Source organism: Lithobates pipiens, unplaced genomic scaffold (genome assembly GCF_037356315.1).
Source record: "Lithobates pipiens isolate NorthernLeopardFrog02 unplaced genomic scaffold, aLitPip1_a1.2 Scaffold_18, whole genome shotgun sequence".
Classification (NCBI taxonomy): domain Eukaryota; kingdom Metazoa; phylum Chordata; class Amphibia; order Anura; family Ranidae; genus Lithobates; species Lithobates pipiens.
In genome coordinates, this window is record NW_027507758.1 from 320,145,406 (window position 1) to 320,217,494 (window position 72,089).

A 72,089-nucleotide genomic window follows, 5' to 3' on the forward strand; every position below is an offset into this window, starting at 1 on the left:
TAGACACCCCAAGCTATTTGCTGAGAGGCATGTTGAGTCCATGGAATATTTTATATTTTGCCACAAGTTGCGGGAAAATTACAAACTTTTTTTTTTTTTTTTTTTTTTCACAAAGTTGTCACTAAATGATATATTGCTCACGCATGCCATGGGCATATGTGAAATGACACCCCAAAATAAATTCTGCTGCTTCTCCTGAGTACGGGGATACCACATATGTGGGACTTTTTGGGAGCCTAGCCGCGTACGGGGCCCCGAAAACCAAGCACCGCCTTCAGGCTTTCTAAGGGCGTTACAGTTTTGAAGGCCATAAAATGCCAAGATGGCACAAACCCCCCCCAAATGACCCCATTTTGGAAAGTAGACACCCCTAAATTTAGGGGTACACTAGTGAGACTAGGTAATAAATGGCGGGTGCCCTGAAACTATAAAAAAAATAACTAACCAACCAGCGTCACCTGTAACAGTTATATGGTGATCACTGGTGAAAGGGTTAACTAGGGGGCAATCAGGGGGCTTTATGCGGTAGTATATGGGGGTCCCTGGCGCTATAAAAAGCTGCGGCGAACCTAAATACCTACCTGCCTAACTAGCGTCACCTGTGACACTAATACAGTGATCAGAAAAACAATCGCTTATTAGGCTGGGTTCACACTGGAGCGATGTGGGAACGCCACGAATGCGCGGCGGGTTCCCGCATCACATGCCTCCCGGCGGCAGTTCACACTGCCCTATGCGAACTGCTGGGAGTGTCAGTGAAATGTTAATGACACCCCCAGATCAGTTCGCATATCGCAGTGCGATCTGCAAACTCGGATCGCATGGTGTGAACACCCATGCGATCCGATTCTGCTGCGGACCAAAAAAAGGGTCCCGTGCGAGTTTGCGGCGAGTGCGGCGGGTGCGACACGAATTCAGCCATACTATCTGTATGGCTGAACTCGAATCGCACAGAGATCGGATGTGATTTGCACTGCAGTGCGGTGCGAATCACATCCGTTCTCATAAACCGCTGCAATGTGAACCCAGCCTTAGTGACACTGGCGACGGGGGGTGATCACGGGGTTAAACCTTTATTGGGGGGGTTAGGGGGGTACCTTAGAACTAAAGGGGGCTAACCCTAACTGCCCTAACAGTTATTACAGTCACAAATGACACCCGCCGGGTGATCAGGGGGTTAAACCTTTATTAGGTAATAAATAGCGGGTGCCCTGAAACTATAAAAAAATAACTAACCAACCAGCGTCACCTGTAACAGTTATATGGTGATCACTGGTGAAAGGGTTAACTAGGGGGAAATCAGGGGGCTTTATGCGGTAGTATATGGGGGTCCCTGGCGCTATAAAAAGCTGCGGCGAACCTAAATACCTACCTGCCTAACTAGCGTCACCTGTGACACTAATACAGCGATCAGAAAAATGATCGCTTATTAGGCTGGGTTCACACTGGAGCGATGCAGGAACGCCATGAATCCGCGGCGGGTTCCCGCATCGCATGCCTCCCGGCGGCAGTTCACACTGCCCTATGCGAACTGCTGGGAGTGTCAGTGAAATGTTAATGACACCCCCAGATCAGTTCGCATATCGCAGTGCGATCTGCAAACTCGGATCGCATGGTGTGAACACCCATGCGATCCGATTCTGCTGCGGGCCAAAAAAAGGGTCCCGTGCGAATTTGCGGCGGGTACGGCGGGTGTGGCGGGTGCGACACGAATTCAGCCATACTATCTGTATGGCTGAACTCGAATCGCACAGAGATCGGATGTGATTTGCACTGCAGTGCGGTGCGAATCACATTCGTTCTCATAAACCGCTGCAATGTGAACCCAGCCTTAGTGACACTGGCGAGGGGGGGTGATCACGGGGTTAAACCTTTATTGGGGGGTTAGGGGGGCACATTAGAACTAAAGGGGGCTAACCCTAACTGCCCTAACAGTTATTACAGTCACAAATGACACCAATGCAAAAAAATAAAAAATAAAAAAAGCAATTGGTGTCACTGTGACTGGGGGGGCAGGGGTAATTGGGGGGTGATCGGGGGGTAAAGGGGGGGTGTGAGTGTGCCTGGCATGTTCTACTGTGCAGTGTAGTGCTTGTGCAACTCACCGATGCTCTCTCCTCGGTGCCGGAACGTAAAATACCGACACGGAGGAGAGAATACATCACTTCCTCTCCTGTGTTTACATTACAGGAGAGGAAGTGATGTCACGGGACATTTTCATTCGTCGGGAGCGATCGCGAGGGGGTGGCCATGAATGAATGGCCGTCCCCTCGTCCGGGACGTACATGTAAGCCCTTATGCCTGCCCGTGCCATTCTGTCGATGTACATCGTCGTGCGGCGGTCGGCAAGTGGTTAAGAAAAAGTGTGTAGTGCCAAAAGTAAATGAACAGAGATGAAAATACTGTGTTATAAATGGACAGCACATTGAAATAAAGTCCAAAAAAGTATTCAAAGTGAAATAAATGCTAAGGTGAAAATAAATAAATAAATAAAAATTATATATCTACAGTTGTGCTCATAAATTTACTACCCTGGCAGAATTTATGATTTCTTGGCTATTTTTCAGATATGAATGATAACAAAAACATTTCTTTCAGTGTTTGGCTGAAGCCATTTATTATCAATCAACTGTGTTTACTCTTTAATGGCAGCAGAAACTACCCAAATGACCCTGATAAAAAGTTTACATACCCTGGTGATTTTGGCCTGATAACATGCACACAAGTTGACACAAAGGGGTTTAAATGGCTATTAAAGGTAACCATCCTCACCTGTTATACGTCTGCTTGTAATTAGTGTGTGTGTATAAAAGGTCAACGAGTTTCTGGACTCCTGACAGACCCTTGCATCTTTCATCCAGTGCTGCACTGATGTTTCTGGATTCTGAGTCATGGGGAAAGCCAAATAATTGTCAAAGGATCTGCATGAAAAGGTAGTTGAACTGTGTAAAACAGGAAAGGATATAAAAATATATCCAAGGAATTGAGAATGTCAATCAGCAGTGTTCAAACTCTAATCAAGAACTGGAAAATGAGGGGTTCTGTTGAAACCAAAACATGGTCAGGTAGACCAACTAAATTTTCAGCCACAACTGCCAGGAAAATAGTTTGGAATGCAAAGAAAAAAACACAAATAACTTCAGGTGAAATACAGGACTCTCTGAAAACATGTGGTGTGGCTGTTTCAAGATGCACAATAAGGAGGTACTTGAAGAAAGATGGACTGCATGGTCGAGTCCCCAGAAGAAAACCATTACTATGCAAATGCCACAAAGTATCCCGCTTACAATACACCAATACAATACACAGCACTAGGGATGAGCCGAACACCCCCCGGTTCGGTTTGCACCAGAACCTTCGAGCGGACCGAAAATTTGTACGTCTCAGGTCACCTTGAGGCGAGGTGACAGATGCACACCCATGGGCGTCCGCAGGTAAGGGCAAGGGGGGTCAAGTGCCCCCCCCCTGGAATCAGGGATGAGATCTTAAATTCAACACAGTTCCATTGCTATGGGGGTGCAACCACCAGTGGGGTGACACCATCAAGGTTCTGCCAAGCCCCCTATCAGTGTAGTGTGACGGCGTTCTCCTTTCCATACTCAGTCCAGCAGAGAACTCAGAGGCGCTGTGACAGGAGAAAGGCGAGCTGCGGGCTATCAGGTTTCCCCCGGTCACCCCTCCTTTCTCCTGTCAGGGAGAAGAGACGACGGCTCTCACCAGGTTCCTCGCCCAGCTTCCTGCCCGCTCCGTTCCTTCCCTATTGGCCATAACTGAGGGCCAATCAAAGGAGACTAGGAGAGGAGAGAATCATGGGACATGTAGTCCCAAAGATTGGCGGCCCCATTTTCCACAGGGAGGAGGATACAGCTCGATCGAGAGAGATTGAGAGACTGCAGCCTGGAAAAAAGCTGAGGCAGAAAATGCTACAGGAAAAAGAACAAGGAGTGCACTGGGCAGAAGCCAGAGAGAGCCACACTGCCCAGCGCCACCAGAGAGAGAACTACACTGCCCCGCACCACCAGAGAGAGCCATACTGTCCAGCACCACCAGAGAGCCATGCTGCCCAGCAGCGCCAGAGAGAGAAAGACTGAGTCACTGCCAGGATACAGACATGCTACACTACTGACCAGAGTCGCCCCCGGGGAGAGTGAGCGATCGTCCAGCCGGAGGGATCACTGGTGTTGTTTCGCTGGGTCTGGCAAGAGGGCCTGTTGGCCATTATCCATTACTTATCCTAAAGAGTGTACTACGTCTGCAGTCTCTGACCATGATAATGTGATAATGACATTGTCGAAAAGGGGCCGCGCATGGGTGACCCTAAAATTATGCCCCCCCTTAAAAAAAGTTCTGCGGACGCCCATGTGCACACCGTAGGGATCAGGAGTGCACCGCAAGGTTGTGGACCCTAAGGCTGACTGCTGCGGATGGGAGACAGATCCCACCGAGGTTAGAGCGTAAGATTCCCTAGGGCGTGGAGTCTAAGAGCCAGCAGGTGTTCACCAGAGCCTCTAGTGGTGAGGATGGACTTGGCTGCAACTGGCTCCAGGTCGCGACCCCCAGGGTCCCCCAGCTCGCACCCACAGTAGGCAACAGGAGGATAGGGATAAAGCCAAGGTCGGGGCCACAAGCAGACAGGAATAGTCAGGGACACGCCAATAGGTCAGGATCACAGGCAAACAGGGATAGTCAAGGACACACCAAAGTCGGTAACAGAACAACAGAAGAGCACACGGCAGGTAAAAGGAAGCTAAACACACAAAGGAATACACAATGGTTGATCAGCAGGGTTGGCCTGCGGTGCACAGGTTAATATAGAGTTCTCTGATAGGAGCTAGGGTGGAGTCATGCCAGAGGATGGATTACAAAAGCAGTCAGGTGAGGGTCGGCTGGTCTCTAGAGATGAACACATGGAAACAGGTAAGCAGACAAACACTATTGCATAACCATGACAGTACGAACTTTAGAACCCTATTAAAGTCTATGGGACTCAACCGTTTGAAATCAAAAGTGCTAATTTTAAAGGCTAATATACAAGATATGCAACAGACAACACCAGCAATAAGGGGTATCTTCAGGTGTATACTGTGCTGGAGGCACACAACACCCACTAACTCCTGCAGATGCTCGTATTAGAGAACACCAGAAAAAAAGGGTAGATACAGGTGTATACTGTGCTGGAGGCACACAACACCCACTAACTCCTGCAGATGCCTGTATTAGAGAACACCAGCAAAAAAGGGTAGCTACAGGTTTATACTGTGCTGGAGGCACACAACACCCACTTTAACAACTGCAGATGCCTGAGAAAAGAACACACTGTCCCTGCCTATCTTGCTCTTTCCCTGCACGCCAGAACACACTACACAAGGCCGCCGCGCTGGCGGCCTTATATAGTGTGGGGCGTGTACTAAACCCCCTGAGCTATAATTGGCCACAGGCATCCTGCCTGTGGCCAATTATGGCTCTCCTCGCTGCCGGCGCTGTGATTGGCCAAGCATGCGGGGTCACAGTGCATGCTTGGCCAATCATGAGCCAGCAATGCACTGCGATGGCGTAGTGCATTGTGGGCCATTCGTGCCACACGAATTTGGTCCACAAAGTTCTGAGTTTGCTGAAACAGACAAACGGCCGATGTTCGAGTCGAAAATGCGTTCGAGCCAAACACTGAGCTCAGCTCTACACAGCACCGAGACAAGCCTCGAACCTTCTGGCACAAAGTAATGTGGGTAGTTTCTGTTGCCATTGACCTGGACATTTTGTAGATAGGCAACTCCTATCCTCATATTGATTAGTGGTTCCAAATTAATAATAACTACTGCATTGCAGTAGGGGATAGACACAAAAGATACACTCTGCATATTTCCAAATAACTGTTCTGTTTTATTATGACGCAATTGAAGGTTTTTATACACATGACTACGTAGTTATCACGTTAATTTTACAATTGTACGTTTATGGTAACATAGGCAGACTAATTCTAATCAGGTCTTGAAAGAATGCAAACATGCAATGAAAACATTATTAGTGCTGTGTGCACATAGCTCCCAACTGTCCCTGATTTGGAGGGACTGTCCCTGATTTAGAGCAATGTCCCTCCCTCATTTGTCCCTCATTTTGGTCTGATCTATATGATTTCTGATTTCTAAGATGCTGTATTTGTAAATTCCAAAAGCCCATATAAAGGAATAGTAGTGGTAAAAAGCACTTGTGGGTTTAACCAATCTTGTTTTTTTTGTACAATTCTCCTTTAAGGAGGTGAGGCAAGGGGTGTGTCCTATTCCTGCATACTTTTGCTGATAGGTGTCCCTCATTCCCATCTCAAAAAGTTGAGAGGCATGCGTGTGCACAGTGAGGGACCTGTGCAATACATACAAAGTAGAATACAATTATGTACAGAACTTACAAATTTCCTTTACACCGTTATGGAAATAACCACTTGCTTACTGGGCACTTAAACCCCCCTTCTGCCCAGACCAATTTTCAGCTTTCGGCGCTGACGCACTTTGAATGACAATTGCGCAGACATACAACACTGTACCCAAATGAAATTTTTATAATTTTTTTCCCACAAATAGAGGTTTCTTTCGGTGGTATTTAATCACAGCTGGTATTTTTATTTTTTGCTAAACAAACAAAAAAAGATGGAAAATTTTGGGGAAAAAAAATCATGTTTAATAGTTTGTTACAAAATTTTGCAAACAGGTAATTTTTCTGCTTCATTGATATGCGCTGATGAGGCGGCACTGGTGGGCATTGATAGGCTGCACTGATGGGCAATAGGCACAGTTAAGGCGGCACAGATAGGCACAGATAAGGTGGCACTGATGGGGACAGATAAGTCGGTACTGATGGGGACAGATAAGGTCGCACTGATGGCCACTGATAAGATGGCACTGATGGGCCCTGATGGGTGGCACGGATGGGCACTGATAGATGACACTGATAGGTGGCAATGATAGGCACTGATAGGTGGCAATGATGTGCAGCACTGTCCAGGCACTGATTGTGGGCACTGATAGGTGGTACTATGGGCACTGACAGATGGCACTGTGGGCACTGGTAGGCAGCACTTGTAGGGGGCACAGGTGGGCACTGGGAATCTGGGCACATTGCAGGGATCGGCTTTTTTTTACCGATTACCGGCTGTGTTGACATCACATGATCAGCTGTCATTGGCTGACAGCTGATCATGTGGTAAGGGGTCGGGATCGACCCCTTACTCTGATCTGTGATCCTTCGGGGGGGCGCGCAGGCTGCTTGTGCACAGGACGACGTCAATAGACGTCGTCCCGGCAAAGCAGGTCCGCGCTGTAGCTGTCATTCAGCTATAGTGCGGATCCCTAGTGGTTAAAAAAAATTAATAAAATCACAGTTGATTGATAATAAATGGCTTTTACAATTCAACATCTAACCAGCCAGACGGAGTTCTACGTTCTGTATTTCACTATAAAAACGCACTTTACTGTTAAAAATAAGTGTAAAATGCAAAACTCTGCTGGGTTTAACAAAAGATCTGCTTTCCCCCTTCTCAGTGTATCCTCACTATGGAGGAGTGCGGGGTGTAGCAAGATGGTAGAGAGAAAACGTCACTTCCGTTACACATTCTGATGGGTTGCCAAATCTGATAAAACGCAAACAGATATGGCGACCTATCAGATTTTGTAAGAGAAGTGACGTCCCCGCCATCTTGCTACACCCCGCACTCCTCCACAGTAACAATACACCAAGAAGGGGCAAGCGGACATCTTGTTACACCCACTGAAGTTTTGTATTTCACAGTTATTTTTCACAGGAAACTGAACTTATAAGTTGAAATACAGTATATAGAAATCCGATGAACTGTTTAGATGTTGAATTTTAAATGCACTGGCAAACCTGCTGATTTCATGCCGCTGCTTTTATAATTCAACATGTAAACAATCCAATGGATTTCCAAATACTGTATTTCACTTTATATGCTCGGTTTCCTGTTAAAAATAACTGTGAAATGCAAAACTCCGGTGGGTGTAACAAGATGTCCGCTTGCCCCTGTCACATCACATTTGGCTACCCATCGGAGTGCACATGTGCCACCATATGCGTTTGAACACTGTTGTAAGACCACTTTGCCACAGGGCCGCTCGCCGCGCTTTGGGGACATTATAATCTAACTCTATGTCCCCTTGAATGGTGGGGCTTGAACGTGGACTCAGGGGTGTGGCCACAAAATTCTGCGCTAGCGCAGATCGCCACAGTGTTGGTACACATATAGTGGCGTCGCGCATGCACAGTCCAGCAGGAAGCTAAATGTGATGGATCACCATATATGACTAAACACCCCCTTCTCAGTGTATCATAAAGCCCCATACACCCTATCAGATTTTCTGCTGATTTTTGTCTTCAGATTTACCAAAACCATAAAATATGAGGTCAAACCTTAACCACTTCCCGACCAGCGCACGACGATGTACGTCGACAGAATGGCACGGGCAGGCATATTGGCGTACATGTGCGTCCAATCTTCAATGCCGCCCTGCCATCGGGAGCGCGCCGCCGGCGGCGTGCTCGCGCGCTGGTTGGGACCCCCGTGAGTCCGGTCGCGGGACCCGCGGACTCGATCGCCGCGGGCATACCCGCGATCGTCTCACGGGACGGCTGAATGGAGGAAATGCCGTGTAAACAGCATTTCTCCATTCTGCCTAGCAACTAGTGACGCTGATCTCTGCTCCATGTGATTGGAGCAGAGATCAGTGTTCACTAAATGAAAGCCCAACCCCCCCACAGTTAGTAACACACCCCTAGGAACACTTAACCCCTACACTGCCACCCACTGGTTAACCCTTTCACTGCCAGTGTCATTTACACAGGTTTTACTGCATTTATATAGCAGTGATTACTGTATAAATGACAATGCTCCCAAAAATGTGTCAAAAATGTCCGATGGGTCCCCCACAATGTCGCAGTCACAATAAAAATCGCTGATCGCCGCCATTACTAGTAAAAAAAAAAAAATAAAAAATTATTAATAAAAATGCTATAAAACTATCCCTATTTTGTAAACGCTATAACTTTTGCGCTAACCAATCAATAATCGCTTATTCCGATTTTTTTTACCAAAAATATGTAGAAGAATACGTATCAGCCTAAACTGAGGGAAAAAAATGTTTTTTTACATATTTTTGGGGGATATTTATTATAACAAAAAGTAAAAAATAATGTGTTTTTTTCAAAATTGTCACTCTATTTTTGTTTATAGCTCAAAAAATAAAAACCGCAGGGGTGATCAAATACCACCAAAAGAAAGCTCTATTTGTGGGAAAAAAAGGACGTCAATTTTGTTTGGGAGCCACGTCGCAGGACCGCACAATTGTCAGTTAAAGCGACACAGTGCCGGATCGCAAAAAGTGGTCTGGTCTTTGACCAGCAAAATGGTCCGGTCTGAAAGTGGTTAAAGTGGTTGTAAACCCTTACAAACCACTTTGACCTACAGGTAAGCCTAGATTAAGGCTTACCTGTAGGTCCAAGAAATATCTCCTAAACCTATATGGTTTAGGAGATATTTGCCCGAAAACAGGCACCGCTGCGCCGTAGACAGCGGCGCGCAGGCACAATGACCGCGGCATTCTCAACGACAGAGCTGCCGCGCGTGTCTGGTCCCGTGAGCATGCGCGGGAGCGACGTCATCGCGGCTTCGCTGAATGACAGCGGCTGAGCTGCGAGAACCCACCAAGAAGATGGATGCGGCGGACTACAGGGGACAGCGGCGACTTCGCTGGCTCCTGTGTCAGGTAAGTGACATATAATGGACTACTATGCGATGCATAGTAGTCCATTATGCTTTGCCTTTGCAGGGAATGAAAGAGGAAGTAAACTCATCAGGGTTTACTTCCTGTTTAAGAGTTTACATTTGTATACAATCAGGCAGGCCCTTGCACTACATGGTTTTTTATAAATCTGAAGAGAAAAATCAGGAGAAAATATAATAGCGTGTATGGGCCTTTATTACTGTGGAGGCGTGCAGAATGTAGCAAGATGGCGGCATCGGAACGTCACTTCCGTCACCAAATCTAACGGGTCGCCTAATCTGATGGAACAACGGAACACAAGGCACTAATCTCCAGGACCAGCAGGGCGGCTGCTATATCTGAGTACACCAGACATGCATTCCAAACCTCAAAATGGACACAAAGACACTTCCGGCCCCGCCCCCTCCAGCTGAACACCTTCCTATCACCGTTCTAGCGCTGGCCACACCCCCTGACAACGAAGTGGAGCCCTTCGCCTGGCAGCCGAATAAGGACGATAGACAACGCTGAACCGGGGCTCGTCTACAGAGGCCGGGGGATCCCGCCGGAAGTCATCGGTCACCAGCACCATGTCCCGCTATTCTAGGCCGCCCAACACCTCCCTGTTCGTCAGGAACGTGGCCGACGCCACCAGGTAGGAACAGCCTCTTGTGTGTGAGCCCCCCTCTCCCGAATATTCTCCATTCCAGGCCTACACATTCCTGGCCGCATGAGGCTTGTACGGCCTTCTCATACTTCTCTACCGGCTCCCTACACCTGACGCCCTCGATTGATACGCTGAGGATTGTTCTAGTACAAGAGACACGGGGGCGGGGTAGCATGGGGGCACCCTGTGCCCAATTCACAAAGTTCAACACTTGGCACAGCTACTTCTCAACTGTCACACCTTTAACTGATTAATGGATTTCTCTTATTTTTTAAATAATAATAAAAAAAAAAAAACTGGCATACTTAACTGTTTTTTATGTAATTGTTTTGCACAGAGCAGTCCTGATCCTCCTCTTTTGTGGGGGGCTCTCTTGCACCCCCCCTGCGCTGAGTGCCCCCATAGCAAGCTCTCATATGGCTTCATCCCAAGCCAGGCTGTGTGCTTCCATAGACGCACACAGTACAGCTCGGGATCTGCCTTAAAGTGATTTTAAAGGAAACCAGTTAAAAAAAAAAAAAAGTTTCACTTACCTGCTGTATAATGGTTTTTGCATAGAGCACCTCCTATCCTCTAATTTTTGGGTCCCCCCACCAGCACACCTTCTCCCAAGCTTCTTACTATGGGGTACTTCAGCAGGCTTGCTCTCCTGAGCTGTGTGCGCCCCCCCCCCCCTCTTACATTGTGTAAGGGGCCTAATGCATTAAGGCAAAAAAACTTTTGCCTTTAGAACCACTCTAAAGTGGAACTTTATGACAATGATTACACTTGTGGAACAGACAGGATTTTTAATGCAGAAGGGATACTGAGCTTCCCCTGCATTAAAGTTCTGTTACCAGCCTGTACAGTGTACTACACACGTGCACCATTTCAGCAGTGCCAAGATGAATGAACTCCCGCACATGCCTGAGAGTGACTTCAGCCTGATGTCAGGGGCTCTGGAATGCTGCATCACTGGACTAAAGGTAAGTATAGTTCTGGTTTAAGGTGGAACTATAATCCTGTCTAATGATGCAGTGTCCAAGTGCTGCCCACCAGCTACTGAGATCTTTGGTCAGTCCTATTTTGGATTCCAATCCTTGGCCACGCTGAGATGAGGTCATTCCTGTGCAAGTTCATTCAGCTTGGCAGATCTTGAATTTGTAGGCTCAGGCGGGTAAGAAACGTAACACAAATTGCCTAAAGGGGAATTTCTTTATCAAAGCTGGAGCAGCTGTGCATGGAAGCCAACCAGATTATATCTTTCAAAGTTTTAAGTGGAACTAAACTATTTGATGTCTTGACAGTTCAGAGCTGACTTAAGCACACTGACAGCTATGACCATTATCATTCAAGGCATGCCTTGAATGTAGCAGTTTTGGGAGCCAGCAAGGCCCTGTTCACACCTGTGCTTTACATGCACTTTGGGAGTGGTGCATTGAAAAATCCTGTCTGCTGTATCTTTTGATGCACTTTCATCAAAGTGCACATTATATAGAGTTCAGTGTTTATGCACCCAAAGTGTACTGCACAGATGTGAACCCTGCCTTAAAGTGGTTCTAAAGGTTGAAGGTCCTTACCTGAGCCCCCTCTGATCCAGTGATGTTCACAATAGCCACAGCTGCCCTGGGACTCTCCCAATTCATTGGCTGAGACATCAGTGGGAACCAATCAGCTGTCAATCACAACCAGACAGCCTATAATGAGAGATGGCCAATCAGGAGGGGGGCAGGGCCGAGCCGTGGCTTCATGTCTGAATGGACACACAGAGGCTTGGGTGCCCCCATTGCAAGTTGCTTGATCTGGGGGCACTCAACAGGATGGAGGGACCAGGAGCACTGGTTGGGAAACTGAGAAAGGGATGCTCAGGGCTTGCTCTGTGCAAAACCACAGACTGCTCAGAGCAGGGGAGTATAACATGTATTTTTTTTTTCCACTTTTTTTGCCTTTTTAAAATCTTTTTAAAGCGAAACTTATTGCGAAATATAAAAAAAATGCAGACTTTATTGCAATGTGTGTCCTGCAATAAAGTACTTGCATGACTATTTACAATCTTCCATAGAATGTACATTGAGGCACTCATATGCAGCTCAGTTTACATTCCAGCACACTGCCAGTGTCAAAATGACATTTCTCCTGCACCTGTTTGCCAGTGATGTCATCCCCACTGGCCAATCGGAACAGCTCAAGACTGGAATCCGGGGAGATGTGGGCTGGACCATTGGAACTAAAGCTAATCATAGATGGGCCACAATTTTGCCAGTTTAGCAGCGATAGGCTGAATTTTAAAGCGGGAGTCCACCGGGACTCCGTGTTTTTTTTTTTTTTTTTTTTTTTTTTTTAAAGCCAGCAGCTACAAATACTGCAGCTGCTGACTTTTAAAATAGTGACACTTACCTGTCCAGCGCGCCCGCGATGTCGGCACCCGAAGCCGATCGCTAGGTCGTCTGCCGGGTCCTGCCGCCGCCATCTTGGGTATGGTAATCGGGAAATGGAGCCTTTCGGCTTCATTTCCCGGTTCCCTACTGCGCATGCGCGAGCTGCGCGGCGCAATCCGGACGGTCCCCGCTGCCTCTGGGAACTGTGTGTTTCCCAGCAGGCAGCGGGGCACTTGCGCAAAGGGGCGGGCAGTTGCGGAAAGGGGCGTAATCTACGCCCCTTTCCGCAGACAGCTATCCCGGAAGTGGGTGCAGTTACCTGGATTATCCAGGTAACTGCACCCCCCTCCCCCCTGAAAGGTGCCAATTGTGGCGCCGGAGGGGGGGGGGGGGATTCCGATGAGCGGAGGTCCATTTTAGGGTGGACCTCCGCTTTAATTCATCTATGGGCGTTCCTGCTAGAGAGAAGCCAAAGTGACGTTTGGCTTCTCTTGAATGAGAATGTTGGAAAATTTTCCTTCAATCTGATTTAATGCAGCACTAATCAGTGTATTCTGACAGCAGTGGAGTCCCATCTGTGCAGAACACATTGGGTAGGGGTTAAAAAGGGGCGGAGGAGTCGGTGAAAATATCAAATTATCCATTTGGCTTAAATATAGCCAAAACCGTTGGGCTCGGTTCACACTGCTGCAACTTGAGATCTGACTTGTGAGACCCGAATTTGCATGACATGTGAAATCCCATGTTAGTCAATGAGAGCTGTCTTTATTGAGCACTACGGAAGTCGCTCCAACGTTAGAAAAGGTTCCTGTACTACTTCAAAGTGACTTCTATCCGATTTGTGGCCATAGACTTTAATGAAAGTCACCTCCAAGCCGGATCTTCATCTATATTAATGTGATTCGGCTCCAACGTTACAGGAAGATTACCCAGGCATTCCCTGTGGTGTAGCCCCTCCCTTGATTCAAAGTAGTACTCAAGTCCCCTGGTAAAGTCGCACGACTTTCAGCTTGCAGTAGTGTGAACCAAGCCTTAGGGTCTATTGACACTATTGTGCTACAGTAACACACATTATACAGAATGTGTTGGTGTGATGTAGTGTCATTCATTCTAAATGGTACACTAAGCACCTTGCTTTTTTTTATTTTTTTTTATGCAATGCAGTAAACCAGAATGGTGTTAATGGGCCCTTATAGTTAAAGTGTAACTAAAGGCGAAACTTGGTCAGTTGGGCAGAGTGAAGAGGGATTAGAACACCTTTCAGCTTTTTTTTTTTTTTTTTTTTTTTTTTTTTTTATTGCTTTCTGTGTCCCCTTTAGGGACATTCCTCCTCTCTCTTTGTCCTATTTACAGTTATTGAAGGTAAAAGAGAATTTCACATTTTGGGCTTTCACCTGAACAATAATAAAGGGGAAATCTTCCAACAGGAACACTAGTGCTACCGATACCCCTCCCTCACTTCCTATTTTTGCTTTGGTATAGGGAAGTGAAGGGGAATCTCCTCCCCAGGGGCACACAGATGGCAAAAAAAAGAGGGATTTACTCTATCCAAAGTGAGAAAAAAAGGGTTTTGCCTTTTAGTTCTACTTTAAAGCATTTTTTGCACATTATGCATTTCTAAAGTGTGTAAATCTAGTATCTGTAAATAAAGCCTAGAAACAAGCTTGGTAAACCAACCGGGCCTAGGGCTCCTGCATGTTAATGAAATTGAGGTTATGCCTACTATCATGTGATTTACCTTTTAGAAGCAGCTTGTTCTTGTGGTGTTGGAAACAATACATGCTAGGCTTAAAGAGGAAGTAAACCCTGATGAGTTTACTTCCTCTTTTTTTCCCTGCAAAGGTAAAGCATAATGGACTACTATGCATCGCATAGTAGTCCATTATGTGTAACTTACCTGACACAGGAGCCAGTGAAGTCGCGCTGTCCCCTGTAGTCCGCCGCATCCATCTTGCTGGTGGCGTCTTGCAGCTCCGCCGCTGTCATTCGGCGAAGCCGCGATGACGTCACTCCCGCGCATGCGCACGGGAGTCGACAAATGCGGCAACTCCATTTTTGGAACTGGCGCGTTCAGTGCGCCGCTGTCTAAGGCGCATGCGCCGTAGACAGCGGTGCCCGTTTTCGGGCAAATATCTCCTAAACCATATAGGTTTAGGAGATATTGCTTGGACCTACAGGTAAGCCTTAATCTAGGCTTACCTGTAGGTCAAAGTGGTTTGTAAGGGTTTACTTCCTCTTTAATGTACACAGGATGTTTTTACAACCTCTCCTAAACTATTTCATTTGACAGATAGTAACCCATGTTTTAAAATGTCTGTTTTGCTGCGTTTACATGCCATGTTTAGCAGAATTGTGCTGTGTTTGCATTTAGAAGCACTTTTTATTTTTCCAAAAATGAAAAAACCTGCGTTTTGTTTACAGGTGATCGCGTTTAGCGCTTAAGCTGCCTCTAAACTCAATGTCTGAACTCATTTTTTGCTTTCCAAAAAAAGCCCCTAAACTCAACTGTCTAGAAACGACTATAAACGACCCTGTATATATGTACTGATAAGATAACAGAGGAGAGTTCAAGAGCAGTTGAAAAAAACGCCCAACTGCTCCTAAACATCCGTTTAGCAGCAGAAGTGTACAAGAGGCCTAAACTGAGAGCTCTCTTGTGTGACTGCACTTTTTTGTTTAATGTACGTTGTTATAAATTTGGCAGGTCCGTGTAACATTTAGGTGATGCTGTCATGCATTGGGGGTTTACAAAAGGCAAATCCACTTTGCACTGCAAGTGCACTTGAAAGTGCAGTCGCTCTCAATCTAAGGGGTAGATCTGAAATGAGGGAAAGCTCTGCTGATTTTATCGTCCATTCATGTGCAAGCTAAATTGCTGTGTTTTACTTTCCTTGCGTGTCTCCCTTGAATCTACAGCGACTTTACTTCCAAGTGCACTTGCAGTGCACAGTGGATTTTCCTTTAGTAAGTAACCCCCATTGTGTAGGAACAATTGCTGGTGGATTTATGGAGATCCTCCAAACAAAACATAGGCTGACTGACAGCAGTGTGAGCCAGGGTGAGCAAAAAGCTTCTTGTATTTCAATTATATAAAAAGTAATCAGTAAAGCAAACATTGCAACATTTTGGGGTTTTAGCCCTTTCTTGGACACAGCATACATAAAAGTCGAAGTCAGTTAAAGGCACTTGTCAGTTACGTTTTGTCATTGCCATAGAGGTAAGTTAAACATTCAGTGTGTAAAAATGTTATGCTGCATTGACTTAGATTGACCAAAAAAAAGTTAAAGGTTTCTAACTCCTAAAGCAATGGTTTTCAACCTAGGGTACACATACCCCAGGCTTTACTAGCCAGAAGGCATACTTTAGGAATGGTAGATCATTGATCTGCTCTTCAGTTTGCAACATTGTTATTCTATATAGGCCAAAATGTATCCTTTTACAGACGCACAATATTGCAAAACTTGGTCTTTGGTGGTGCAACCAAAAATAAAAAGGTAAACGACAGCACAGTGGCTAGCACTTCCGCCTAACAGCACTAGGGTCGTCTGTTTGAATCCTAACTACGGAAACACCTTCCTGAGGTTTGCATGCTCCCCCTGTGCTAGTGTGGGTTTGCTCCGGGTACTCTGGTTTCCACCCACACTCCAAAGAAACACTGGTAGTTTAATTGGCTGCTGTCTAAATTGGCCCTAGTACCGTTGGTATAGAAAATAATCGCCCCCTTTTGAAATAATCACATTTTGTTGCTTTGCCATCTGATATGAAGACAGTTTGTTTTATCCAGCTGTATTTAATCAGCTCACTTTATAACATATAAGTGAAAGCTATAACACAAACATGTGAGGGAAAAAAATGTAAATCAAAAAACAGAATCATTGAGTTGGAAAAAGGATCACCACTTCCTAAATGACTTATAAACTCAAGCTTTCCTGGAGCATTTCAGTCCCTTATAGTGCAACTGAAGCAAGCTGGTCAGAGGCTACCAAGAGACCTACAGCAATTCTGAAGCAGTTGCAGGAATTAATGAGTGGCCATTGTGTATATGACAATACCACAAACACTCCACAAATGTGGCTTGCATGGGAGTGTAGCAGGAAAAAAAAAACTGAAAGGCCACATGCAGAAATGACTGAGCTTTGCCAAAACGCACCTTTTAAGTTTTTGAGACCACATGGAAAAAGGTGTTCTGTCAGATGAGACTAAACTTGAATTATTTGGCCTCCACACCTAACAATATGTCTGGCATAAATCCAATACAGTTCACCATTAAAAATAACACAATTTCTGGAGCTGGTAATATCCTGTTATGGGAGTGTTTCTCTGCAGCAGGGACTGGAACACTTGTCAGGATAAAAGGAAAAATGGATGGGGCAAAATACCATCAAATTCTTGGGGAAAATCTGCTGCCTTCTGCCAGAAAATTGGCAATGGGAAGGTTTACCTTCCAACGTGACAATGAACCAAAGCACACAGACAAGTGACCACACAGTGGTTGAGAGAGAAAAGGGTGAATGTTCTTGCATGGCCGAGTCCAGACTTAAACCCTCATCAGTGGAATGACTTGAAGATTGCAGCCCACAAATGGCCGCCATCAAATTTAACTGAACTTGAGCAGTTCTGCAAAGAAGGGTGGGCAAATATTGCAAATGTCTAGATGTGTAAAGTTAGTAGAGACATATCCCAACAGACTAAAAGCTGTAATTTAAAGCAAAAGGTGGTTCAACAAAATACTGACCTAAGGGGGTGATCCTTTATCCAACTCAATGATTTTCCCCCCCCCCCCTTTTTTTGACACCACACTGGCTGCACAGGGGACACCACCACACTGGCTGCACAGGGGACACCACCACACTGGCTCTTTTATCATGTCGCCAGTCTCTGACCACCTCCTGTATAAAAATATTTTTTAAAAACAGTCATTTTCGGTATCGGTTTTCGGCCTAATGTATTTTTCATTTTCGGTATCGGCACCAAAAACCCATTCGGTGCATCCCAAATAAAAAAAGAGTGAGTGACAACATATAAGATCTGATGTTTTAGTGCCTTGCAATTTCCTCAAGGTAACTTATTTCACTACGTTGCTTCAGAGATTGAGACTCTTACTGGGCCCCAAATATCAGCTTAGCTCAGGGGTTGACAAATTTGCTTGGAATCTAGGAGCCAGCTAAAAAAAGTTAGGAGCCAGGTCCGTGACGGCGATCTGGACCTGTCCCTGGCCTGACATGGAGACGAGTGAGGGGAAGATAGCCCCCAGCCCCCCACATATGAGATCACCTCTCATTGGACACACCGCTCGAGTGCTAAATGGCCGCTGTGATTGGTCATTTAGCATGATCTGTGATTGGCTGTATCCAAGGGACACGGCCAACACAGAACTTCCCCGATGCTCGCCCATGGCGGTGTGCAGAGGGGAAGTAAACAGGAGGATGTCTAGGGACGCCCTCCCGGCAATTGGTGTCCGCGCTGTAGACATCTTTCGTCTATAGCGCGGGCACGAAGTGGTTAACAAAAGAATGTGACTATTATTTCCGACCTATTCCCGCTCATTTACTGCCATTTCCCTGCTAAGGGTTCGATCAGGTCCGCCTGAAAAACTGACAGGTGAACCTGATCAGACAGCCCTTGTGAAAGGGGTCAAGCAGGGAGGATTACAAATAATATTTTTTTTTTCCTTAATTAAAATAATTTTTTTTTTTTACTTTTTACAAAAAAAAAAAAATTACAAAAAAAAAAAAATATATATATAATATATTATAATGAGAAGCCATTTACCAGCCACCACACGCACTGTTGGGCAAAAAACAGGCAGGGGAGCTTCACTCCATTAGGAATTAGCATTATTGGAATAGGGTGTAATTTCTACATCCACCACAAGATGGCGCCAGACTACCGAAAGATTTTAAAAGGCCGCAAAGCCGCGGCCTCAATTACTGGCCGGCGCAGCCCGATGGAATTGCGCGGCGGAGTTCGGGGTCCAAATGGAGACAGGATACCCCAGCAGCGTTGCCCCAGTCGCCAGGACACGAAATCTAGGCGCAAATGCGACCTGGCGACCGGGGTTTGTCGAGCCCTGGCTTAGCTTATATGTGATCACTTTTTCACAATTAAACAAATCTAGTATTTCCACTAAACAACATGACACAGGCGATCTGCCCCCCCCCCCCTGAAAGGGACAAAAATGAACAGGATATACATTTTGGCTCCTCGTGAAGGTCTTGGTGGTGTCTGGTTCTGTTCAGTTGAACTATAACTAAAGGCAAAACTTTTCTTAGTTTTTGGGTAGAGTTTGGTTAGAAAGTTTGTCAGTTTTTTTTATTGCTGTCTATGCCCATGTAAGGGAGATTCAAATTCTTTTGTCCTGTTTACCATTATATGTGAAAATGTAAAGACAAATCCCCAAATTTTGGGTTGCCTCTAGTTCCACTTTAAGGAAGAGGCTGACTTTCCTATCGTCCCCCTTTTTTTTTTTTTTTTTTTTTTCCCTCTCACCTAGGAGCTCCTTTTTGTGTTGGCCTTGATGGGTGCCCAGAAACACATCCTAGCTGGGCACCCATCAGTTGGTCTGCATTGTCTTCACCTCCAGCAACCAGGGGTAAGCCTTGCAGATGCAAACTCCCCTGGGCTGCTCAGAGGTCATTCTGCTGCATGATTCCTCCAGACCACACTAAAGTCTCTGGGCTGATTGGCTATAAATACCAGTATGTTACTTTGTTTGGGGAAAATATATTTGTGCTTAAAGTTTATAAGGGAGGTATCTGAGTCTGGGGATGATCCTTGAGGGTGGTATGTTGGCCAAGAAGATTGAAAACCACTGCTTTAGAGCTCCAGCATTGTATAAAAAAAAAATGTGTGGGTGTTTTATTTATTTTTATTAAGTTTTTATATAGTGCAGATCGTATAGAGCACACAAGGTAGTTTGTTGAACTGGCACAACAATGAAGTTGCACTATCAACCTTGTTTCTCTGCCTTACACACTTCAGGCCGGAGGATTTGCGGCGTGAGTTTGGTCGGTATGGCCCAATAGTAGACGTTTACGTTCCTCTTGACTACTACAATCGTCGCCCCAGAGGATTTGCTTATATTCAATATCCTTTATGTGCTTGTGTTGATGTGCAGGAGCATGAAGTACCTACCTCCTAATTGTATGTGTATTTATTTCTCTGTCTCAGAAAATGTAAAGCAGTCCACAGTAGCTGGCAAGCACCCCAAGGTTTGAATGAGCCTGGTTAGATAGAGCCAAGCGTAAAGCCCACAGACACCTTTGAAGTTGCAGCTTCAAGGAATAAAGAGGGAGGGTGGAAAGATAAGAAAGCTGGAAGAGGGCAAGTTCTTGCCAAGCACTAAAGACACAGCCTGCTTCAAGCTGAGGGTTCAAATTTCCTACCTTTTATATCAAAGCAAAGTTCGATTTGGTTGATCCTTGTCCAGCTTCACCTTGCAAGCCCTAAAGAGTAAAGGTCAAGGTTCAAGATCAAGTCAAATGAGGTAACCGCAAAAGTTTTTTTGTATCCTGCTTCTCAAATATGTTTGATTAAAGTTGATTCTGAGTGTAAAGTGAAGTATTTATGGAAGTCCTAATTAAAGCAGCAGTAGCCACAAGTTTTTGGGGTTGTTCTGTACTTTGTTATTGCATTGACCTACTTAAACTTGTATAGATGTTAAAATTGTACTCCTCAAAATCAGTTTTTGTTGATCCTACAACTGTTTTTCAGTAGATGCTGAAAGTTGAATTGCACCCCTGCTTCCTTTATAATTTTTTATATAAGAAAAATGGCAAACAAATTGATGGGAGACGCCTGTGTAAAGAGTGTGACAGATGAGCGAACTCAAGTAAACAGATATCCCCACCAGAATTCAGAAGCCTTTTATTAAAGAGGGATTCCACCAAAAAAAAAAATATTAAAAGCCAGCAGCTATAAATACTACAGCTGCTGACTTTTAATAAATGGACACTCACCTGTCCCGGGTTCCAGCGATGCCGAGGCCGATCGATCTCTCGGCTGCTGCAGTCACCATTCTAGGTGAGGGAATCAGGAAGTGAAGCAAATCGGCTTCACTTCCCGGTTCCCTACTGCGCATGCGCGAGCCGCGCCGCGCAATAGGAAATCTCCGCGCTGTCACTGGGACCCGTGTGTGTCCCAGCAGACAGCGCGGCAGGGCAGGAAATGGCGTAGACTCCCACGGGAGTCTATGCCCGGAAGTTGGTGAAAATACCTGTCTTTGACAGGTATCTCCACCCCCCCCTCCCCCCTGAAAGGTGTCAATTGTGACACCGGAGGGGGGGAGGGATCCGATCAGCGGAGGTTCCACTTTAGGGTGGAATCCCGCTTTAAATTGCAAAATATTAGTATTGGATGAACTGGCCATTTAAAATTAAATCTATGGGCAGATCATTGAAATTTTTCATAAAATGTTCATGTTGTTCATTGCTATAGAAAATGGAAGAGCAAAACTTTTCCCTCCAAAGATGGCCTAGGGCAGGAGTAGGCAACATTAGAGAGATGGAGATCTAGCTTAACAACCCATATGAAATCAAATATCAGCAGCACAGCATCCTGTTAGGGCCAGTGCCAGAAAGGCATGTTCTATGTGTGCTTCCTGCTCTGTGTTCAAAACACACTGCCTTTGTAATCTACTGTGGGTGATGATACTTTGTTAACATGTAGATCACAAATGCAGTGCACATAAAAAAAAAGTTTTACAAGAGTGCAGGGTTTGTGAGTGCGTAATAATAATAATAATAATAATAATAATAATAATAATAATAATAATAATAATTATTATTTTTATATTATTATTTTATTTTCTCTATCTATAGCTCTCTCACACCCCAGATAAGTAAATGTCTGTCTGATAATTTAACAGGGATATAACGTCCTGGTTGAAAGACACGTGGGGAACGCACACTACATAAGCAGTGTGCTCGGGACACCTAAGAAGCAGCTGAAAACAAACTCCAGCTTTAACCTTATTAAAGATAATAAATGTGTGTGCAGTTTTGACTTTTTCAGCACATATAAAGAAAAAAGCCCCCTATATATCTGGGTCCCCTCAGGGGTATGTATGCTATGGCATTCTTCCTACCCTAAAAAAAAAAAAAAAAAAAAAAAATCCTGTGTGTATGTTGGCGGACGGAGTATACTGTAAGACCAGAAGGGGATCCTTGCAATGAGGATGTTACTGTCACACTCGGAGTAAATATAAGAGATTTCTTATCTATCTGGCAGCCATCCTTCATATTGTGAATCTCCGTCTCCATATAGCCAAGGCTGTTTTGCTTAAGTCTGGTTAATCTTTTGTTCTAGATCAATCCAGCACTCCTTTTCCCATACTCACAGGTTAAATTTCCTGATCAAGGCTTTTACCCAGTAAATGTTTGTTTATTAATGGAGCCCATTTCCAGGTGCCTGACGTGTGTGTGTGTGTGTGTCTGGTGCATTGTTTACATTCTACGCTACTCTTCATTTGAAGAGCAGTAGCATACCCCCAAAAGTAGGCAAGATCTATGTCAATCTGGCTTGCATTTAAATAACTTTACCCAACCATTTCAAATACAAGATGCATGATAAATGTATTTGCTGTCTTTGCCTTTTTTGTTTCTTTCTGTGGCTTCATTGCAAATTTTGGTTTATTGTAGGTCTTGTACTAAAAGTTAGACAAGACATTGTAAGCAAGCTCTTTTTTTTATTTTTTTTATCTGACGCACAATTCGTTGGGTGGCAAGAAAATACACAAAACCGCTCAAGGATAAAAAAAAATTTTTAAGCTTTAATATCATCCAATGCTTAGGGTCACTGCTGCTTTAAATAGACTTAAAAACAATGTTGTGAATCCTTGAACTCTTATAGCTAGCATGGGTTTTTAACTTTTTAAAGTTTTGTGTGTGTGTGTGTATAGCGCTTTGTACAGTACACTGCAAAGTCTCCTTAACAGACAGCCAGGTTTGAAGATGTTCGTGATGCTGAAGATGCCCTTTATAATCTAAACAGAAAATGGGTTTGTGGACGCCAGATTGAGATACAATTTGCTCAAGGAGATCGGAAAAGTAAGTAATTGTGTGCAGTCTGGTTAATATTACAGTGGATCAGGATTTTAATGCAGGTCTTATACATTCTTGGAAGGTTCATTTTACAAAAGTGATGGTTTATTCAGTAATCATAACACATATACCAATTGTTGGCTATGTCAGTATTTCATTCGTCATTGTATATGATTCCACAATATATTTAATTTTGGCATATAGTGTTTTTTGCTCATGGCTTCTATCTCATTTGGCATATTAGGCTCAATCAGTAAGCATGCTTATTTCTTTTGATACATCAGGGGACACAGAGCCATAGAAGTTACTATGTGGGTTAATAAAAGGAGAAAAACAAAGGAATAAATACGGGACTTTGGATGAGGCGTGTCTCTGTTAGTAGAGAATATTATAAATTGTATAGAAACTATTGAGTGTAACCAATCCCTAATAGGTAGTCCCTAATAATGAGTAAAATAAATATTTCTTGTGTACAAAATAGTGCATGATATAACCATATTCAATGCAAAATAGTCACATTTAATAGCCATACATCAAAGGACATGATTGGTACAAAGAACAGAATATTATACATGATTATCATAATGAACAATACATAATATAGGATTATAAAACATAAGAAAAGAATGGAATAAATTCATAACAATGCAGGCTATAACCTGGCACCCTTGTGTAGACTCAGCGCGTTTCATGGCGTTTAAAGCCAATCGTCAGGAGTAGGATGCTATAAAATAAACAGTTTATTAAATAAATACGTAGGTTAATATAATTAGATGTGTAGAGCTTGTCAACTGAAATACAGGAGATGTAGTGTAGTAGTAGTGCTTTACCTATGGAGTAGCTTATGGGTATAGACCCATAGTTACTATAATGGAATGACCATAGCCTGGAAAAATAAGTCTCCATCCTTATCGCATTGTGGTCGCTCGTTCCTTCTCCAGGCTGTTTGGCCCTGTGGTCATCCACCCAGTCCGCCTGTGGTTTTGGGTGGGGCCACATGGGGACATGCATTGGTTTGGGTTTCCTGCTTCAGCCCCGGATGAGACTTATTTTTCCAGGCTATGGTTGTTCCATTATAGTAACTATGGGTCTATACCCATAAGCTATTCCATAGGTAAAGCACTACCACTACACTATATCTCCTGTTTTTCAGTTGACGAGCTCTACACATCTAGTATATTAATTGGCCCACCTACGTATTAAACCGTTTATTTTATAGCATCCTACTCCTGACGATTGGCTTTAAACGCCATGAAATGTGTTGAGTACACACTCGAGGGTGCCAGGTTATAGCCTGCATTATGAATTTATTCCGTTCTCATCTTATGTTTTATAATCCTATATTATGTATTGTTCATTATGATAATCATGTATAATATTCTTTCTATTCTTTGTACCAATCATGTCCTTTGATGTATGAATATTAAATATGTGACTTTTGCATTGAATATGGTTATATCATGCACTAGTTTGTACACAAGAAATATTTATTTTACTCATTATAGGGACTACCTATTAGGGATTGGTTACACTCAATAGTTTCTATACAATTTAATTTATAATCTCTACTATCAGACACGCCTCATCCAAAGCCCCATATTTATTGCATTGTTTTTCTCCTTTTTATCCTCTAGGGGTGGAGGCATGTCTCTGCTACGTTTGGGTTGTCTCGGGTCTTTGTTTTTTATCCTATGTGGGTTAATAGGCCACCAATAGGTGATGGACACTGGCAAGCCCTAAGACCAGAAGTGCACTCCCTATATAACCCCTCCCATTACCGGGAGTACCTCCCTGTTTTTTCACCAGTGTCTAAGGTGTTTGGTCACGAGTAAAGGTGTGCTGTGCTGAGCTCCAAGAAGCAAGCCATGCTGACTGGCTCCGTTCAGAGTGTCTTTTAATGGGCCTAAGGGATGGTACCCGGGCCTCGTGTCCAAAAAACAAGGTTTTGCTTGCGAGTGCTTCTCTTTTTAGAGAGCTGGACCCTGGGATCCAGTACTTTTTTGGTAGTAAGGCCATAAAGTGTTTACTGGCAGGGTGCTGTTGCAGGTCCAGGATTGTGGGTAACCTCTAGGTTCCCCTGTTCCTGAAGGTTTCGGAGCCCACCGTGAAGGGTGACGATTGGGTTTATCTCAGATAACCCTGCGACGGGAAGGTAAGTGGAGTTTTATAAGAAATATCTTTGGATTTTCTTATGAATTTCTCCTTTTAAGTATATGTTGTCATGCCCATGAGTCACCACTGGGGGCTGTATTCAGCACTCGTTGTCCTATGCTGGAAACGGAGTTGTCAGGAGCCCTCACTTCCTCCTTCTCCTCCAGCCAAAGCAAGCAGATCCTCCAGTAAGAAAGGGGGGACTGGTCTCTCCTACTGCGCCCCCCCCCATGTTGAAATTACCCCCTTCAATGGAATTGTATGTTAAAAGCATTCTTTTATGGAAAGAGTGACCGCTCAGCAGTGGTTTTTACCCCTGGCCGCCATGTCAGCTGTGTGCTGGGCTCCTAGAGTCTGCGGCTCGTGCGGGAAAACTCTTGAAAGCGCGGGGGGGTGTGTAATCGGCACAAGGGTGCGGGCCTAACGGCGTCAGACGCTGGCTACATGTGGATTAAAAGCACTGTGTGTGTGTGGCTGCTGCTGGCTGTGGAGGGACATATGAGCAGAGGTGGCTTACTTCAGATTTGGGGACAGGCATTTCCCTTTGACACATTATTACTTTACCAGGCTAGGCATTAATATCAGCTTTATAGTGCTGGACTATAACCTAGCAGTGTACATTCTTTTTGGTAGTGCCTCTGCTTTGTGCCTCAGGCTATGCGTGGAAAAGGGACCAGGAACTCCTCAAAGGGTTCTAAGGGGTCAGTGGTTTCACAACTAAATCCATTTCCAAAAGAATGTCGTGCTCAGGACCCTCTTATTGAGGTGCAGGGGGTCAGGATGATCTTCCAAGAGATTTGGAGGATACTAATCTTCTTCCGAGGATCCTAATATAGAGGGAGTAGTATCACAAGACTGGTTGCTTGTACACACTCTTACTAAATTATTATACATTTTTTCTGCCTGCAGCGCAGGCTCTTGATGATCTTACTTCTGATTTGGGATCACTAAAGCCTCCCCCATCTGGGGATGCCTTTCCTATTCATTCATGACTAAGAAAGCTTATATATTCTGAATGGGAACTTCCGGATAAACCGTAGTATCCTCCCAAAAAATGTTCCACACTATATCCTATGGAGCAGGATTTCTATAAGAAATGAGGGGGTTCCAGCAGTTTATTCTGCAAACGCCTCAGTGAACAAGAGTCTCGCATGTCCGGTGGATAATGCGCTGGTGTTAAATGATCTAACAGATAAAAAGTTGGAACTTCTTTCTAAAAGCCATATGTCTTTAGCAAGTTCAGTAGCGCAGCTGGTTATTGCAGCAATTGGTGTACCTCAGTCCATTAAAGTGGTTGTAAACCTTTACAACACACTTTGACCTACAAGTAAGCCTAGATTAAGGCTTACCTGTAGGTCCAAGAAATATCTCCTAAACCTACACGGTTTAGGAGATATTTGCCGAAAGACAGGCGCCGTAGACAGCGGTGCACTGAGCGCACCGCGGTCAACGGCGATATGCCGCAAGTGGTGGCTCCCGTGCGCATGCGCGGGAGTGACGTCATCGCTGCTTCACCGAATGACAGCGGCAGAGCAGCGAGACCCACCGAGAAGATGGATGCGGCAGACTACAGGGGACAGAGGTGACTTCGCTGGCTCCTGTGTCAGGTAAGTGACACATAATGGACTACTATGCGATGCATAGAAGTCCATTATGCTTTACCTTTGCAGGGAATGAAAGAGGAAGTAAACTCATCAGGGTTTACTTCCTCTTTAAGGAACAGTTTGTGGAGATACTTAAGATTCTTCCTGATCAGCAGGACCAGCAATGAGCTGGCGTATCAGATGCACTATGTTTCACAGATGCTATGAAAGATTCCATCATCTAAGCCTCACGGCTTTTGCTAGGACTAGTGCATTCTCGCCGAGTTCTGTGGCTGAAAAACTGGTCAGCTGAAGCACCGTGTAAGATACTCTTGGCCAGTTTCCCCTTTCATGGTGAACGGCTATTTGGGGACGATCTGGATAAATACAACCAAAAGGATCTCTAATGGGGAAAAGCTCTCTTTTACCAGTAAAGACGGAAAACCTTTTTAAGCGTGCTTCCTCACCTTTGCCAAGGGCATCAGTCTCGCTGGCCTCCACCGTCAGGTTCAAGGGGAAGACCCCAAGGGCAGCACCAGGGTCAAAAGAGGTCTTGGGGCAGGAAGCCCACAAAGCAGAATGCTAAAGCTTCCTTATGAAGGGGTGCCCCCGCTCGCTCAGGTGGGGGGGAAGGCTCCTGCAATTTTCAAAGATCTGGCAGGAACAATGTCAAGACAGATGGGTGGCTTCTTCAGTTTCTCTAGGATACAAACTAGAGTTCTGAGAATTTCCGTCTCCTCGTTTTCTAAGATCAAATGTTCCCAGGGATCCAGAGAAAAAGTCTTTCTAGCTCTGGATCATCTTATCCCAGCTGGTTATATCAGAGGTTCCCTTTAGGGGAACAGGCCACAGGTTTTTTTATTTCAAACCTTTTCACAGTTTCAAAACCAAACAGAGGTAAGACCCATTCTAGATCTCAAAGATCTGAATCGGCACTTAAATATCCGATCCTTTCACATGGAGACTATAGGATCGGTTGTTTCCATCCTGCAAGGAGGGTTTTTTTTTGGCATTGATCGATATCAAAGATGCATATCTCCACGTGCCAATATTTCCAGCTCACCAGAAATTTCTACGCTTCATTTTCAGTTTGGGGCCCTGTCATTCGGTCTAGCCACCACACCGCGGTATTCTCAAATTCTGGTACCTCCTTTTTAGCCAGATTAAGGGCTCAGGGCATAACGGTCTTAGCCTATTCGGCGATCTACTTTTAATAGATTATTCAGTCTCTGGTCTAAACCAAAGTCTAGTCACAGCTGTAAACTACCTGGTATCTCCGGGTTGGATACTCAACCTTGAAAAATCCTCCTTTAAAACCATAAAGGAGGTTACAGTACCTGGGGCTGGTTAGATACCATAGAGAAAAAGGTATTCTTACCACAGACAATCAGTTCCATTATAGGACTTATTCAACTTGTCAAGGCAAAGAAAAGTCCTTCCATTAGTCTGTGCATGAGATTGTTGGGGAAAATGGTGGCCTCCTTCGAGGCCATCCCTTACACGCAGTTTCACGCAAGACTGCTACAAAACACAATCCTGTCAGTCTGAAACAAGAAGGTTCAGGCTTTGGATTTTCCAGTACGCTTATCTCCCGACGTATGTCAGAGCCTAAATTGGTGGTTGATATCCAGCAACCTCCAAAAGGGAAATCCTTTCTGCCAGTATCCTGGAAAGTGGTAACAGATGCCAGCCTTCTAGGCTGGAGAGCAGTCCTGGAAGAAGATTCTGTCCAGGGAAGATCCAGGTCCAAGTCGATATTTTGGAGATTCGGGCAGTACGTCTAGCCCTAGAATCTTGGATGCTCAGGCTATGGGATTGTCCTGTCAGGATTCAATCCGACAAGCCACGGTTGTGGCTTGCAGCAATCGCCAAGGGGGCATGAGAAGTGCAGCCCAAAAAGAGGTGAATCGTGTTCCAGCTTGGGCAGAAAACATTCCTTGCTTATCTGCGATTTTCATGCCAGGAATAGAAAATTTGCAGGCAGGCAACAGTTATTTCCGGGGAATGGTCTCTTCACCCTGACATCTTCCTAGCAATATGTCAGAGATGGGGTATTCCGGATGTGGACCTGTCCAAATTCAAAAACAAAGTCGACAACTTTGTGTCAAGAACGAGGGATCCGCTAGCATGCAAAATGGATGCATTAGTCTTCCCGTGGGATCAGTTTTCACTGATCTATGCTTTTCCTCCAGTTCTGCTACTTCTGTACCTTTTCCACAGGATCAAGCGGGAACTAAAGGAGGTGATTCTGTGGCCCAGAAGATCTTGGCTTGCCGAGATCATAAAGATGGCGGTAGCAGTCCATTATGGCCAGACCTTCTCATACAAGGTCTGGTATTCCATCCTACCTTACAGGCGCTAAATTTAATGGTTTGGCTATTGAAACCCACATCCTAAAGGACTTGGGTTATCGCCTTCAGTAGTGTTTACTTTGGTTAATGCTGGGAAGCCGGCTTCCAGAATCATTTACAATAGAGTCTGGTAGGCATATGTTATTTGGTGTGGATCCAGGGGTTGGCACCCCAGGAAGCATGTCATAGGTAAGATCTTTGATTTCCTGCAAATGGGATTGGAAATGAAGCTGGCCTTGAGTACTATCAAGGGCCAGATCTAGGCCTTGTCAGTGTTCTATCAACGGCCTCTTGCTTCCCACTCTGGTGCATAGCTTTATTCAGGGAGATTAATCCATGTTACCCCCCTATCGAGGCACCTCTAAATCCTTGAGATTTAAATTTTGGTCTTATCGGCTTTGCAGAATCAGCCTTTGAACCTTTATGGGAAATTCCCTTGGTTCTTTTGACTAGAAAGATAATCTTTTTGGTTTCCACTTCTTCTGCTAAATCATGTATAAGGATAAGGTGGTTTTGCTTCCTCATCCTGAATTTCTACCAAAAGTGGTGACATGTTTTCCTTCCTTCCTTCCTTCCTCCCTTCCTTCCTTCCTTCCTTCCTTCCTTCCTTCCTTCCTCCCTTCCTTCCTTCCTTCCTTCCTTCCTTCCTTCCTTCCTTCCTTCCTTCCTTCCTTCCTTCCTTCCTTCCTTCCTTCCTTCCTTCCTTCCTTCCTTCCTTCCTTCCTTCCTTCCTTCCTTCCTTCCCAGAGCCTCAGTCTAGGGATGAGAAGGCACTACATTCCCTTGATGTAGTAAGAGTTATCAGAGTCTACTTAAAGGCGACCGCTTAGGTTCAGAAAACGGGTGTTTTGTTTGTACTGCCAGAAGGCCAAAAGAGGGGACAGGCAGCATCAAAATCCTATTTACAAATGGATTCAAGTGATTGTTCAAGCTTACGGCTTAAAGAAGAAAATTTGTCCTTTCATATTCAAGCACACTCAACCAGGGCGGTTAGTGCCTCTTGGGCAGTGCATCCATCGGCCTCTATGGCTCAGATCTGTAAGGCCGCAACTTGGTCTTCAGTTCATACATTTACCAGATTTTATCAAATCAATGTTAAAGGACATGAGCATATTGCCTTAGGGCGCAGTGTACTGCAGGCTGCAGCATGAGTCCTCTAGCCTCTTTTTTGCCCTACTTTTTTGTTGTCTCCCGCCCTTCAGTTGCCATTGCTATGGGACATCCCACATAGTAACTGTTATGGCTCTGTGGACTGAGGTACTTCCGGTAATGGGAGGGGTTATATAGAGTACACTTCTGGTCTTAGGGCGTGCCAGTGTCCATTACCAATTGATGGCCTATTAACCCACATAGTAACTACTATGGCTCTTTGTCCCCTGATGTACATCAAAGAAAATAATTTTACAGGTAAGCTGTTTTTACAAATCCATCCTTCTTCTTTTTTTTTTTTTTTTTAAACCTTATTTTCAGTTGAGTGCAAAGAGCTTTGAAAATTACAATCGCATGCCAAAAGTATGTCTTCAGGAGTTTGCCTCTAGAGATACTCGCACGAGGACTCGTATCCGGTGCAAATATCTCCACCAGCCAACAGATCTGCTTGGGCAAGTCTTTCACTGACTTTATAACTAAGCCCCCACCTGCCATTTTATTGTTCACTGAGAAGGCCTTTTGTCATCGGAGTATATATTTTATATTGTTCTTACAACTTGTGTGAACAATAGATTATATTAGTAAAATAGTTCACATCTATTTATTCTGCATCCATACAATTTTGAATTGTAGCTCCCGTGCAAATGAAATCGAAGGAGAGACATGCAAGTTCTCCAGTTGATCGTAGGAGGTCTAGAAGCCGCAGTAGAAGACGTACACGTAGTCGAAGCTCTTCTTGGGACCGCAGCAAGAGGAGGTAATGCAACATGTCATCTCTTGACTTTGTATATAATATTTAGATTCAACATTTCTGTTTTTTATCCGATGTTCCCTTCTGAGCTGGCAGCCTGTGAAGCTGAGGACTGGGGCTGCTGTTGGTGCAGGCAGATGCTGAAGCTTGTGTTTATTTTGGCACAGCTGATCACTTGTGCACTCTAAGTGTGGATCTGTACACAATTTCTGCTCCTAAAGAACAGTGCTTGGCTGGCATTTGGTTTAGTGACTGCCCCATTTTGATTGTGTACAGGCTAGTGTTTTTGTAAGTTCTTAAAACTGGCCTCCAGCTTTAGTTTCAATTATATATAGTTTGTTCAGGCCAAGTTAGTCTCAAACTCTTCCCCCCCCCCCCCCTCTCTCGCAAACATGAGTGGTTGCTGGATGTGCTATAACTATACTATGTAAACTATATAGCTGAAGCTACAAACCGCATACAGCACTGTTTCAGGGTGCAAGACTAAACCTTCCTGTCTCACACTTGGAACAAAATAGTGTTGGTGCTGAGCCATTCATAAGCAGATTTGTATTCTATCAATGAATACAAAGCTTCCTCTGAGTCAAACGATGGACTGATGTCATAATCTGACTTGGCAAATCAGAGGAAGCTTTGCATTCATTGATAGAATATAAAGCTGCCTATGAATAGCCGATCACCGCTCAGATTGACACTTTTTTGTTCTGGGGGTGAGACCGCAAGGTCTCATCTTGCACCTGAAACACCGTGCCATATATTGTATGTAGTATACAGTACATACAGGGGGCACACGTTGGTGAGGAAAATGGTTCGTTTAGGCCAGCGTGGCCTGAAAATACTTTTTAAACTGAAACTAAAGCTGGCGATCAGCTTCAAGACCCCATTCACACTAGCTTTGCGTGACAACTCGCAAAAAAAAATCTTACTTTTTTCACACCAAAGCAAAAGGCAAGTGTGTGTGTGTTCGTTTGTTATTTATTTTTATTTTTGTGTTTGTGTTTTTTTTTTATTTTTATTTTTTTTTCCCCTTCACTGGTCATGCTTGCAGTAACATTCATTGTTAATAGCACCCCAAACACACAAAGGAAGAAGCTTGTTTTTTTTTTTTTTTTTTGCACACGCAAAATTATGTAAGAGTACATAACGTGTGAAGCTTAAAAAGATGCCTAAGCTTCTTTGCTACGTTGTGTTTAGGGCAGCCCATCAGAATGATTGAGCTGTCCTACTTGTGAAGCATGACAGCTGGTGGGGTTTGTGTTCCTTGTTGCCTGGAAAATTTGGGCTAGAGTGTAGAGACAACCATTTCTCAATTTTACTGAAGCACAACTTAGGCTTATGGGAACAATGATGCATGAAAAGCTCATCTCCATTCTAGAGGACACCCACACATTTTAAGTTTGGGATCCCTGGATCGCATATAATGCCTGGGGTTAACATAGACAGGATCTTGCTTTCTTTGTGACTGTACTCGGCAACCCGCTTTCAATGTCATCTAGTGTAAGCTGAAATATTTTATGGGTAACAGCCAACTAGAAAACGGAAACTGATTAAAAACCCACCATCGTCTAGAATTCATGTTGTTTTTTTGTTTTTTTTCAGGGCAAGGCACAGAAGGCATTCATATAGTCATTCAAAATCCCGTTCAAAGTCGCCTGTAAGACGCTCAAGATCACCTCAAAGACATTCTTTCTCAAGAGGACGGTCTAGGTCAGCAGAGAAATCACCGTCTGGCTCGCCACCAAAGCAAACTGGATCAAAGTCGAGATCTGGCCAACGCCGTTCTGGCTCTGCAAAATCTCGTTCAAAGTCTCCTCGTCATAGACACTCTAATTCTAACTCGCATAAGGAAATAACCCAACACTCCCGTTCAAGATCTAGGTCACGGGGCTACAGGGGAAAGAGCAGCCGACAATCTGGTTCTGATGAAGATTAATGTCTTTCTTCACTGCACCAGAAAATGCAGAGCATTTAAATGGTTTGCATATTCCTGGTTTGTTAGGAATTGCTGGTCATATCATGTAAGCTTCCCGAGAAGAAAACTCTTCTCAACACTTCAGATAAATACGACTTCATCAAGAAAATGAGTGGAGGCTTTTTTCTTTTCTTTAAAAAAAACAAACAGTATTGCCTCCAATGTGTGTATTTTACTCTTTTTTTTTTTTTTTGTTATTAGAATTTCCTTTATCATATGTACTGAGTGCTGAATTTACAATGGCTAAATGAGCTAGTTTTGTGAACTTTTTATAAGTTAATTGTAATGGTTTGTAAATTGGATCCGCATCCAAAATGGATTATCCTGTATTTGGAGGGATAAAGTTTGATCTGTGGAGATTTTCAGTTTCTGGGGCATTGGTGAGGAAATCCTGCCAGCTCAAATTAAAATTAACTTTAAGATGCAGCAGCAGATTGAACCCGTGCCCTGATTCCATTACGAGTAGAAGGGTCTATTTTGGGAGGAGTCTGCTTTAAAGCCAGTCTGTAGCCTTATTTAAATGGGCCTTGTATAGTTCATGCCTCCAGGTCCATGTTTGGGGTTTTGCTTTTCTACTTATAGACTGCAGAAAAACAGGGTGACAAGTATGACCTGCTTCAGTAGCCAAGGTTCTGCACAGGAACCTTAAGGCAAAAGGCAGTACACATGGGGCCAGGTCTCCTAAATGGTACTCTGCAACAAATCAGAAAGCACATGCAGGGTGGGCCAGCTATACTAGCAGATTGTTTGCTAAAGCTACAGATTGCACTTTGAGACGATCTCCTCGTTTTGTATGTAACAGAACACACTTTTGATAACCTGACAAACAATGTCTATATAGCTTATGTTTACCTTTTTTCATCTTTAGGAGCTCTTAAACGTTTAAGATGTGTAACAGTTTTACAGTCATGTTTATGTAAAATGCTTTGTTTCAAAAAAAAAATCTCCTTGACAGAATGGCCGATGTATTCAAGTGTGTTTTATTTTTTTTATTTTTTTATTTTCCCCCCCCCCACCTCTATATATACACAGAGAACGTATACACGTTTTTTTAAGCTGGAGTTACACTAGTAGATTTTCAAACAAAAATGTTGGCATGAATGTAATTTCATAAACGCAAACCGTGTTTACTGTTGGAAGTTTGCCGCAAATTCTTCTAGTGTATGGGCCAGCTTTAATACTTGGTGTAGAAAACTTTTTTTTTTTATAAGGTCTCCTTTTCTGTGTTTCCACATTTTCATGTTCAACTTTTTTTTTTTCTTTTTTTTTTTTTTTTTTTCCTGGAACTTTCTTCTGAAATGGCAACATACAAAGTTACTTTGTGTAGCAATTTTAATACATATTGCACCGTATTATTTTAGGCATTGTGAAGCAGCATTTAAGAGAAGTTCAGGTTAAAAAAAAAACAAAGTACTCTCCTAGATGGATGCCACATCGATCCAATCGCTTTAATAAACTTTGACGAAGCAACCTCCTAGGGCAGTGATGGTGAACTTTAACTCCAGATGTTATGGAACTACATTTCCCATGATGCCCAGCTACACTGCAAAGTGCATGAGCATCATGGGAAATGTAGTTCCAAAACATCTGGGGTGCCAAGGTTCGCCATCACTGTCCTAGGGGTTCGAATGGAGCCTTTGTGAGCCCCTGCAAAACAATTCCCATTTGGGGAACAACTTTGATCCTGGCCAGCGCCTTAACCACTTTCGGCCTGCCCACTGCACATATACTCCAGCAGGATGGCCCGGCTGCGCAGAATGACGTACCTGTATGTCATTTTGGGCATATGACAGGAGGGGGTGCTCGGTAACCCATGATCGATCCACAGAGGCGGATCCCAATTCTGCCTATGCAAACAAGGCGGATCCCCATTCTGACAGGGGACAACACTTAGACTGGCTATACCAAGTGATCAGGAACAGTGATCTCTGTGTTGTCTGAGTGACCCCATCCCCACGCACAACACAACCAGGGAACACGGTTATCCCTTTGATCGCTCCTAGTGTTGACCCCCTTCCCTGATAGTGTCATTTATACATTGATCAGTGTATTTTTTATTTATATTTTTTTAGCACTGATCACTGTATTGGTGTCACTGGTCCCCAAAAAGTGTCACTTTTGGGTCAGATTTGTTCACCGCAATGTCCCAATTCTGCTAAAAATCGGAGGTGCCGCCATTACCAGTAAAAACAATTAAAAAAAAAAAAAGTCCCTATCTATATCTATCACATTTGGTTTGTGCAAAAGTTGTGTCTACAACCTATCAATATATGCTTATTGGGATTTTTATTTTTAATCAAAAATATGTAGGAGAATACATTGGCCTAAACCAAGGAATACATTTGGTGTGTTTTTTTTATTTATTTTTTTAAATTGTGGCTCTTTTTTTTTTTTTTTTTGTTTATAGCGCAAACAATAACTGCAGAGGTGATCAAATACCACCAAAAGAAAGCTCCTATTTGTGGGGGAAAAAGACATAAGTTTTGTTTGGGTACAACTTTACATGGCTGTGCAATTGTCATTTAAAGCAATGCAGTGCTGTATTGCAAAAATGGCCTTGTCAGTAAGTGGGTAAATCCTTCCAGGGCTGAAGTGGTTAAAAAAACTACACATTTCCTAAAATAGGGTTCTGTCTAAGAAGGCTGCTAGAGCCACAACTTTCACCTTGAGGGTGCTTTCTCCATTGCCTCATACAAAAACTGTAAAAGTGAAATGATACTTTAAAAATAAAAACTCTTGCCAGAATACCATCAATTATAACACTTCCATACTTTGAAGTATATTGCCCTGGTCACCACCTTCCTGCTTTTTGTGGGGTGGGGGTTGCTTTGACAGATTCAGAAGCATTGAAAGCCATGGCCTCTTAGGCCACAAAGGAGTGATCAAGACTAGATTAGTATAGTCCTCCAACACCTTTGACGGGACTAGTGGGATTAACTGGAACAGGGGAAATGCATAGGACAGAGGGTTAGCCCATCGATTATGCCAATGTGTCTAACCTCAATGCTTCTTTGTGGGGGGAAAAGATGCAGGTGTCTTTGCATATTCCCAACTTGTGAAGAGATCTTCTTGATATAGACCCCATGCCTCTGCAATCATCATAACGAGTGGGCCCTGAATCAGGAAGTCTGATTCTGTCACCTTTCTTCTGCTTTAAAAGCCCTTTAAGTGGACTGCTGACAGAGAGGCTAGATTTGTTTTGGCCTAGGTTAGAATCTGACAGGCTAGCTCCATTTAACCACTTACAGACCGGACCATTTTGCTGGTCAAAGACCAGACCACTTTTTGCAATTCGGCACTGTCGCTTTAACTGACAATTGTGCGGTCGTGCGACGTGGCTCCAAAACAAAATTGACGTTTTTTTGTTTTTTTCCCCCCACAAATAGAGCTTTCTTTTGGTGGTATTTGATCACCCCTGCAGTTTTTAATTTTTTGTGCTATAAACAAAAATAGAGTGACAATTTTGAAAAACGCTTTTTTTTTTTTTTTTTTTTTTTTTTTTTACTTTTTTGTCATAATAAATATCCCCCAAAAATATATATATAAAAAAAAAAAAAAAAAAAAATTTTCCCCTCAGTTCAGGCCGATACGTATTCTTCTACATATTTTTGGTAAAAAAAAATCGCAATAAGCGATTGGTTTGCGACAAAAGTTATAGCGTTTACAAAATTGGGGATAGTTTTATGGCATTTTTATTAATTTTTTTTACTAGTAATGGCGGCGATCAGCGATTTTTTTTTTTTTTTTTTTTTTTTTTTTTTTTTTTATTTTATTTGTTTAATATATTCTGACGGCGGACACATCGGACATTTTTGGGACCAATGTCAGTTATACAGCAATCACTGCTATATAAATGCAGTGATTCCTGTGTAAATTACACTGGCAGTGAAAGGGTTAACCAGTGGGTGGCAGTGTAGGGGTTAAGTGTTCCTAGGGGTGTGTTACTGTGTGGGGGCTGATCTCTGCTCCAATCACATGGAGCAGAGATCAGCGTCACTAGTTGCTAGGCAGAATGGGGAAATGCTGTTTACACGGTGAGACGATCGTGGGTATGCCCGCGGCGATAGAGTCCGCGGGACCCGCGACCGGACTCACCGGGATCCCGACTGGCGCGCAATGGCAGAGCGGCATTGAAGATTGGACGTACCTGTACGCCAATATGCCTGTCCGTGCCATTCTGCCGACGTACATCCCCACGCACTTGCGACTTGTTAGACATTTAGCCATGGGAAAAGACCAAGGGAGAACCCTTGACAGATTCCCCTGGTCTCTCCACAACCACGAGGACCTTCTTGCCCTTGCTACAATCCTGATCTGCTTTTCTAGCGCCTCCTTAGGAGAGTAGCCCCAGAACTGCCACTCGCACGAACACTGAACGATTGGATTGAACTAGCTTTTGCTGCACTGAATCTCTATATCGTATCATAGAACGCCTCAGATTGGGACCAGATTTTTCCTGATTCAAAAGCCAACCAAGCTTCCAGAGATGAACTTGCATTACTTGTAGATTGGTCAACAACTGGCCTTTGGACTTTGCAAACTGCAATAGGTCATCTAGGTAGGTAACAATGGTGATCCCTTTCAGCCTCAGGGGTTCCAAAGCCTCTCCCATCACCATGGGGAACACCCTAGGTGAAGATGATGGCCAAAAAGCAATGCCCTGAACTGTAGGTGCCATATCTTCCCCAAGTTGACTGCCAGACATGACACAGGAACTTCTGTGATGAATGTGTTATCGGAAATGTGTAAGTATGCGTCTTGAGGATCAGTTGACGCCATGAAGCATCCCAAAGTAAGCAGCTTCCTGAGAATATTGTGTTTGTACATGATGGACCCATTTAACATTTTTAAGTTCAAAATCAGATGGAATTTTCCAGATGGTTTCATGACTAAGAAGATGTAAGTGTAAAACCCCAAGCCCTCCTGCTTCCTGGGGACCTGAATGATGACCTCCTGTTGGATTAGCTCCTCTAAGAAGAATGTCATAGCCAGGGTCTTTTCCTGATCTTTTGGGAGATTGGTCACAAAGAATCTGCTTGATGGTGTTCTGGACAAAGAGGCTCGATTGTTGCCTCTTCCCAATGAGGAAGGAAGGCAGGCTCGAAGCCTCCCTCCCCCTGAAATTGGCCTGCCGTCTTTTTTGTTTTATTTTTTTTTTATTTTTTATAGAGGATTGCTCTGGAGGCATGAAGAGCATGCCTCCTCTACCTCTCTGGGGGTTCCATGCTCATCTTGCTCTTTATCCTTTTGGGGCTGTAAAAAGAAGACAATTCTTCCTTTGCAGAGCATTCCTTTTCTAAAGGGAAGGTTTTCTTCCTATCCACCATCCTATCTAGCACTGTTTCCAGCTCTGGACCAAAGAGTAAGTCCCCAGAAAGGGAATCCCACACAGCTTAACTTTCTCAAATCGCCTTTCAGGACAACCCCGGAGAGAGTGTAGCTCCACCTTGCAATCAGGAAACACATGCCCACTTTAAAAACACCTCCTCTTCCTCCATGGCTTCAGTTATTGTGTTTCCTCCTTGGAGGAAGCATGTGCCTGAACCAGGGAGAGCTACACTCTCTGCAGGGGAGTAAGGCTTACCTTTTGTTGCAGGTTGTTTCTCTTTGACCCCCAGCAGCATCTCCACGGGGAGAGGACTCCTGGAGCTCCTGGTCCCGCCATCTCACGGGAGTAAGGACCCTCGGAGTGCCGGCGTCGGGTGCCCGGTGTCCGCTTGTTAGCGCAGGGAGGGCTCTGTTGCTGGCGGAGGCCGCTGCAGGTCAGCGGCATGGCTCCGTTTTCGGCGCCGGGTCCCGGGCGGCGACGGCGTCGTTCACGGTGACGCGCGGGCGCTCTGAGGGGGCGTGGCGCCGTGGTTCAGCGCCTGGAACGCAGGGGTCATGGGGCGGGTCAGGTGACCGTGTGCTTCCGCTTCCGGCCGGCCTTGATGACGCGGCGGCCGGGAAAATTTAAAATGAGAGCTGTTTGTAAAATAGCTGCCTCACTCAAACGATGGAAGAGTGCAAGCCAGCTATGGCGGAGACAGGCGCCCCCAGCACCGGTCCAGCCCAGGTACGTAAGGTGCACTGGCACCCTCTGCTTTACTGTGGGTATGTCTTTGTTTGTTCCCCCCTCTTGGGGGCCTGTCGCTGCAGGTCAGAGGTGGACTTCGCTCTGACCTTTTGCAGCCTAGTTCTGGGGTCTCACTAGTAGGTCTGTTTGGTGGTGGGTCTCTGCACTGGCTTGGTGTTAAGCAACTGGTTGTTGAGAGCTTTTAGTGAATTAAACCTGTATGTCGTTTCAGGAAAAATCACTAGGAAAAGCTAGACCAGGTCAGAGAAAATGTCCTTCTTGCAAAACCCCCCTCAGAGATTCATGGCAGAAGGCAATGTGCAGAAATTGTATCAGAGAATTGATGGAAGAGGAAACATCTCAACAATATAAGGATTTGTTTTCTTCGGTTAAAGAGCTGACAAACTCTTTGAGTTCAGTCAAGTCCATCCTGATACAAAACCCTCCCGCACAGACCGAGCCTCAGAACTTACCGCCCAGCCCCAGGGCGTCGTCATCCAGACAGGTGGAAACTGAAGAGTCTGGAGACGAAGGGGGTAGTACTCTCATCTCCTTCAGGGATTCTGAGGAGGAGGAAGAGGAAGAAGATAGCAGGGGCTCCAAATTCAAGCTATCACTAGAGGAAGTAGATGATATTTTAAAAGCAATCTACACTACTCTAGAAATTCAGGAAGAAAAAGTACAACTGTCAGTTCATGACAAAATGTACCAGGGGTTGGACGAAACAAAACGGCGAGTTTTTCCTGTCCACAGGGTCCTCTCAGACTCAGTGAGAAAGGAGTGGAAGGACCCAGAAAAAGCCCCTTTCTTCTCTAAAGCTCTCAAAAGAAGGTTTCCCTTCGAAGATAAGGACTCAGAGGTTTGGAACAAGAAACCCAGAGTCGATGCAGCTTTCTCGCAGGTATCCAGACGAACGGATCTAGCCTTTGAAGATATGGGGATCCTTAAAGACCCAATGGACAAAAAAGCTGACTCCATCCTTAAAAAAGCTTGGGATGCTGCGTCAGTCAGTCTAAAACCAGCAATGGCAGCTACGGTGGTGGCCAGGAATCTGGAATGTTGGGTAGAGAAGCTGAAGAGCCATATTGAGGCGGGGACACCCCGCAAGGATCTCTTAGAGTCCTTTCCACTGATCCTGAATGCAGTCAAATACATGGCGGATGCATCAGCAGAATCAGTTAAACTGGCCGCTAGGTCTTCGGCTCTTGTAAATTCAGCCAGGAGAGCAGTTTGGCTGAAAACATGGTATGGGGACACTGCCTCTAAGGTCAAGCTGTGTGGTCTTCCCTTCTCGGGTGACTTGCTCTTTGGTCCTGATTTAGAGTCTGTGCTGGATAGAACAGCCGATAAAAAGAAGGCTTTTCCAGTTAAGAAAAAGCAGATTGCTAAAAAGAATTTTCGTGCTTTTCAGCAGTCCCATAAAAAAGACCAGGAGCACAAGAGCAGATGGGGTTCACAGAAGGGCAAAGGCAGGGGTGGAGTCCTCTTTAGATCTCCCCCAGAGCAGTCCCCTAAGAACAAGTGACAATATCTCCCCAGTGGGGGGGAGACTGTCAGCTTTTCGCGAACAATGGGACAGGCTGTCTCCAAATCTGTTCGTGAAGAGCGTTGTCAATCAGGGGTACAGGTTGGAGTTTTCAGAACTACCCCCGAGCAGGTTTTATGTGACAACATTGCCAAGGGATCAGGAGAAGGCCTCTGCAATGAAGCTGTTGTTACAGGAGCTGATACAGCAAGAGGTTCTGATTCAAGTCCCAGTAAACCAGCAGGGCGGGGGTTTTTATTCACATATTTTTCTGGTGAAAAAACCCTCAGGGAAGTACCGTCTAATCCTGAATCTGAAATTCCTGAACAGGTTCATTCGGTACAAACATTTCAGGATGGATACAATTTTCTCCATCACAAAGCTGTTGACCCCAGAATGCTTCATGGCATCCCTGGACCTAGGGGATGCCTACCTTCATATACCAATTCATCAGGCATCGCAGCAGTTCCTGCGCCTGGCATTGAAGGTAGGGAGTTCGGTATGGCACCTCCAATTCAGGGCTCTGCCGTTCGGACTCTCGTCCTCTCCCAGGGTCTTTACGAAGATTATGGCAGAGGCTTTGGAACCCCTGAAATTGAAGGGGATTCCAGTCGTTCCTTATCTGGACGACCTTTTGTTTTTTGCAGACTCCAGGGAGCAGGCCCTAGTCAATCTCCAGAGGGCCCAGTCTCACCTCGAGGGCCTGGGATGGCTTCTAAACCTAGAGAAGTCAATCCTGACCCCCTCACAGGAAATGAAATTTCTGGGGTATACATTAAATTCGATTCTCCAGAAAGTTTTCCTGCCGTTGGAAAAACAGGAAAAGTTACAGCTAGCTGTACAGCGGATACAGAGCAACCAGACAGTCTCAGTCAGGATGGCTATGGCAGTTCTGGGCCTGCTTACGGCAGCAATCCCGGCTGTTCAGTGGGCCAGGTTCCATTCCAGACCCCTTCAGAGGGAGGTTCTGTCAAGCTGGTCCCATCAGGATCCTTTGGAAAAACAGCTAAAAATTTCGTCAAAGACGAAAAGGGCTCTTTGGTGGTGGAGAGACCAGGCAAACCTCTCAAGGGGCCTGGTGTGGACCTTTCCTGTGGACAAGCGCCTTACTACAGACGCAAGTGCCTGGGGCTGGGGAGCCCATCTGGATGGTCAGACATCTCAGGGGGTCTGGTCCAAACAGGAAGCTCAAAGATCATCCAACTGGAGGGAGTTGAAGGCGATCTTTCTGGGTTTAGTGGCATTTCAGCAGAGTTTGAGAGGTCACCATGTTCAGGTGTTGTCAGACAACACAACAGCGGTTACCTACATTATGAAGCAAGGGGGAACCAGAAGCAGGAGCTTGATGGAGCTGGCCAATCTGTTGTTAGCCTGGGCAGAACAGAACACAGCCTCACTATCGGCAGTGCATCTGAAGGGCTCTCAGAATTTGTTTGCGGACCTCCTAAGCAGGCGCAAATTGCTAGAGGCAGAATGGAGTCTGAATCAGGAAGTGTTCCTGATGATCTCCGAGGCCTGGGGGGTTCCTCAGGTAGACCTTTTTGCCAGCCAGCAGAACTCAAAGGTGGACAGATTCTTTTCTCTTCACCGAGGAGATGCAGCAATAGGGTTGGATGCATTCGCTCACCCCTGGCATTACCAGCTGTGCTATGCCTTTCCCCCCTTTCCTCTAATTCCACTAGTACTGAGGAAATTCAGGGAAGAAAGGACAGACTTAATACTAGTCACTCCTTTTTGGCCAAAAAGACCCTGGTTCGCGGGTCTTCGAAACCTAGCCTCGAAGCCCCCATGGAGGTTACCACTCAGAAAAGATCTGTTATCCCAGGGGACAGTAAGTCATCCAGAAGTGGAACTCCTGCAGCTAACCGCCTGGTTTCTGAGGAGGACCTGTTAAAGGCTAAAGGTCTCTCAGATAAAGTAGTAAAGACCCTGCTGTCCAGTAGGAAGGCAGTTACACAGGCAATTTACATGAAGGTCTGGAAAAAGTTCAACTCCTGGTGCAGTTCTAGAGAACTCAAGGTCAAGAGCACGGTGTCCGTCTTGGAGTTTCTCCATGAAGGAATGGAGAAGGGTCTCGCAGCCAGTACCCTGAAGACTCAGGTGGCTGCCTTATCAGTTTTCTTTGAAAAGACTTTATCTAAAGAAACTTTAATTTCTAGATTTTTTAGGGCTCTTGCTCGAAATAGACCAGTAGCCCTTAAAGACTTTCCCAGTTGGGATTTGTCTACAGTTTTACAGGGTCTCTCGGGAGCACCGTTTGAACCCTTACAGGAAGCTTCTTTGCAGAAGGTGGTTTTAAAAACAATCTTTTTGGTGGCCATCACCTCGGCCAGGAGAGTCAGCGAGCTCCAAGCTCTAGCTATTACAGAACCCTTCCTTAGAATTTATCAGGACAGGGTGGTACTGAGGACGGATCCAGCATTCCTACCGAAAGTATCCTCAACTTTCCATCGATCACAGGAAATAGTGTTACCTACATTCTCTGCAAGCCCAGCAAATGCAGGAGAGGAAGTTTTTCACACATTGGATGTGAGAAGATGTCTTTTACAGTTTCTGAAAGTTACTAAAGAATTTAGAAAATCAAACGCCCTCTTTGTGATATTTTCTGGATCACGCAAGGGGGAGAAAGCTTCTAAAAGTACGCTGGGTAGGTGGCTTAAGTTGGCTATAACAGAAGCCTATAAAGCAAAAGGAGAAATACCTCCCTCAGGTATTGCTGCCCACTCTACTAGATCCACGGCAGTTTCCTGGGCTGAAAGGGCCGGTGCCACGCCTGAACAAATCTGCAAGGCTGCCACTTGGTCCAGTTATTCGACATTTCTCCGGCATTACCGGTTAGATCTACTGTCTGCAGCAGATCAGGCCTTCGGCAGGAAGGTACTGCAGGCAGTAGTCCCGCCCTAGGGTAAGTTTCTCGGTTATCCTCTCCGGGGTTGTCCTGAAAGGCGATTTGAGAAAGACTCAGTTAGACTTACCGGTGACGGTATTTCTAAGAGCCTTTCAGGACAACCGTTACTTCCCTCCCTAGGTTATGCTTAGTAAATGTATTAAGTTCTACCATGGTGTTGTGCTTTCTGTGCTTTGTTTTCCAGCGTCGGAAGGCCACAATAACTGAAGCCATGGAGGAAGAGGAGGTGTTTTTAAAGTGGGCATGTGTTTCCTGATTGCAAGGTGGAGCTACACTCTCTCCGGGGTTGTCCTGAAAGGCTCTTAGAAATACCGTCACCGGTAAGTCTAACTGAGTCTTTCGACGCTAAGTCCCCCGACCATGTTTTGAGCCATATCATTCGTCTGGCTAGGTTAATGCGAGCCGATGATCTTGCCAACACCCAGATGTACTCTGCTGATGCATTCAACATATACTATATCTTACTGCTTTTAGAAGGGTAGAAAAGGTCTCCATCAAATCCTTTCTAGAAGTTCCTGCTTCAGCATGCCTCTTAAGTTGTTCAGCCCAGGGGATGTCGGATGAAAGAGTCTTTGCCCAGGTGGGCTGATGAGGGGGAGGAGACTCGAGAGGGTGCGTCTACACACCTAGGTATGCGGACGTGGATCGCGGCTCCCTCCGTGCTGCCCCGAGACAGCAGCTATGCTGGGCTTGAGAGCTGTCATGGCTGAGCTGTGATAGCTTCCCCCCGCTCCCCCACTGCCCCCTATCTCGGGGTGCTTGAAATTTGTGCGGCATACTATACCGCTCTGAAGATCTGGCGTGGAGGTGGGCGGCGTTCCTGCGGTGTCGGAGGACCGTGACGAACACTGCCGAGCCTGCTACGAGGTCGGACGGTGAAGGCACAGAGTCTCGAGCGGAGCTTAATAGGAAGGATACGGCGGTGTCTGGTGCCCTCTGGCGGTGAAGGAGGGTGATACCAGTTAGAGGAGCCCTTCTATTGCAATGAAAGTTTGTTTGAGCAGAGCCTGAAAACCATAGGAGCAGGTATGGAACTATAATTACATATATACCTGAAAGACTGTAACAAAGAGATCCCAGGCAGAGGGCAAGAGAGGAAAGATGGTTCAAATAATGGAATAGAAAGAAACAGCGATGCACTGGAGAATTCTCTTGTTTCCTTCCGTATTTTGAATGCTTGTCTTAAAGGCATATGAGTAGCTTCAGCCCAAATGCTGTAAAAACAGTGTGGTAACAGAGATTGACTCCCCATTTGAATTGTGCTGTGTTGGTGGAGTTTTGAACTGACAATCTCAGTAATGCAATCCAAGGAAAATTCATTACATGGATAATTTTTTTTTTTTTTTTAAACACGATTGATGCTGAATGGGGCAAAGAGTGACATTTGATCGGTGCTTATTTTGTTTCCTTTTTGTATGATACTTCCTTTCTTAAAGGATGGCTGCAACCAGTCCAACAACAGCTTTGGTATAAGCGGTACAAGTGACTGCATTTCTAACATACTATTTAAGAGTAAAGTGGTTCACGTGGGGATTGTTGCCGGGAGGAAACCCCATAGCAGGTGGACATTGGGTACTTGACACTAACTGGGTTGTTTCAACGTGGTGGGAAATAATCTGGCTAAAATTACTTTGAAAACAGCTCCTGCGGTGACATACGAGACCTGGGCTGAGGTCCGTTATTAGATACAAGGTATCCCAAAGACTATAACTAGATAAACAGAGCCGGAGGCGTGGTATAATATTTTAGGGGGTCTTGTGGATAAAAAATCCAGAAAATGAAAGGGAAGACGTCTAAGACCGGGACAATCCCTAAATCACCCCCGCGGAGCCTGGTAGTAAGTCCTGGCCCCATGAACAAATTTCTTACGCAATCGGGGGGCGCAGAGAAATTACAACAAGAAAAGTATCTGCAAACAAGAAGTACCATAGCAGAAAATAAAGACAAAAAGGATAAAGAAAGGAGGGGAAAAAAATAAACCACAGCCCCAAAACAACTCCCCGCAAGCCCAGGAGACGGTGCTGGAGGTAGAGATGGATCAATCGGCTGACCCGATTCATGAAATTGAGGAAATACAGCCCACACACTTGCAATTGTTACAGGAAGAAAATCCCACAGCATTACCCACAAAAATTGAAATAATTTCAATGTTTGCAGCACTGGAAAACTCCATGAAAAAGGAAATGAACAGAGTGCATAAGAATCTTGCGCACGTTTTGGACCGTGTTGAAGAAATGGAAAAAAAGTTGAGAAAGAAGCAAATATAATAAAGAAATTAGAAGCTGAAATAATTACTTTAAAAAAAAGGACAACAAAAGCAAGCTTATAAAATGGAGGATCAGGAAAACAGGGAAAGAAAGAAAAATATAAGAATTTGTGGTGTCCCGGATAATGAACAGCAAGAAGATTTGACAGAAATAATAAAAAGGATATGTAATCCTTTGATGAATAAAGAAATAACTAATCCAATAAATATTGAAAGGTAATACCGCCCAAGAAAACCAAAACAACTTTCGCAAGATATTCCACGAGATATAATAGTGCGTTTCCAGCAAAAAGAGGTCAAGAACCTACTCAGTCAAAACGCCAATTATATATGAAGGAAAGGAAATACAGATATTTCAAGATTTAGCTCCAGACACCATGAAAAGAAGAAGAACTTTAAAACCGATCTTGACTGTTTTGAAGGAGAATGGGGTGCAGTATAATTGGGGCTTTCCTGCATGCCTTATGGGCAGGAAAAATGGACGGACTGGGAGACTTAGATATATAAAGGACGTACCAGAATTTTGTAAAATATTGGATATCCCGGTCCCTGCGGTGGGGGTGTAATGGGGTGATGGGGGGGGAGACGGTTGGGGGGTGAGTGAAGCTCCTTTCCTCTCTGGTATGGGAGGGAGAGGAACGTTGAAAACAGCCGTCAGGCTAAATGATTTACGAGATACGTCCTCGGGCTGTTTTCCCCTCACGTCCCCCCCCTTCCTCCCCCCCCTTTTATTTTGGCGGGGGGGGGAGATGGAGGGGCGGTGGGGGGGAGAGCAGGGTCCTCGGGGCATGTCTAGTATTCACCTCGCAAGTGATAGGCGAGATGGACGGTGACGCGCCCGAACAGAACTCCACCCTGGGTCATAGGGGTATAAGGAACAAAGAGGTTTCTGAGAAATTACCCCTGACCAAAGGGTCAAAATGACATCATAGGATGGGATGGGAATGGGTGGGGGGTGGAAAAGGGGGTTGGCCTGAATCCAATAAAAGAGATAAGAAAGATTTAAGAAGTACCCGATGGCAGGTCTCAAGATGGTAACATATAATGTAAGAGGAATGAATTCTCCAAGGAAAAGGTTTTATATTTTTGAAGAATTAGAGGGTTATCAGGCTGATATCGTCTTTTTACAGGAGACACATCTAGCCCTAGATTCTAACACTCGGATTGATACGGGAAAATATCCGACCTGGTACTATGCTGATTCCCCTATTAAAGGTGCTAGGGGGGGTTGCTATTGGGTTTGCAAGGGCTGTCGGATGGAGATTGGAGGAGATGAAGGTGGACCCAGAAGGGAGGTTTTTATTTTTAAAGGGTAAATTATTTAGACAAAAATACACATTAATCAATATTTACTGTCCCAATAGGGCCCCAAAAAAATATTTTAATGGTATACTGAAATTAATAGAGAATTATAAATATGGCCATGTGATCATAGCAGGGGACCTGAATTTTACGATGAAGCCTGAAATTGACAGAACTTCAGTGAATTCCCCTCAAGAAATTAAGCAACATAGAATATAAAAAAAAAATTCCATACACAACAACTTGTAGATGCATGGAGAGCATGCGACCCAAGGGAAATTGACTATACTTTTTATTCCCCGGTTCACGATACTTACGCTAGATTGGATTATATAATTTTAGACCATGATTTATTGGAAATGTTAGTAAATGTACAGATAGGTAATATCACGATATCGGATCATGCCCCAGTGTTAGCTAAAATTAGGATGAAAGATAAAGAGCGCGTAAGGGGGGCTTGGAGACTTAATGAGGCGTTGATTGAGATGGAAGATGTGGAAAGCATTATAAAAACTGAAATAGAACAATATTTCAAAATAAATGACACCTCGGAGGTCTCCAGGGCCACCTTATGGGAAGCTCATGAAGCTCAAATTCGAGGGAAGTTAATCAGTATAGGATCGGGAAAAAAGAAAGAAAGCGAAGAAAGATACGAAAAATTAAAAAAAGCACTCTGTGAGCTAGAGCAAAATCATAAGAGACATTTAGATAAAAAGATATATAAGGAGATCATCCAGAAGCGTGCACAACTAGACGAATTGATAGAGCAAAAACAGAGAAAAGCGTATAAAAATGTAGCTAAAGAAAGATATCTGTGGGCAAACAAGTCGGGGAAATATTTAGCTAGAATAGCCCGGGGAAAAAAAGCTTTAAATTATATAGAAAAAATTAAAGAGGAACACGGGGAAATTAAATTCAGATCATCAGAGATCGCAGAGGCCTTTAAAACATATTATAAAACCCTTTATTCAATAAGAAGTAAAGAATCAGGGGCAGAGAAGGAGCAAAGGAAAAAGAAAATTCAGCATTACCTTAGTGAAGCAGCATTACCGAAAATACCAGAAGATAGCGTTATAAGCTTAGAGGAGCCAATTAGACCAGAAGAAATATATAAAGTAATAAAAGAAACACCAAACGGGAAAAGCCCTGGCCCGGATGGTTTCACAATCAGGTATTATAAGAAATTTAAACATCAATTAGTTCCTGAATTGTGTAAGTTGTGGAATAGTTTGGGCGAAGGTGAGAGTATGAGGAAAGAGGCTCTTTTGGCAAATATAACAGTCTTACCGAAACCGGGTAAGGATGATTCCAGCTGCTCCAGTTAGCGCCCGATAGCCTTGTTAAATGTAGACACTAAGTTATACGCAAAGCTTTTGGCTACAAGACTAAAAAACGTAATGCCGAAATTAATAAAAGGGGACCAGGTAGGATTTATCCCAGGTAGGGAGGGACGAGATAACAGTCTGAGGACCCTCCTTCTGATGGATAAAGACAGGGAACAGAAAACCCCAATGATATTGATTTCTATCGATGCCGAAAAGGCATTCGATAGAATCGACTGGTGTTTTATAGTAGAAACCCTCCGGAACATGGGATTAGGCCCAAAGATGACGAAGTGGATTAATAATCTTTATACACAACCGACAGCTAGAGTGGGAGTAAACGGTAGTATGTCGTCTGCGTTCGAAATGCTAAATGGGACAAGGCAGGGTTGTCCACTTTCGCCCCTGTTATACGTAATCGCATTGGAACCATTCCTGTCAAAGATGCAAAATAATGTAAATATAAGTGGTGTTAAATGGGGAGAGGAAGAACACAAAGTGGCGGCGTACAGGGACGACATACTCCTCTATATAACTAAGCCAAGATTATCCATGCCTAGTATAATAAAAGAAATAAAAGAGTATGGGGCGCTTTCTAACTTTAAAATAAACCCCATTAAAAAGGTCATATTAAATATAGGATTGGACAAAAAGGAAGAGATGGCATTACAGCAAGAATACCCTTTTACATGGGAAAAAAAAGAAATAACGTATCTAGGTATAAAAAGTACAAAGACGGTACAGAATTTATATCACGCGAATTACATCCCATTATTAAATGACATTAAAACAGTGTTAGGTAAAATGAAGACGCGACAAATCTCATGGACAGGTAGAATTAATCTCCTAAAAATGGTGGTCTTACCGAAAATCACCTATAAACTTCAAATGCTCCCAATTTATATCCCACATAGTTTCTTTAAAATAATAAAAACACTTTTTTTAAAATTTATTTGGCAGAATAAAAAACCGAGGATAAAATATAACATACTAACTAGGAAAAAAAAAAAATGGGGGGATGGCCTTGCCAGACATTTATAGATATTACACCGCAATCACGTTGGCAAGAATGGTGGAATGGACAAATACACTGAAAAAAAATGGGTAAAAATGGAAGAATTACTAATTGGTACACAATTAAAAAAAATTATTTTGATTCCGCCAAAATTTCGATTTAGAAAGGGCACAAATAAGGCACATGAAATCACGAAAACAACATTAAAAATATGGGATGCACTATACAGGAATGGGTCTATAATTCACCACTAATCCCATTAGCGGGTACACACTTTTTCACTCCAGGAACTGGCACTCAATTAGGTAAACAAATGGAAAATACACAATTAAAAGATATAATGGTACGGGGTAGTTTGATGTCAAAACAAGAAATAACTGAGAATTATAGATGGAAAATTTTAAAGGAATGGGAGTATCTGCAGATCCAACATTTTGTCTCTTCAATTCCAAAACCCATAAGGGACGAGAATTCCCTAACACCTATAGAAAGATTATGTAATTCTAAAGAAAGCGTTAAACATTGTATGTCTAGAGTGTACGATTGTTTATCGGAATTGGAGACACAAGATAGTATACCAGCAATAGGACAATGGGAAGCGGACTTGGGTATTAAAGTGGAGGAGAGGCAGATGTTGGCGTCAGTATATAGACAGGTATCTGACATAACGTCCAGAGAGGTTAACTATAAGTGCATGATGAGATGGCAGATAACTCCTGTTAGAATGCATAAAATAGATCCATCGAGATCTAAGTACTGTTGGAGGGAGTGTAATTTACCAGGAACAGCTCTTCATATTTGGTGGGAATGCCCAGAAATAATGCTTTATTGGCAGGAGATCTTGGTTTATATAGAAAAAATAACTGGAGGAAAAATTCCATACAGCCCGCTGAAATGTTTGTTCTATGGAGTTGAGGATATAAGTGGTAAACAACAAGTGGAAAATAATAAAGGAAAAAATAAAAGAATTAATACGTTGGTACTTCTTTTGCTAAATGCAGCAAAAGCTTTGATTCCGGTAAATTGGACACAAATCAAAAAACCCACCATTAAAGAGTGGGTGCAGAGAATTGAATATATCAATAATATGGAATATCTGGTTAAAATGGAGAACAACCATATGAACAAATATTGGCAAGTATGGAAAAAAATGGAGATTCTTTAAAAGGACTGAGACCTACATTCAGGTATTTCCGGAGTAAATTTGGGAGGAAGGGCCAACAAACGAGGGGGGAGGGTGGGAGGGGGGTTAGGATATACTATTGGGATAGAGTTGGGGAGGAAAGATAGGAAGGATAAGGAAAATAAGTAGGTAGGACAGAGGGTTATTGATAGTAATATTAGAGTAATTTGTCTTGTCTGCTTGTTTTTTTTTGATTTACGGTACTGGAGGATTGTTCTGTACATGTAACAATTTTCTTTGTGTTTTTTTTTTACGGAAAAATCAAATAAAGACTAAATAAAAAAATAAAAAAAAGTTGTTCAGCCCAGCATTCCAGATTCCTAGCCACTTGGCCGCAAGTTTGTGGGTGGCTGTGTAATGTTGCAATTCTGCACTATTTTTTTCTGTTTTAAAGAAAATAGTTACTTTTGAGTATAATGCACTGTTGCATTGTTAGCGCAAGTTCTGATGTGGTCAGATAAGGTGGTGACTCCCTTGTTCGGGATCACTTCTGTTTGTGGGTGAAGTTCCTTTATGCTGTTTCCCACCCCTCATAATGATACTGCTTGGAGATGTCCCAATGGTCAAGAATTAAGGAGCTGTGTCAGTCAGTGAACATAAGAGAAAATAGGATTTTTGTACTCACCGTAAAATCCTTTTCTCTGTAGTTCGCTGACTGACACAGCACCCTCCCCTCCTATTGTTTTACGTTATACTGCTTGTTGACGTACTAAGGCTGCAGGAAGCAGGCTGGAGGGTTGTCCTTGGGTGTAACTAGAAATGCTAACATGTTCTGCCTAGTCCTCACCTGAAGGTGGCATAACAACTCAATGGTCAAGAATAAAGGAACTGTTTCAGTCAGTGAACTACAGAGAAAAGGATTTTATGGTCAGTACAAAAATCCTAATTTTTTTTATAACAGGAGGATATAGCTGCCTTCCCTTTCCCTTCTTCCTTCTCCGAATCCCTTATGGAAGTGGGAGCACTCACTCTCAGAAGAATCGCCAGACTCAACAGATTTTGAGGTGGATGGCAGAAGCCTGGAACAGGAGCTCTGCTGCAGACCTGACTCCTGTCCTGGCACATTCTTTAGCAAAGAACATACAGACTCCAAAGTTTTAGCTAATTATTTTCTGACGGAAGAAAATCGCTCTTTGCATTCCTTCGAGGATTCTTCTTTAACAAGACCCAAAATACCCAAGACCCAAAATGATCAATGCAGGCAAGAGCACACAATTGATTGTATGTGTGTTCTGTTCATACCACAATGTAACCATGATGTGCAGTGCAGAAAAATAAACATGCTGCATTATTCCAAAATTTCATGCCCTTATGACCAATGCAGACAGACTGCATCCTGAAGCAACTCTCTCCCTAACCATAGGGGCTCATGGGATGTTGGGATACATGCAAACAGCTGTGGCTCCTGCAAGCCTGTCATTGCTTTGTACAGGCTAAGTGTCGATTATGTAAGCGGTGGGGCCTGCACCCCCTCTGAAGCTACGGAAAAGCCATTGGGAAGTCCCTGTGCGTAAGAGGGGGAGGGGTCACCCAGGTATATCACCGTGTGGCCCCGCCCTCAGTTCTAAAAGAACTGTCACCTGAGAGGATGGTAATTGTGGCAGGTGCCTCCCATGGAGGCAGATTGGTGGTGGCGTGGGAGTTTTTTTTTCCGGTATGTCGGCGAAGCGAGAGAAGATGAATGGACTTTTTAATTTTTTTAAGGACTTGTCCAAAGATGTGTCCTGTGGTTTTTAACATTTTGACACTTTTTTTTGTGAAATGGTAGGGATACAATGTACCCATTACCATTTCAAATGGGGGGGGTGGGATCTGGGGGTCCCCTTGCCCGCAGACCACCATGCAAGGGTTGTGGGGATGAGGCCCATGTCCCCATCAACATGGGGTCAAGGTGCTTTTGGGTGGGCTACCCCAAAGCACCCTCCCCATGTTGAGGGCATGTGGCCTGGTATGGTTCAGGAGGGGAGGGTCACTTTCTCTCCCCCCTTTTCCTGTCAGGTTGCGTGCTCAGATAAGGGTCTGGTATTGATTTTTGGGGGGACCCCCCTGCCATTTTTTATTTTTTTATTTTGGCGTAGGGTTCCCTTCAAAATCCATACCAGACCCGAAGGGCCCCCCATGCTGGTTTTTTCAATGACTTTTACCTGTATTGCAGAGACCCGACAATTCATTATAGCCGCAAATAGTTTTAAATTACTTTTTTTCCTTTTTTATTATTATTATTATTATAATACAGGTTTTATATAGCGCCAACAGTTTGCTCAGCGCTTTACAACATGAGGGTAGACATTACAGTTACATTACAATTTGGTACAAGAGGAATCAGAGGGCCCTGCTCGTTAGAGCTTTAGAAATGTAATTTTGTGCAGGGACTGTTGTAAACACGGGAAAAATGCGCCACTTTACAGGCATACTATAGACACCCCCCAAGTATGAAATTTAAAGGAATATTTCACTTATATTGTTTCACTTTAAGCATTTTTAAAATTACTGCTCCTGAAAAAAACGTTTTTAAAACTTTTTTTGTGTTGATACATGTCCCCTGGGGCAGGACCCAGGTCCCCAAACACTTTTTAATACCTTGCATATAAGCCTTTAAAATTAGCACTTTTGATTTCTCCCGTAGACAATTCATTATAGTGGCGAGTAGTTTTAAATGACTTTTTTTTCCCTTTAGAAATTTCTTTTTGTGCAGGGACTGTTGTAAACACGGGAAAAATGTGCCACTTTACAGGCATACTATTGTGCCCCAGGTACGAAATTTAAAGGAATATTTCACTTTTATTGTTTCACTTTAAGCATTAATAAAATCACTGCTCCCTAAAAAAAGGCCACTTTTAAAACTTTTTTTTGCATTGATACATGATATCTATATTGATACAAACTAATTTTTTGCCTGTTCAGGCGAGCATGAAGCCATTCAGTGTTATCAATTCCTTCATCCTCCAGGAACTGGCTGCATACTCCCACCACATGAGGCCAGGCATTGTTGTTCACCAGGAGGAACCCAGGACCCACTGCACCAACATAGGGTCTGACAATGGGTTTAAGGATGTCATCCTGATATCTAATGGCAGTCAGGTCTAGCCTGTAGAGGTCTGTGCATCCCTCCATGGATATGCCTCCCCAGACCATCAATGACCCACTACCAAACCTGTCGTGCTGAATGATGTTACAGGCAGCATATGATGTCTCCACATTTTCTCCAGACCCTTTCACGTCTGTCACGTGCTCAGGGTGAACCTGCCGTCATCTGTGAAAAGCACAGGGCACCAGTGGTGGACCTGCCAATTCTTGTGTTCAGTAGCAAGTGCCAATCAAGCTCCATGGTGCTGGGCAGTGAGCACAGGGCCCACTAGAGGACCTCAGGCCACCTTCATGAAGTCGGTTTCTGATTGTTTGGTCAGACATTCACACCAGTGGCCTGCTGGAGGTCATTTTGTAGGGCTCTGGCGGTGCGCATCCTGTTCCTCCTTGCAAACAGAGCAGATACTGGTCCTGCTGATGGGTTAAGGATTTTCTACGGATCTGTCCAGCTCTCCTAGAGTAACTGCCTGTCTCCCGGAATCTCCTCCATGCTCTTGAGACTGTGCTGGGAGACATAGCAAACTTGGCAATGGCAGGTATTGATGTGCCATCCTGGAGAAATTGGACTTCCTGTGCAACCGCTATAGGGTCCAGGTATCGCCTAATGCTACCAGTAGTGGCAATGACTCTAGTGAAAAACAGTCAGAAAAGATGATTATTTTTGGGGTATCTGAATTCAGCCCTCTGTAGGTTGATAATTTTCATTTCCATCAAACGATGTAGCATTCTTTTGTTCCGAACACATTACCCAGTCTATATCAGTATAGATATCCAGCATGATATTTTTGCCAGTCATTACATGTGGTGGCTGCATTTGTGTTTTTCTTTTTCCTTCTATTCTTTTCACCTACAATCTGGATGAAGGAGCAACAATGACACCCTTGGACTGCAGCAGACTTGGGGGAGAGGGGGGAGGTAGTGTTAGATACAAATTAAATAATTAAAGCCAGAACAGCTAACAATTCGTCTGAGACCAGCCACCCGGACAGCTGCTGCAACAACTGGTTTGCATAGCCAAAGAATTTCTGGCACAAACTGTCAAAAACCATCTCAAGGAAACTCATCTGCATGCTCGTCATCCTCATTGGGGTCTTGACCTGACTGCAGTTCGTCGTCGTAACCGACTTGAGTGGGCAAATGCTCACATTTATGGCATCTGCCACTTTGGAAAGGTGTTCTCTTCACGGATGAATCCCGGTTTTCACTGTACTGGGCAAATGGCAGACAGTGTGTATGGCATCGTGCGGGTGAGCAGCTTGCTGATGTCAACATTGTGGATCGAGTGGCACATGGTGGCGGTGGGGTTATGGTATGTGCAGGCATATGCTAAGGGACAATGAACACAGGTGCATTTTATTGATGACATTTTGAATGAACTGAGATACCGTGACGACATCCTGAGGCCCATTGTGCCATTCATCCACGACCATCACCTCATGTTGCGCTCTAATTACTTGGTTTGAATGTGTTAATGTGAATCCTATCTAATAAACCATAGGAAAAAAAATTACATAATACACAATAATATAACAAATAACTGAAATTAGTGAAAACAATAGCTCTATCTGATACCAATAGTGATCAAGTGGCTATAAAACAATTAATCTATTAAAAAAAAGTCCCATCAATATAGCACAACAGCTTTTTTTGATAGGTGATTTCAAATCCACCAGCATGTAGATTCTCGCAAGATGTGACAGAAATTATTCCAGAATAGGTTGCATATACCTCCACCAGAGATCTCAACACAACGACACCCAATCGTGATTGAAAATGCAATCTGCTTACCAGATCCGTTTGACCACATTAATTAAAAAGTAAGTCAAACAACGCCTGTACAAGTTTGTGCCTGTTCACATGAATATTGACATGGGTACATAGGACAAAATCTCCCCCTCTTCATAGCGTGATACTGTTTTTATTTTAAAAAAGTTTTAAAATATTGCCAAATGGCTCCTTACATTATCGTGTGCCCGGCACTGGGGCTGCTCGCCTTCCAATTTAGGTTTCACCGGCTGAAGTGTTTCCGCTCTGAGCCGTCGCTATGGAGCGCATTCCTGGCCGTCAGGCCGACAACCAAGGAAACCGGATGTGGGATCAGGAAAAGCATGAGCAGGTATCGACGTACGTTTCGTCATTAACGTCCTCAGGAAGCATACCTGGTCACTGGGGTCAGCGCTTTTACATTGCCATTACTAGGCCAGAGCCAATAGAAAAAACGGATTGTGCGCAGCCTCAGTCCCGCTCGAGCAATTAAGGGAACACACACTCCATTTGATACCATTACTACCTCTGGCCATACAGAAACATCAATTAACAATTTTTACAAAAAATATATACATATAGAATAATTACATAAAATTAATATAAATTCACAAGACAGTATTTTTGATGTCAAATACAAAATAGTTTCGGAAAAAAGCTCCTATATTAAAAAATTACCTATATTAAAAAGAACCAATATCAGGCTCATCACCCCCCAGTGCAGTGATAAGCACTTGTGTGGTATTCTCTTTCCCGTCGCTATTCAGGGATCAGCCCCATTCCCATGGTTACTCCCATAGGCCCAGGGGGAGAAAACCCCCAAACGACAATCCTCCATTTATTACTCCAGTGTATATCTCCCTACATCAATTTATTTCTTAATAAAGCAAAGTATGATATATTTATTAATTATAAATACATTTATTGGACATGTTGGAATATTCCCATAATCCAACTTTCTGCCACCTTCTGATTCTTAAGTGGACTGTGCATTTCCAAACTAACCCCATATTTATGCCAAAGATTCCCATTGGTCACTTACAGGGACTAGGAAAATAAATGTGTAATCTAATATTTTATTATATAATACCCATGCCCATACCTATCCCCCTTGTGAACAAACTATGGACATGGCTCAGAATTAAACCCACCCTCCCCAAATTGGGAGAAAGGACCCGGGTTTCTTACTAATATCTTCCCCATTATTCCCAGACCAACAGCCCAACACGGATGACCCTCCTCTGATCCTTAGAGAAGTAAAGGACTGGGGGGGAGGGATTTGTAGATCTAGATTTAATCAATCATTCGATAGAAAACAATTAAGGCCAAGTTCTATGTTCATTCCTAACGGTTACAAAATCTTTAATTTATAGATCCATTTAGTTTCATTTTTAGAAATTTCTCTTCTCATATGTGTCCCTCTCCAGTGTCTTGTGATTTTATCGATACCATAAAACCTACACAGTGTGGGATCACTATTGTGGTGAGATTTGAAGTGCCTTGATACGCTGTGGTTGGGAAATCCTTTTTTAATATTTGCCATGTGTTCATTAATTCTGATGTTTAGTTGTCTAGTTGTTCGGCCTATGTATTGCATTGAGCATGGGCATTCTAATACATACGTAACATGATTCGAGTTGTCACAGTCCATCTGACTACCCGAGTACCTGAGTACCTGTCATGGCCCATCTGAGTACTTGTCACAGTTCATCTGAGTACCTATCACAGTCTATCTGAGTACCCGAATACCTGTCACAGTCCATCGGAGTACCCAAGTACCTGTCACCAGCCCGTCGGAGTACCCGAGTACCTGTCACCAGCCCGTCGGAGTAATGGAGTACCTGTCACCAGGCCGTCAGAGTACCCGAGCACCTATTTGCAGACCATGCCTCATAGAATACACGTCAAGGTGTTTGCTTTCCAAAATGGGTCATTTTGGGGGTAATTCCATTGTCCTGGTTCCCTAGGACCTTCAAAAGTGTGATAGGTAGGAACGAAATGAGATGTGTAATTTATGGTCCTATTACGCCTGAAGGTACTACTATGTTGGACCTCTGTATATGGCCAGGCTGTGTAAAAGTCTCACACATGTGATATTGCCATACTCAGGAGGAGTAGCAGAAGGTATTTTGGGGTGTAATTTTTGCCATGTACATGCTATGTGTTAGAAATATCTTATAAACTGACCATTTTGTGTAAAAAAAAAAATGTTTTCATTTTCTTTCCACGTTTTCCGAAGACTTGTGGAAAAAAATGAACTGTTCAAAAGACTCATTATGCTTCATAGAATATACGTTGGGGTGTTTGCTTTCCAAAATGGGGTCATTTTGTGGGTAATTCCATTGTCCTGGTGCTCCAGGGCCTTCACAAATGTAATAGGTGTGTAGCCAGCCTGTGTAAAAGTCTCCAGGGCCTTCACAAATGTAATAGGTGTGTGGCCAGCCTGTATAAAAGTCCTACACATGTGGTATTGCCATACTCGGGAAGAGTTGCAGAATGTATTTTGGGGTGTAAAGGGAAGTATGCATATGCTGTGTATGAGAAAGAACTGGTTATTATGACAATTTTGTAAAAAAAAAAAAATTCTTCTTTTTCCCAAGAATTGTGTAAAAAAAAATTACAACTTCAAAAAACTCACCATGCCTCTTACTAAATACCTTGGACTGTCTACTTTTCAAAAAGGGGTCATTTGGGGGGTATTTGTACTTTCCTGACATTCCAGAGCCTCAAGAAATGAGATAGGCCATCAGTGTATCAGGTGTGATCAATTTTCAATGATTTGCACCATAGCTTGTAGACTCTATAACTTTCAAAGAGACTAAATAATATCCACTAATTTGGGTTATTTTTTACCAAAGAGATGTAGCAGTATACATTTTGGCCCAAATTTATGAACAAAAATGACTTATTTGCAAAATTTTATTACAGAAACTAAAAAAAGTGTTTTTTTTCATAATTTTTGGTATTTTTTCACTTATGTCACAAAAAATAAAAAACCCAGTGGTGATTAAATACCACCAAAAGAAAGCTCTAATTGTATGAAAAAAATGATCAAAATGTTGTTTGGGTACAGTGTTGCATGACTGAGTAATTGGCATTCAAAGTGTGAGAGCACTGAAAGCTAAAAATTGGTCTGGGAAGGAAGGGTGTATAAATGCCCTGTATTGAAGTGGTTAATATAGGTATTTTTTTAATATGGGAACTTTTTTCCGAAACTATTTTGTATTTGACATCAAAAATACTATCTTGTGAATTTATATTCATTTTATGTAATTATTCTATATGTATATATTTAACCACTTGCCGCCCGCCCTATAGGCAAATGACGGCTGCAAAGTGGTTTCAAAATCCTGACTCAGCGTCATATGACGTCCTCAGGATTTTGAGCCGGGGGCACGCATTGCGGCGATCGTTGTTGCGGGGTGTCAGTCTGACACCCGCAACTACGATCTCGGTAAAGAGTCTCCGACGGAGACCAATCACGGCTGATCACAGTGTAAATAGGAAGAGCCGGTGATCGGCTTTTTCTCACTCGCGTCTGTCAGACGCGAGTAGAGGAGAGCTGATCGGCTGCTCCTCTGACAGGGGAGGTCTGTGCTGATTGATTATCAGCGCAGCCCCCCCGAGGATGCCCACACTGGACCACCAGGGACGCCACCAGACCACCAGGGATGCCCAGTACCAGGTATGCCACCCTAGACCACCAGGGATGCCAGTCAGTGCCCACAATGGACATCACTGATTGGCATCCATTATTGTTTGGCACTGATTGGCATTCATCAGTACAAAACAATACAATACAATGCTGCCTATCGGTGCCCATCCATGCCAACTTCAGTGCCCATCCATGCCGCCTATCAGTGCCCATCCATGCCCATCTGTACCGCCTATCCATGCCAATCCGTGCCAGCTATCAGTGCCAATTTGTGGCACCTATCAGTGTCCATCTGTGTCGCCGATCAGTGCCCATCAATGCCACCTCATCAAGGCCACTTCATTGGTGCCACCTAATCAGTGCCCATCAGTGCAGCCCCATCAGTGCCCATCAGTGAAGGAGAAAACTTACTTATTTACGTTTTAGAACTGAAACAAAAAAAACATTTTTTTTTTCAAAATTTTCGGTCTTTTTTCATTTGTTTAGCAAATAATAAAAACCGTAGAGGTGATCAAATACCACCAAAAGAAAGCTCTATTTATGGGAAAAAAATGATAAAAATGTCATTTGGGTACAGTGTAGCATGACCGCGCAATTGTCATTCAAAATGCAACAGCGCTGAAAGCTCAAATTTGGTCTGGGCAGGAAGGTATTTAAGTGCCTGTTATTGAGGTGGAAAAAAAATTGTTAATTGATGTTTCTGTATGGCCAGAGGTAGTAATGGTATCAAATGGAGTGTGTGTTCCCTTAATTGCTCGAGAGGGACTGAGGCTGCACACAATCCATTTTTTCCATTGGCTCTGGCCTAGTAATGGCAACGTAAAAGTGCTGACCCCAGTGACCAGGTACGCTTCCTGAAGACGTTAATGACGAAACGTATGTCGAGGCGGTACCTGGCCACGCTTTTCCTGACGCCACATCCGGTTTCCTTGGTTGTCGGCCTGATGGCTTGGAACGCATGCCGGAGCGACGGCTCAGAGTGGAAACACTTCAGCCAGCAAAACCTAAATTGGAAGGCGAGCAGCCCCAGTGACGGGTCAGACACATGATAATGTAAGGAGTCATTTGGCAATACTTTTAAACTTTTTTAAAATAAAAACAGTATCACGAGGGCGTGGCCTGGACATGGACGGATAGAGACGTGCATTGCTTGAGCTCCCGGCCATCTCCCACCTCGACGGACAAATTGTGCAGATAGACCGCACTATGCCCACCTCTAAGAAAAAGACCACACACAGGAACGGCAAACTTACCCGACCACCGACTCCTGCATCGCATTCGGGTGATATCGGGAGGCTTTTTCAGCTCCCTCAGCACCGCTCCCCGGGCCCCAATATGGCGCCGGAGCGCACCCACGTGGAAGCTGACCGGGCTACCTGCTCCTCGCCAGAGCTGGATTCGGAGGCTTCTCAGGCTTCTTTACCCACCCCTCCCCTGGGGACACCTCAACCACTCCATAGTGCTACGCTGGAAGTCATGGAGACTCCTCGACCGACACAACCGATGGAACCGGACCTCCGTCTGCTCCTACAAGCTCTCCCCACGAGAGCCGACATCACCACCTTGATTGACAAGGTGGCAGAGACTCACCGCACGGAGATGGCGCTTGTCCGAGGAGAAGTAAAGGACTTGGCAAACAGGGTCACTGGCGGGGAACATTCCCTGTCGGCACTGGAGAAGAGAGTAGAGGCCATGGAGGCCTCACAGGCAGCGCACGGGGACTTGCTTCTCTCTCAGCAGCTGCGATTGGAGGAGATGGAAGACCGCAGCCGCAGGAACAATCTGCGGTTGCGGGGGCTACCTGAGGCAACGGGATCGGAGGACCTGGCGGACACCGTCACTGCGATTTTCCGCAGCATCCCGGGGGTGGATTTACCCCCCCGCCTGGAGTTTGATAGGGTGCACCGTGCTCTGGGCCCCCGGTCCGCTGATCTGACCAGGCCACGGGACGTTGTGTGTCGGCTGCACCACTATGGCCTCAAGGAGGAAGTTCTGCGGAAGTCCTGGGAGGCCCCCGCTCTGGACTTTGATGGCGCTGAGTTGAGGATCCTGCCGGACATATCCCGTGCCACCCTCCAGCGACGTGCCCTACTGAAGCCCCTGCTGGACCTGGCAAGGCGATGTGGAGCTACGTACCGATGGGGCTATCCGCTGTCGGTCACGTTTCGCAAGGACCAACGGGTCTTCACCCTTCGGGACGTGAACTCCCTCCCCGCTCTGTTTGGCTTCCTGGATGTGGAGCCTATTGCTGTCCCGAACTGGCTGGCGTCTCTACCCCGTCCGCAGGGTCCGGACCTGAACCGGGGAAGGAGGGGTGACCTGCAGCCCAGACAGCAGCGGCAACGTCGTAGACCCAGGGCGCCTTCAGGAACGGACTCCCGTGAGCTCTGAGGTAACTTTCCTTTCTTTGGGTCCCCTGCCCGTTGTCCCCCCTCCCCCCCCCCACCATTGCAGTTGTCGCCGCCATCGCGGTCAAATGCGAGGAACAGATGTACTGAATTAGAGCCGCGACCTGGGCGGTTGGTGCCCCCCCCCCTTGCTGACTCCCTGTTGCTATCCTGCCTTCTCCTCCGTGTCTAAGTGCCATTCACGGAGCCCCTCTACTACCTACATGTCCGGGAGTCTATACCTCTTGTGACGGCTCACCTCAAGGCAGCGGATCGTTGAATGGGTCATGACTTGCTACCGTCGTGCCACGCTCGACGGACTATCCCCGCGTGTCCTTACAACCCGGCTTGTTTGCTAGACTTCGCTGTGGTAAACGGTGCGCCTGTGTCAAACGGACTGACTTTTCTGTTCTCTTTCCACTACTGTAACACCGAACGGTTCCTCTATCACAGGTAGTGGGAACGTTTAAACCTTACGAACGGGCACTACCGAAGGGTCCCTTCGACCGGATGAACCGGTGAACTGCTCCGAGCGGGGAAGACGTTCGGACGTATGCCAGCCTTGGCATCTGATGCAGAACTGTGGATCCTGCTCGTTATGTTATCCATGAGGGGGGAGGTGGGATGTTTTTCCTTTCCCTTACAGCAATGCCCTTACATTTTGTTATCTGGTTATTACGTTGTATTGTATGTTAAGTTATCTTTGACCATATCTTTTGGGCTGAGTGAGAGTGGACAGTCCAGATTGGACGTCCCAGTGGGTGGCGCTTGTTGCTTGGGGGAGGGGGGGGGGCATGGTTATGTGTACACGGGAGGGGGCTTAGGGTTGCCCTAACCGGATACGGTGTGCCCTGTCCGCTAGATTATCTGGGTTGCTGCTTATTAGTATAAGCTGCTTACTTTATTTACCTAATTTACCCAGGGTGGGGTTTTGTAGTTTGATTATTTATTTCCTAGAATTTTGTTTGGTTTTGAGGTGTTACATTTGGTGCATATGTGACCTACGAGAGGTGGGAGGCGGACCAATGGAGCTGTCTAATTGGTTTCCTTGTCAGCCTCGTCCCCACCAATAGGCCGGCATATTGTCCTAGGGGTGACGACTAGTTTCCCCTGGGTGTTTATATGCTCTTACTTGTGTTGTAGGGAGGCAAGGGCATTAGGCCCACTCCCGTGCTCTCCGTTTTTTGTGTTCTCCTTCTTTTCTCCTCTCCGCTCACTTCCTCTCTGTTTTTGTTCTCTCCTTTTCCATAACAGGACCGGCTGTTGGTCTCTTGTGTTTCTCTTTCTTCTTTCTGCTTTTTCCCCGCTACACCCCTCTTTCCGGGTCCTCGACCCATCCCTCCTTTCCCCATCCCACTCCCCACCCGCCCCTCCCCCACCCCTCCTTTGACCCTTCCTACACCCTCCCTACCTCCCTTCTTACCGTCCCCGTCTTCCAGGCCCAGTGCCCCCCCCCCCCACCCGCTCCTTATTCCCTACCCAGTCCGCCCCCTCCCTTCCATCCATCTGATTCGGAGTTCCCCCAGAGCTACACATGTCGGTACCACGGGTAAATGTGCTGTCGCTAAATGCGAAGGGCCTAAACACGCCTGAGAAGCGCCGCATGCTTTTGGCTGATCTGAAAAGATTGCATGCTGACATTGCCTTTATCCAGGAGACACATTTTAAACCAAATGCACTGCCATATCTACGCAATAGACACTACCAATGGACGTATCATTCAACCAACCCACTAGCTAAATCCAAAGGGGTCTCCATACTCCTCTCTAGTAAACTCCCGTGGCGTTGCCAGGGATCCTTGTTAGATCCTTCAGGCAGATATGTGTTTCTGAAGGGGTTTCTTGGCCAGGCACAGGTGACTCTGGCGGCCATCTACGCCCCTAACGAACTCCAAGCCACTTTTCTAGAGAGGACCATGGAAAAACTACAGAAATTTAAAGTTGGACAATTGTTACTAGGAGGAGATTTTAATACCCCGCTGATCCCCTCGGTGGACACGTCCTCTGGACGGACCTCCATGCCGATAGCTCAGATTAAACGCATCACGAAGACTCTGCATGACTCACAACTTATAGATGTCTGGAGACTCCAGCACTCGGGAGAACGAGATTACACATTTTATTCCCCCATGCACAAACTTTATACCAGAATTGACTACTTCCTGGTCCCCCACTCCCAATTACACGCGGTTGAAGGCACTTCAATAGGAGATAGGACGTGGTCGGATCATGCGCCGATCGTCCTTACATATAGACTGTCTGACGTTTCCCCCCAGACGCATAGGTTTTGGCGGCTGAACGAGAGCCTCCTCCAGACCCCGGAAGTCTTGGATGATGTCACCAAGACCCTACGTTGTTATTTGCAGGAAAATGACCTCCCAGACTGTCCCCCGGGGGTTCTGTGGGAGGCCCACAAAGCAGTGATACGGGAGTCCTCATACAGCATGGTGCCCGGATTAAGCGGGAACGCACCGCACAGCTAAACCGGCTTCTGGAACAGCTACGTGCTCTAGAGGCCAGACATAAACATGCTCCCTCGCAATCCTCGGAAAATGACATGCAGGCAGTCAGGAAACAGATTACAGACCTTCTTCAATATAGGGCTAAGGCTGCCATTCAATTTTGTCGCGGGAAGACTTATGAATCCGGCGACAAATGTGGGAAACTACTGGCGAGACTGGTCAGAGAACGTAAGCTTCAAACATATGTTCCCCTTGTCGTGGCGCCCGGGGGTCGGAAGGCCCAATTACCCATGCATATAACTCGTGAGTTCAGGAATTTCTATTCGGACCTATACAATTTGCAGGCACGCCCCCCACCCCCAACCGCCCTGACCGACTACTTGGCAAAGTCCCAAATTCCCTCCTTATCTCTGACGGAGAGGGAGGAGCTAGAATCCCCCATTACTTTGACGGAAATTCATAAAGCGATCGGGACAATGAAGCCGGGGAAGGCCCCGGGCCCAGACGGTTATACATTGCAATATTATAAACGTCTACTAGACCTACTGGGGCAACCCATGTTGGCACTATTTAATGCAATAGGGGAGGGTGGGGAGTTCGCTAACGATTCCTTGAACGCTCACATCTCGGTGATCCATAAGGAAGGGAAGGACCCGACAGCCTGCGGTAGCTACCGACCTATCTCACTCCTCAATGTGGATCTGAAGATTTACACCAAGATCCTGGCTGCCAGGCTAGCGGGTCATCTCCAGCGGCTGATTCATCTAGATCAGGTTGGATTCATTCCCACCCGTGAGGCCAGAGATGGTACCACAAAGGTGCTTAACCTGATTCATGTGGTGCGAAAAGCGGGACTTCCATGTGTACTGTTGAACACAGATGCCGAAAAGGCTTTCAATCGCGTAAACTGGCCATTTATGTTTGCTGTGCTCAGACACGTGGGATTGGGGGACCGGATGATAGCACGTATATCAGGGGTGTATTCCAGACCGACTGCGCAAGTTAAGGTTAATGGGACGTTGTCCACTCCTTTCCCGGTAACTAATGGGACGCGCCAGGGTTGCCCGTTATCTCCTCTTCTGTTCGCATTGACTCTTGAACCTTTTCTAGCGACGGTGAGACTGAACTCATATATCCGGGGAGTAGCCGTGGGGGGTGTGCAACACAAAATATCGGCCTATGCTGACGATATGCTCTTTACTTTAACTAACCCTGCCATTTCCTTACCTAACCTGCTCAAGGAGTTTGAGGTTTATGGGAGATTGTCTAACCTTAAGATCAATTTCACCAAATCGGAAGCCATGGGGATACTGATACCGCCATGGTTGCTCCCTAATTTGCAATCCAGTTTCCAATTCAAATGGACGACGACCGCCCTGACGTACCTAGGCACTTACATCCCTCCGGACCTTGCGGACCTATACGCATGTAATTTCCCCCCCTTGCTTGCTAAGACACGGCTGCTCCTGGACTCATGGCACAAAGGGACGCATTCCTGGTTCGGTAGATGTAACTTACTAAAAATGTGCATCTTGCCAAAATATCTGTATTTATTTCAGACTCTACCGATCAGGATTCCCTCTGTTTATTTTAAACAGGTACAGGCTCTGTTTACCCGCTTTGTCTGGGCACAGAAGCAGCCTCGGATACCACGCTCCCAACTATCCCTTCCTAAGCGGCACGGAGGTGTGGCGCTACCAGATATTAAGCAGTACTACAACGCCTCTCATCTGAGTAGGGTGATTGATTGGGCTCGCAATCTCCCCACCAAATTGTGGGCCCAGATAGAGCAGCACCAGTGCCCGGTCCCGTTGAAGTCCGCTCTCTGGTGCAGGACAGAACTACCGAGGGAAGTGAAAGACCACCCGCTTATAGGCAACACCCTCTATCAGAGTGAGAAGGCGGCATTCCACCACTCCCTGACAGACGGGTCGTCACCGCAGACACCAATACTCGGCAACCCTAGATTCCAGCCGGGTTTACCGGCGATGCAGTTTCGTCGATTGCGGGACTCTGACCTTACTAGGGCCTCTCAGTTTGTAGGTCGTGACGGCTGGGTTTCCATCAGTGACCTTATGGATCTCAGAGGTCCTTATGGTTTAAATTTTTGGGACGCCGTGCGTTTACATCATTTTCTCCAGTCCATCCCGAACCCCGCGGCCCACTCTAGACCATTGACCGAGTTTGAGGAACATTTTTCGGATACGGAACCTATCTCCCGACTTCTTTCTGAGATGTACGCACAGGTTAATACGCCACCACCAATGCACCGTATCTCCAGTTTGCGAAATGGGAGGGAGACCTGGGTTGCACCTTCACGCCTGCGCAGATTGCACAGACTCTGCGGTTCACCCTGAAGTCCTCTATATGCACCAAGACACAGGAGTTGAATTATAAAATCCTCACGAGATGGTACCTGACCCCTAGTCGCCTTCACCTTATCTTCCCTGACGCATCCGCATGTTGCTGGCGCTGCGGGGAGGGTAGAGGTACGATCATCCATGTCTTTTGGTCCTGCCCCAAGCTCTTGGACTTTTGGACGGCAGTCCGAAACATTGCCCAACAATTTACGGAGTGGCAAATTCCGAATAACCCAGCCTTCTTCCTCTTACATATGTCAGACATACCCCCCAAGAGATATGCGCGGTCATTACTGCGTCATCTCACCAATGCGGCCAAATCTTGCATCCCTTTACTCTGGAAGCAACAAACTCCTCCTTCCGTGGCGATGTGGCTACGGCGGGTGGAAGAAATTAACAAACTGGAAGATCTGATAATGACTGCCCAGGATAGGCAGGAAATTTACCGAAAGACCTGGTCCCTTTGGAACACGTTTGTGTATTCGACAGAAGGCAGAGCCCTCCTTGGGCAGTGAGAGACGCTACGGTTGGGAACTCCGAATCACCTCCACTCCCTTCCCTAATCTTTCCCTTGCCTTCCTTCCCTTATCCCCCTCCTCTTGCACTCCTTCACCTTCCTTCTCACTGCTTCTCTCTTTTATTCCACCCCCCTTCTCTTTTTCCCTTCTCTTCTGTACTATAATTTCCACCCCCCCTTTTTTTTCTCTCTCGAGGGTGCGCTAATTGTTGACCCACTTCTTCTTTTTTGTATCATTACGACCTGCTAACTGCTTACTATGGCCATGATCCTGGCCTATGGACCTAGAAGCTGAGACATTGACTGGCTCTGATGTATCTTTAACCCCCTCTGCCGGAGCCGGCAGAGGGGATGTTTATGGTACAGTCGACTTACTATTTACGATGTATTATATCAGCTGGGAGTCGTATTCCTGTTAATGTGCTGCACATCCTGGAGGCTGCGACCTCCACTGCCTATGTTGTTATTTTTTATTCGGGGGCTCTACCCCTTTTTGTGTGTGAAAATTTCTTGAATAAACTTATATTTACAAAAAAAAAAAAAAACAGTATCACGCTATGGATTTTTCTCACTCTTTCCTATATACTGCTTGAGACTGTGAAGAGGGGGAGATTTTGTCCTATGTACCCATGTCAATATTCGTGTGAACAGGCACAAACCTGTACAGGCGTTGTTTGACTTACTTTTTAATTAAAGTGGTCAAACGGATCTGGTAAGCAGATTGCATTTTCAATCACGATTGGGTGTCGTTGTGTTGAGATCTCTGGTGGAGGTATATGCAACCTATTCTGGAATAATTTCTGTCACATCCTGCAAGAATCTACATGCTGGTGGATTTGGAATCACCTATCAAAAAAAGCTGTTGTGCTATATTGATGGAACTTTTTGAATAGAAGATTTATTGTTTTATAGTCACTTGATCACTATTGGTATCAGATAGAGCTATTGTTTGCACTAATTTCAGTTATATGTTATATCATTGTGTATTATGTAAAAATTTTTTGTATGGTTTATTAGATAGGAGTCACATTAACACATTCAAACCAAGTAATTAGAGCGCCCCATAAATCATTATTAACCTCCCTGGCCGTAATCCCGAGTCTGGCTCGGGTTGGGATTTTACTAACAGGAGCGGTAACCCCGAGCCAGACTCGGGATCGCATCACTGGATACAGGGAGGACACAGGGAGAGTTACTTACCTTGTCCCCTGGATCCAGCGATGTCCGCGCTGTGTGATCGAGCTGTCCTCCGCTCGATTCACAGTGCCGAATGCCACCGAGCTCCGTTCCCTGCGACGTTGCAGCGCACGGGAGCGGAGATCGGTGGCAAATTAAAAAAAGTAAAAAGACACAAAACAAACACAGCACTGTAATCTTAAAGATTACAGTACTGTATTAAAAAATACACACCCCCTTTGTCCCTAGTGGTCTGTGCAGTGCCCTGCATGCACTTTTATATTATAAATATTGTTTTTTCTGCCTGAAATTTGGAGATTGTCCATAGCAACCAAAAAGTGTCCCTTTTTCAGTGTTTTAGGATTTTATTACATTATTAAATAATTTTTATTATTATTTATTATATTATAAACTTTATCATACTCAGGATGTCTACTAGACTCTGGTTTGAACAGATTTAAGAGAGTTATTCCTAAGAATTACAGGACTACAATATAAAACGCCAAATTTCCATGCAAAATAATTGTACCGCTTTCAGCACCTAAAACCAGACTGAATCATACCGCCAGGGAGGTTAACACATAATTGAGGAGTTATACACTCCCTATTAAGTGTGCAGCTTTTTTGTATTTTGTTTTTATTTTGTATTTACACGTTTTTTATGGTGCAGATTTTGGCAATTGATATTCAATTGTTTTTGCATCACCTCGTGTTGCAGCATGAAAATGCACAGCCCTATGTTGCAAGGATATGTACACAATTCCTGGAAGCTGAAAACATCCCAGTTCTTGTATGGACAGCATACTCACCGGACATGTCACCCATTGAGCATGTATGGGATGCTCTGGATCGGCGTATACAACAGCGTGTTCCAGTTCCTGCCAATATCCAACAACCTCGCACAGCCATTGAAGAGGAATGGACCTACATTCCACAGGCCACAATCAACAACCTGGTCAACTCTACGTGAAGGAGATGTGCTGCACTGCGTGAGGCAAATGGTGGTTACACCAGATACTGTGTGGTTTTCAGACCCCCTCAATACAGAAAAACTGCACATTTTTGGATGGCCAGCCTAAGGCACACCTATGCAATAAGCATGCTGTCTAATTAGCATGATAAATAGGGGCAAAAAAGCGTTGCATTTTTAATTTTTCTCAGTATAGCAAATCAGACACATAGGGGTTAATTTACTAAAGACAAACAGACTATGCAGTTGCTCCAGAGCGTAGTAAATGAGGTAAGGCTTCACTTTGCAAAGAATATCCAATCAAGTACAAGAAAAATAAAAAAATAAAACAGCATTTTTGTTTGCACATGATTGGACGATGGAAGTCACCAGAGCTGCTGCTCATTTACTAAGCTCGGAAGCACCTGCAACTTTGCGAAGTGCACACTCTTTTTCCCTTTAGTAAATCAACCCCATAGTTACATAGTCAGGTTGAAAAAAGACACAAGTTCATCTAATTCAACCATTAAAATGAATAAATAAATAATATCATACAATTCCATATACCCAATCCTATAACCACAGTTGATCCAGAGGAAGGTGAAAAACCCCAGCAAATCATGCTCCAATTTGCTAAAGCAGGGGAAAAAAAATCCTTCTTGATCCCTGAGAGGCAATTAGATTTTCCCTAGATCAACTTTACCTATAAATGTTAGTACCCAGTTATATGAAAGAATCCAGGCCCTTCTTAAAGCAATCTACTGAGCTGGCCAGAACCACCTCTAGAGGGAGTCTTATTCCACATTTTCACAGCTCCTATGGTGAAGAAACCCTTCTGTATTTGGAGATGAAATCTATTTTCCTCTAGGCATAAAAATAGGATTTTTGTACTCACCGTAAAATCTTTTTATCTGAAGTTCATTGATGGAGACAGCAGCTCTTCTTGACCTTAGGGTTAAATCACCCTTTTAGGAGAGGACTAGGCAGAAAGTGTTAAAAACAGCAACACTTACACAGTACCGCCCAGGGGGCGGGCCTACTGGCTATAACCCCTCATGCTGCATCCAGCAGCTCAGTTCATTAAAAGCAGTACAAACATAAATAGGAGGGGTGGGTGCTGTGTCCATCAATGAACTTCAGAGAAAAGGATTTTACGGTGAGCACAAAAATCCTATTTTCTCTATCATTCATTGACGGACACAGCAGCTCTGCTTGACCTTAGGAACGTCCTCAAGCAGTGTCAAAGAAACAAGGGGTGGGAACAATAAACAACAATAACTCCACCCATAACAACCAGAGCTCCTCAATGGAGTTGTTATCCACAAGGTGTCTATGTGGAAAGCGTGCTGTTCTAAAAGGAAACAAGCACCCAGCGCTAGAGGCAAGACTACCTGAGGCTACTAGAAAATGGCCACTGGCCGCCTCAGCAAAAAGGTCTGAGGGCGCAAGAAAATGGCCGCTAAACTACTAGAAAATGGCTGAAAGGTAAAAAACTGGCTGTGGCTACAAAAAAATGTCCGGGCCCCAGGAAAATGGCTGCAGAGCGCATGGCGACTTCCTCACATGTCTCACATAGAACAAACACCCCACCGTGGCCCAGAGACAGGGAAGAGGATGAGCGGACACCCAGCGCAGCCCCCTGCCAGGACCCAGAGCCCCCCTCGAGGACCGTCAACCAGATACGTGCACCGCACCCCCATGTGCTCAGTCAAACAGAGGCCCATAGCATGGGGAGGAGGGAAGGGACAGGAAGAAAAGAAAGGGAGAGTGAGAGACCCCCTAGTTGACCTCCTAGGGAATGCCCAGCTGCTCCATCCTGCTGAGACAGGTGGAACCATACTTACCCCTCCTGCCGGGACTGCTGGACACATTCCACAGACAGACCCATCACCCGAGCAGTACGGGGTGGCTGCCAGCCATGGCACACTGTGACACAGACAGCAGTAGCCCAGTCATATGTGTGCCCCGGAGCATATAGCTCACCGGCCTCCCCTGGATTAGACAGGGCATGTCGTGGCCTTCCCAGCCCATAGCTAGGGCCTGCTCACGCTCGATGGCCAGGCTAGGGAGACTACAAGGGTCTATATTATCCAGCCTGTCACCCAGCCCGGCTGTTGATTGTAGATCACAGGAGTCAAAAATGCAGAAAAAATAAAAAATTCCCAGGACCGATGGTCCCAGCGGGAGCCAGGTCCTTCTACACTAGGCAGAAAAAAACGGAGCTGCTGGATGCAGTGTGAGGGGTTATAGCCAGTAGGACCGCTCCCTGGGTGGTACTGTGCAAGTGTTGCTGTTTTTAATACTTTCTGCCTAGTCCTCTCCTAAAGGGGCGGTATAACCCTAAGGTCAAGATGAGCTGCTGTGTCCGTCAATGAACGATAGAGAAAAGTGATTTACTTACTGTGTATTTGGATTTACTTCCAGCTAGATTATGTGCAGCAGGTTTCTGGTCAAGGATTTCATTTTGAATAGGGTGAAATATACTCTACTGTTCTCTGATGTACAACTCCAATTACAAAAAAGGTTGGATGCTCTGTAATATCTAAATATAAATAGAATGCAAAGATATCAAATGTTTAAAGTGATTCTATGATTTTTGAATGATGATGCTTTTTAAACATACTTACCTGCTCATTGCAATGGTTTTGCACAGAGCAGCCCCAAATCCTCCTCTTCTGGGGTCCCCTGCTCCCCTACCCTCACCCGTCAAATGCCCCATAGCAAGCTACTTGAACACTTATGTGGGGAGAGAGAGCAAAGAGAGGCATAGCCCTGGATCAAGATCAGGCTTAAGGGGGGAACTGCACACATAAAAGTTTTTTTTTATTTTTTATTCTGTTTATTGGTGTTTTACAAAAGTACAAAACACAGACACAACAAAAGGAAACCAGCCCATGCAGGGGCCAAAAGGTACACTTAACTCTAGGTACGTTGGCAGTTGAAAGTGCAAGCACATCGAGACTGTATAGGCTTGGCTCGTACACAAAAAGGATGACAATAAAGTGGCCGGACACTGCTCAGTTTAAATAGGTATTCCTGGATTGAAGAAAAAGTCCCAGCTAGGGCAAATGAGCAGAAAAACAAAGGGTCAAAGGGTTAGCATTAGACCTTGTACAACATCAGATATCAAGGCCCTAATGGGATCTTCCAACCATTTCGACCAAACTGTCATTTCTTTTGGGCATCCTCTATTAACGTAAGTATCTTTATACAGTGGTAAGTTAGCGTTGACCAAGTCCCACCCTGTATAGACAACAAACCCCAGCAAGCAGATTCTCATAGAAGGCATAAAGGAGGTATGTGCTACAATACTGATAATGAAGACTACCTCCCCCAATAGTTGGCAAGTGCAAGACATGCCCCAAAAATGTT

The 72,089-nt window shown here is 44.8% G+C and overlaps 1 protein-coding gene across 1 annotated transcript; it reads left to right on the top strand.

The window, feature by feature from the left end:
• Positions 1-10,203: 10,203 nt before the first annotated feature.
• Positions 10,204-33,742, top strand: SRSF12 (serine and arginine rich splicing factor 12). Its single transcript, XM_077487267.1, has 5 exons — positions 10,204-10,419; positions 19,770-19,874; positions 22,731-22,834; positions 30,696-30,819; positions 32,413-33,742. The coding sequence occupies exons 1-5, from the start codon at positions 10,355-10,357 to the stop codon at positions 32,744-32,746; spliced, it is 732 nt and encodes a 243-aa protein (XP_077343393.1). The 5' UTR covers positions 10,204-10,354; the 3' UTR covers positions 32,747-33,742.
• Positions 33,743-72,089: the final 38,347 nt, after the last annotated feature.

Bases quoted from the DNA above. Each gene is read 5' to 3' on its own strand.
- SRSF12 (XM_077487267.1), top strand. From the start codon at position 10,355: ATGTCCCGCTATTCTAGGCCGCCCAACACCTCCCTGTTCGTCAGGAAC. The intron at 10,420-19,769 runs GTAGGAACAGCC...TACACACTTCAG, and splicing joins AACGTGGCCGACGCCACCAG to GCCGGAGGATTTGCGGCGTG. The intron at 30,820-32,412 runs GTAATGCAACAT...GTTTTTTTTCAG, and splicing joins TGGGACCGCAGCAAGAGGAG to GGCAAGGCACAGAAGGCATT.